The sequence below is a fragment of the Chelonus insularis genome, unplaced genomic scaffold, assembly GCF_013357705.1.
Source record: "Chelonus insularis isolate UGA/USDA-ARS -01 unplaced genomic scaffold, ASM1335770v1 contig_87_pilon, whole genome shotgun sequence".
In the NCBI taxonomy this organism is placed as follows: Eukaryota; Metazoa; Arthropoda; class Insecta; order Hymenoptera; family Braconidae; genus Chelonus; species Chelonus insularis.
The window spans coordinates 185,820-257,908 of record NW_023276775.1 but is presented as its reverse complement, the minus strand read 5'-3'; the positions used below and the strand labels follow the sequence as shown (position 1 = coordinate 257,908).

The window sequence follows — 72,089 nt, the reverse complement described above, 5'->3', positions numbered from 1 at the left end:
AGAAAATCAATTAGTTAATTCAAATTTCAGTTGAACAACAAATAAAGCTGCTACTGAGAGAGCATATAATAGAATATTATAGTTGTAAAACTGATAAATGCCTACCAAGTGTGTCATATAGTACCCAAGGCACTTGTAACTGTTTGATGGTTAAGATTAGTAGAAATAAGGATGTTTTTAGTCCTAGTAGGTTATCGAAAGTATTGAAGGTAGAAAAATTTTTCGTCATTATATTTATTCTATTAATAAGTAACAATTTTTCAATTTGAGAATTATTTTTTCATTTATATGCAATAAGTATAATTTATCTTTGTCTGTCTGTCTATTGTTTTATTAATTCATTGATTTTTAATTTAACAGGTATATGCTTGAAACTAACTTTGAATAATGCAAAAAATATCTCGTACGATATTCTTTTGTTAAATCTTCTAATATAGGTAGTGAATCAAATGAACAGGAGTGTTTGCATTTACTAGCCTTTCGGTAAGTTAAATGTTTCACAAAACTTCTGGGCATTTTTCCTATAAAACTAGGCAGATTGATTTTCTAAACATACATTGACCAAGGCTTATATCAGAAAGCACCATTAAACAACAGGTCGATCATGTATTTTGTCACTCCAAAATAAAAATTGTGCATCAATTGCGGTCCCACGCATATTTTGCATGAATTTACACCAAATTTTTGGACCTTTTATTGCATAAAATGTTTTTTGAGTGGCAATAACTGGGTTAGTTAAATTATCATAAGTTCAAATGTTACGATACATCAAATCTCCTCCAAATGGGTGGATATATCTATATTGATGGACACCTTCTTCACCTGTTGTGTAACTTTCAGAGTAACATCTTGGACAGCCATAGTCTTCGTTAAATTGAATATGATTGAGAAATTTAGTTTTAGCCAAAACATCGCAGCTTCCACAACGAATCAATGCATGACGGTGGAAACACCATTTAAAAAAAAATAAAAAAGTATTTAGTCGCATGAAAAACCGAGTCAATTGAAAATATTTGATATTTTGATTTCTTTTAGAACGATATCTATAAGGTAATTACCATCTCTAATTTGGATGATTACTTTCTTTTTATGTCAGACGTTAATAATACTGACCTTGTAACGTCAGCTTCTCTTTCTTCTTGTTTTAATGTAAAACATGACTCTTGCCTTCGATTATATGGGATTTATTTATATTACGATTTCTCTAAGCACGTCAGTTGTGCTGAAAAACTTGCAATAAGTACAAAGAGTGCGTCCGATACGTTGTCTCTCTCACGCTCGATGTTGGACCCTTTGCGCCTAATTTTTCCCAACTTCTACAGTTTTCGAGTTTTATAAAATGGCAGAAAAAATTTGCTTCCAAATTTGTTATTTTTTGATTTAGTATGAAAAAATTCCAAACTTTCAATGCATTTTTCGCGAAAACTGCAATGGATACAAAAAATGTTATGTACAAAAGTTGTAGATTTTCACATTCTTTATAAACTATTTTTCAAAACTATCTCTCGTCAGAATTAGCATATTTAGAAATATTCCAGCCAAGTTTGACTAAGGTTAAAAAAACGGCCATTTCAGGTCTGACTTGACTGAACTATTTTTTTCACTTGAATTGATACCGAACAAACAGAATATTGAAATACATCTTTGAACCTAAAATAATTTTAAATTCATTCAACATCATAACAATATAATTGTTTCATCGGTTTGACATCAGTTGAGTCACAGCAACGTTATTTGTGAGTCATACTTCCGTCACATATTTTACGTCAGAGTCTGACATCAGGAAGTATGAAATAATGACACACGTGTATTGTACAAATTCATTCGTGATATTCCGACAAGGTGATATAAATTTAAAGCATATTCAACATAATCATGTGTTTTTAGTGCAAATAAACTGCGTAAGAGTTAATCAATTTTTTTTAGAATGTTTAGGATTTAAATGGTAATAATAGCTAATGAGCTACGCCTTAGGATATGGTCAGACGGGAAAAATAACACAACGACATCTTTTTGAAGTTATTTATAAGTTTTATTAGAGAAAAAAAATTTTCAATAATGTTAACAATGAACCATTAACAATATTAGAGTTTAACTGAACGTTCATAAACCTTTTTTTTCATCTTGGATAAAGCTTAAAACAAGTATTTAGTGCGACAACAGAAAGAGCGGTAACAGAGCACGTTATCTGGATTATCGCGTGAGCGCTAATGATAGAGCAACTGTCATTGCTGATTTTCTGTATTAGATTGCGGAAGTGAGTGATGTAATGCAACGTCAACATGAAATAAATCCACAGGGACGTGGAACAACTTAACGAGCTGCGAGCGAATTGTTTACACCAGTAGTAAATCCTTTACAACAATTCGTGGATAAGACACTAATCTAGACAGAAACATTTGATGTAAAAAAAGAACAGCTAATCGAAAAAGATCCTATCGAAGGAGCTATAAGTTTTCAAGCAACATGATAATAATACTGTTGATTATAGTGTAAATGATAGTGTAATAACTGATGATGAATCTTTTACAACTGTTCCTCATCGAAGAACATCGTGAAAAAAGTTACATGCAGTATCATGAATGAAATAACTCGACTCCAAACATCAAGTGAAGGAATTGGATACAACGTTCGGTTTAGGAAAATCACAAAGTAATTGATTAATGGTTGGTAGTTCTGAAGCAAGATTCGATGATAAATTTTTGAAGAAAGTGGTAAAGCTTGGCCGCTACATACACCATAATCATAATCAACCATTGTGCTACGATTATTGGGATGACCCTTATGAGCTCGCTGATCGATTGCATTTACTCGTTCTATCACGTGCTGCTTCTAATTTTAGCTGTAACAATAAAGTATTGTCAATTATTGACAAACAACGTGAAGCTCGAATCATACATTAATTAGATGTTTAATGTAATCATTGATTTTTCTGTTGACTCTTTGAATGAGAGAATGAGTGTAGACATTTTCGGACGTCCGTTAGACAAAGATTCACAAGAAAGTGCAATCCGTAGTTCTCTGTGGTAATAGATTTAACCCTCAAAGGCCGCACTGGGTTACGTTAACCCAGGGTTCTCATATAATAGCAGCGCAGTCAGAAACTGTTGTATCAAGATCTCTGTGGTTGTAATTTTTAAAGAGTAGAGACCTTCTATTTGACTCCCCTCACTACGGTTATATTGCTACGTCATCACAGATTGGAGTATTAGTGACGGAGGTTAGTGCTTGGGTTACTCTCACACTGTGTACATTAGAAGTATTTATATCAAATTTTTGCTTATGAATCGCACAAGATTACTAACATTTTTTACATATTTTTGATGTATAGCATCAATAACATTGTAATATTCGCAGTAGAAAAAAAAAAAATTTGTAAATTCATGTAAACGATTAATGTCGTTATTCTATTCAGAAGTTTTGAATTATCTCTCTCATTTCTTTGCGTTGTATCGTGATTCTATTTATTATCAATATTCATGCAAGTCAGTTTCTCCTTTCAAATGATTATGTCCATTTTTATTTATCAAAATATGACGATTACATTTCTTTACAAATAATTTTATGCAGTATAAAATGCAGACGCGTTTCCGAACGCGTGAGGCTCATACGATTAAAAAATATTATGATGTAAAAGAAATGTATGACGACGACGTTGAGAGTGAAGATAAAGAAGGTCATGTTGAACAACAGCTAGATGACTGGGATTCCTACCTACTCCTAAAGGTCAAGCAGCAAATGGAAAAACACCTAGAATCTTGGAGTACTTTTTTCAGTAAAAAAATTCTAAATCTAATCCTATTGTATAAAAATGCAGAAATTGATAGAGCTCTTGATAATAAAAAAAAAATATACAGATGATAAAATCACATCATAAACATGTAGAGATAGTAGAACTGAAGGCCATGATAGGTTTTTTGTATTTTGCAGGGCTTTAAGAAATCAATAATACAGATATCTATACTACTACTATTCGAGAAATCTGGAGTCTATTTATAGATAATTGTTTAGCTAATAATGATCCGAGTTCTCACTGTACTATTGATGAACTTTATATTGAAAAATAATCCTATTGAACAACAATTATATCTAGAGAATTATGAAAAAGCTGAAGGCATTCAAGTAGAAAGGGGAAAAAAATACATAATCCCGGTTTGCGGTCAGTTGCGAAATAATTTCTGAATTCGTTATGGGGCAAATTTGGGCCGCATGGAAATCCTACCCAAACTAAAATAGTATATAATCGTGTTAAGCTTATGGAATTGCTGACAAATCCTGAAATCGATATCACAGATTTACACTGCGTAAATAATGATATTTTGTATGTGTCATATATACAGAAAGAAGAAGCTCTCGAGGCATACCCTACTACAAATGTTGTCATAGCATCTTACACAACAGCCCAAGCCTGTTTGACGTTATATTCTTATCTAAAAAAATTAGGCGCTCGGGCTTTGTATTGTGATACTGTCTCTGTTATTAATATTTCTAATGGAAATGGGACAGATCTTGAAACAAGCAACTATCTGGGTGATTTCACTGATGAGCTAGAAAGCTATTATACAGGCAGATACATAAAATCTTTTATTTCTGGTGGCCCGAAATTTTATGCTGAGATCGTACAAAAGCCTTATGGTTTGACAGCTGAAGTATGTAAAGTGAAAAGTATAACCCTTAATTATACAAATAGTAATTAAATTAATTATGAAACAATACCCCCGTTGATTACGGGTGAATGTACGATGCCTATAGTAATTTCGTTTGACGCAATTAGACAAATATCTTTCAATCAGGTTGTTCCACGTCGTGAAGCAAAAACAACCTGTATACAGAATAAAATGCGTCACATTAACGACGCGTTTCCAACACTTCCTTTTGGACATCGAACAAGTAATAAAATATAAAACATCTTTCAATACCGTAGCACTGTATTTTTATAATTTTCATAACGTATTCATAAGTAATAATTATGTTGGAGTGATGTAAACATACATTAAAATACATCAATAATATGGAAAATAAATCATAGTGTATCGTATTATATTTAATTACGTTTGCACAAGAAAATCATTTGCTATAAGCACGTGCATATGCAGCGGCCATCATGGCCCGCTGATAAGCAACGATGTCAAACATTGTTGTGTAATACACGTAGCTCGTAGCATCAAATGTATGTCTAACTTTTCTCTATACAATTATTATTTGAGGTGTTGTGCTCTCAGGTGCTTGAAGGCTGCTGTCAGGGCTCGGCAGAGGGTTTCCGCAGATGAAACTGATGCCAATAATAATATGATAATAATAATTATATTAATAATAATAATATTAATTGCGACGATGCTGCCTATGATCACGGTCATGGTTATTGTAGTAATAATAATATTGCGAGAGGTTAATCGCAACCTGTCAGTTGGACTTGCTCTCGGCCCAGCTCGTGCTCAGTCGAGCTCACCCGATCCGCTCGCCCTATCCTAGCTCTTCTTTCAGTGCTCAACCAATCACAAGTCTTCTTCTCAAACCTAATCAATGACAGTTGCTCCATCATTGTACTAGATCTTCCGACGCTTGCTACAACGTGTTTGCAGCCATTAACGCTCAAGTACACGTGCTCGATTATCGCTCGTTCCTATTCTGCAAAACCTAATCGCTTCAAGCTCTTGATAAATTTTATTCAGTCTCAATAAAGTTTAGTTAAGCTCGTACATTGCTAATAAGTCATTGTTAACGTGAAAAATACTCTATTTTTGTAATAAAACTGATAATAAAGCTCAAAAAAAGTGTTTTTTGTGTGTGTGCACCTCTCCTGACCACGTGCTACGGCGTAGCTCAGTTGCTATCGATGTTTTAGCTCTAAAGAATCACATAAAATGAAGAAAATTAATAATTTTCGGTTCTCAAAATACAAATAATAATAACTTTATCTATAACATTATGGCATGCAATCCACGAGACCGCCAAGACGGTGCTAGTTCTGTCCCGACTCCAGGTGGTCAGGCGCCACCGAGGGGTACTCAAAGGAATGCCGTCACCGGAAGAACGGACAAGCTTCGTCATCTACAACTTAATCTACATCTAAACATTGAATCCACGAGAGAAGCATTTGCACTTGTGAAAGAAAAGCAACGGGATGCACTGTTATTACAGGAGCCCAACTCCATGAATGCCGGTTCACAAGGGTACGCAGTTAGACCATTTGGCCAAGCCCTAGTCGCTGCCAAAGCCTTAAACGAGAAAAACCCAAATCGGCTATCGTCGTAGTCAACCCTCTCCTCAAGATGCTCTATATAGACGAACTGTGTACTGCACACTGTACGTGTGCCCTCATTGAAGAGCTTGGGTACTCGTTTTACCCTATTTCACATTACGTTCGGTCCAAGGACCCAATCAAAGTTCACTTTGAACACCTACAAAAGGTCTCGACGTCTCTTAAAGGCAAGCAAATCTGTATGAACGAGAACGCTCGATATCCTCAGTGGTCATCAGACTGCGACAACAGAAGAAGAAAGCTCGCAAATTTCTTTACCGAATTTGGTTTAGAAGTTCTCTATAGAATTGATAAAGGCCCCACATACAGCTCCCCGAATGGTCAGTCGAGAGAGAGTGGGTTCAGGGATCAGACCATGTGGCCATCAGAATCCAGCTTGGTCAAAGTAAAGTGCAGGGTGAAACTTACACAGAGGCAACCCGATGGTTCAATGTCAAAGCAGCCGATTGGGATTTTACCATGGCCTCGCCAAAAGATTGAATTCTATCCCTACTTTTAGAGAGCAAAATAGCACTTTCTTCCCGCTAAAAACGTCATGTGTAACCTCAACTTCCCTCCCCTCTACAAATTCTAAGCTTACCATGGAATGAGGAGCAGCGCTGATGAACTTATTGAAGGAATATTTTTCCATCCGCAGGACTTTTTTAAACCGGTAGGAACCATGCAAACTGAACGTGTTCACGATATGACATACAAAAATAAAATAAATTTCCTTCAACATACCACTGATATTCATATTTATGGCTTTATGTATGAACTTGAGAGTGATTCATTCCGTTCTTAATGAAACGAAAATGAAAATATTCTTTAAACATCCTGGGTCAACACTGCAAAGTATTATCTAGGCAGTCATAAAACGGCTTCCGTCCGAAGCCGTATCAGATGATGATCGATAGTTCCTCAGTTTGCTTAGATTCTCTTTGTTAAATATGAAGACATTATCAGTACAGTCAATGGAATGTTTAAATAGCTATTGGGCGTGGAGAATGAAACCAACGCAAAAATGTGCGTAAGTGTCGGTAGAATGTTAATGCAAAAAGTCAGGGTCCTGAATGGAAGAAAACCCTTGCAGAAAAATTGCGAAAGATTGCGAAAATAACTTTTTCGCTAATATCTCGAGAACGACTAAAAATATAAATAAAGTTTTGCGTGCAAGTGGTAGAGAAATGTATTCTCTTGCCGTTTATTGATAATACACGATCAAAGAGACCGTCGAGTTTTTTTAAAATTATTTTATATTTATAAAATTTTTTTTTTTAAAAGAAACACATCAGAGCACTTGTTTATCACACTCACAATATTTTTAGCAGTTTTCTTATATTTCTAAATTAGCTTTTGATAAATTAATGTTAATTTGAAAATTTCAAATAAATTTTTTTGCATTTAATCGAATTGGATTTCTTTCCCCCTTCCATTCGATTCGGCATAATATTTACGATTAGGTATGTTCTCTTACTTAAGCTTTCGGTAAGTTGATAACCGAGCTAAAGAGCACACTTTCCGCTGGACCATGGAAAACGATATGCAGCGTACGCGGATGATCTAATTGTCGTCATGGATGGCAATCCAAGGAGTGCCATCTATGATGACAATTGAAGTCAAGGACAGGCAGTCGTTAACACAATACTCACTTGGTGCAAGAATGCCAAGCTCGAGCTATTAAAAACGAAGACGAAGGCAATCTTTATGAAGAGAGAAATAAAACTTAGAGGCAAGAGGAATTACTGGGACAAAAACAACCCCAACTGCAGAGAATATAAACCACATCTCAGAAGAAAGAAAGACAGGCATGAATGTAAACCGCCTAAGATTGCTATAGAGGGTAATAGGATAAAGTACCTAAAAGTTGTTAGGTACCTGGGGGTCTGGTTCGGCAGAGACTTTAAAATTTCCATGCATATTTATAAACGGCGGGCGCGAGCGGAAAAGTCACTTCATAGAATAAGACGCCTTCCGCGAATGCGTTGGAGACTTACTTATCACATGTCCCCGGCATGGAGCGATTTGTGCAATGCTAAAGATTGGCTGACGCTTGCGGCCGCACAGAGGAGCGTCTTGGGAGTTGTTTCACATGCTCGCGCATTTACGCCGAGGGACGGCCTCTGCGTGGCGGTGGGCGTCCCGCCTATACGCATAGCTATCAATGATCTTGATGCGCGATATACTCTTCGTACCGACGAAGTAGTAACGTACAACGGCACTAGGATCGCGTCAGGGGAGACGTTGACGCCGGTAATGAACCTTAGATTGCCAACGATAAAAGTATGGTAGGCAGAATAGGATGCATCTAAGATGGGCTGCAAAACATATTACTTCTTCCCGAACATAGCAGTGGAGCACTTCTTGCTGCACTGTCCCGCATATAGAGACAGACGCACGAGTCTCATACGTTCGGAAACGAACGTTGACCTCAGATCGACATGGTCTGAAATAGCGCTAAAGTTTGTCCAAACGAAGGACACATGTAGGGCCCTCGAACAATTCGTCAAGACAAGCGGGGGAGAAAAATTGTTCGAGGAAGTTAGAAGAATCTGCGAGGCGGTAAGAGAGAAAAGGAGGGTAGTGCGAACGGGAGCGGCAATGCCCAGCACACAGAACTATCCGCCCCGCAGAAGTAGGAGGTCATTACCAGCGCCGTAAGAAAACATAGCTCGTGAACTTCATTGATCCACACTTAGGTGTTGTCGGAGCACCTAGGCACAGGTTGCAGGCTTGCAATCTTCGCAGAACACCTGCAACCTGTGGATCAAATGGAAAGGGATTTCTCACTTAACGATCTTCAACAAAACAAGAATAAACTTTTATATATTTCAGGAAACATCTAACACTAATCATTTTCTTTCTTTCAGCTGTTGACAATATAACAGTGCTCCTCTCACAACATAAACAACTGAGGCCGCCGACCAAAGCGGATAAAACTGGTACTACGGGAGACTGAAATCCAAGCCTGCATCCGGAGCTGCAAAGTCGAAAAACGATAAAGGCGTAAGAATATCACGTCCCAAGTAACGCCGTCACTAGAAGTAGAGTCGTCCCCAGAGTTATGCCTTATAAGTCGAGGTACTCAAACAAAATGTCCTTCTCAGGACAGGAAAACAAGGACTTTTCCAGTGAGAGCTTAAAGAATAAAAAAGGGCCCAATGGATCTTACTGTATACATATAAAATGTTATAGCTGCTATTGTTCTATATGAATAGTCAGCAGCTATAAAAATTCTTGGTTTTGAGTCGAAAATTTTTAAACCTTCGTGATAACCAGAAGTCACTTTTCAAATTTTTTACATATCGGAAAAAAGAGCAAAAGACGGTAATTTTGAAACCGAACAATTTCTGTGTTTTTTGTTCAAATATCAGTAATGTGATTATTTTACCAAAAAATTATTCATGGACAGTTGATTGGGATATAAATAAATGTAACGAATTAAGAGTAAGTTTATGAATTGTATCTTTATTAAATAATGTATCAATAATCGTCGAAATCGATTTCCATTGGTTCTGTAGTTTTTGTATGATCTAACTCTTTTTTGATCTGCTCCTCCGTTTCCGACTCTTCTTCTAAATGTTCTTCTTCTCTGAGTTCATCATTATATTCTTCAACATTACAAATTTCTGATGATTGTTCTGCAGGTTGTATTGCCTTTTTTCCGCAAGTATCCTCTTCGGAGTTATTACAAAGTTGAGTATAGCGAATACCACTCTTTTTGCAAGTGCAACGGCTAGTCGAACAGTCTAGACTCTAAATAACTTTTTGTTTATTAATTACTTGTTCAAGTACTATATCTGGTGCGGGCGGTGCTGTTGTTATGACTGGATACATAATTTTTTAGAATATTCTCTTTCATCTTTATTCTTCTGCGTCCATGTTTTCTCTGAGCCATTTATGTACTTGTAAGTGAACCCTTTTTGTATGTTTTAAAAGTGCTGCTCGAGTTGGAGGTAAACTAGCTAATGACGAATCTTTACTACTATGGAAAACTGTTTGATTGAATAAGCGGTATCTTAATTCTGCAATCGTTGTAGGTTTTTCTTTTGTATTATTATTGAGATACAGCTACGCGGCTACCCTAACTCCCTGTGAAACCGCTCCGGCTCACACAAATTTATCCCTTCTTTGTGGTGGGGATGGGAGTGAGGTCTGCCAATGTGGCAGCATTCTACTAACAATTACTAATGAGAAGTTCGTCGTGTTAGCACAGACCAGGTGTGTTTATTCCGATTTGTTGACCAGTACCGACATTATTTTTATAATAGATGACAAATCTGCCATGTTTAATTTGTTCAGAACTTTTTTTTATTTAACTCTTTATTAAATCATAATATTTTGGTCCTACGATAAATTCTCTTAGCTAGCAGTTTTTAGAATTCTTCACTCAATAATGTAATGTTTTTTTGTATCATCATCAACTTGTGTTTTTCTATTCTCACTTCCTTCGACATCTTGAACCTTGATGTTATGAAATTTATTGGACCGAAGAGCTCTGGAGGTTCAAAAAATTAGAACAACCTGTGATACACGAGATTTTCGATATTGAAATATTTATCAAATTGGAACTCATTGAAACTCATTAATTCCAAGCTACGTTAAGATCACAAATATGTCTCAATGTTTTACTATGTCCTCCATCGATGACACGAACGGATTCTTTTAAAATTGTACAACTTGCGTTTATTGTTTTAAAAACATCGTATAAATCAGATTTGGTTTCTTCCCTCATGTATCCATTTTTATCGAATAATGATAACGGAAATAGCGATAATTTAAATTCTAACGCTGTACGTATTAAACGTTGTGATTAGTCGGAAGCTTGGTAATTCTTCGAAATAATAATAAGGGGTTGATTGTCGCTAAATAGCTGTAATTCACTATCATTCTTTTCCGCGAACCAGCAAGTGTCCGAATTAATGAGTTTCAATAAAAAACACCAAATCATGTTTAGTTGACCACAAAGATGACTATTTTTTAAAATTAATCTACATAAACTAGTCAATAAAAAATTTCCAATTTGATAAATATTTCAATATCGAAAATCTCGTGTATCACAGGTTGTTCTAATTTTTTGAACCTCCAGAGCTCTTCGGTCCAATAAATTTCATAACATCAAGGTTCAAGATGTCGAAGGAAGTGAGAATAGAAAAACACAAGTTGATGATGATACAAAAAAACATTACATTATTGAGTGAAGAATTCTAAAAACTGCTAGCTAAGAGAATTTATCGTAGGACCAAAATATTATGATTTAATAAAGAGTTAAATAAAAAAAAGTTCTGAACAAATTAAACATGGCAGATTTGTCATCTATTATAAAAATAATGTCGGTACTGGTCAACAAATCGGAATAAACACACCTGGTCTGTGCTAACACGACGAACTTCTCATTAGTAATTGTTAGTAGAATGCTGCCACATTGGCAGACCTCACTCCCATCCCCACCACAAAGAAGGGATAAATTTGTGTGAGCCGGAGCGGTTTCACAGGGAGTTAGGGTAGCCGCGTAGCTGTATCTCAATAATAATACAAAAGAAAAACCTACAACGATTGCAGAATTAAGATACCGCTTATTCAATCAAACAGTTTTCCATAGTAGTAAAGATTCGTCATTAGCTAGTTTACCTCCAACTCGAGCAGCACTTTTAAAACATACAAAAAGGGTTCACTTACAAGTACATAAATGGCTCAGAGAAAACATGGACGCAGAAGAATAAAGATGAAAGAGAATATTCTAAAAAATTATGTATCCAGTCATAACAACAGCACCGCCCGCACCAGATATAGTACTTGAACAAGTAATTAATAAACAAAAAGTTATTTAGAGTCTAGACTGTTCGACTAGCCGTTGCACTTGCAAAAAGAGTGGTATTCGCTATACTCAACTTTGTAATAACTCCGAAGAGGATACTTGCGGAAAAAAGGCAATACAACCTGCAGAACAATCATCAGAAATTTGTAATGTTGAAGAATATAATGATGAACTCAGAGAAGAAGAACATTTAGAAGAAGAGTCGGAAACGGAGGAGCAGATCAAAAAAGAGTTAGATCATACAAAAACTACAGAACCAATGGAAATCGATTTCGACGATTATTGATACATTATTTAATAAAGATACAATTCATAAACTTACTCTTAATTCGTTACATTTATTTATATCCCAATCAACTGTCCATGAATAATTTTTTGGTAAAATAATCACATTACTGATATTTGAACAAAAAACACAGAAATTGTTCGGTTTCAAAATTACCGTCTTTTGCTCTTTTTTCCGATATGTAAAAAATTTGAAAAGTGACTTCTGGTTATCACGAAGGTTTAAAAATTTTCGACTCAAAACCAAGAATTTTTATAGCTGCTGACTATTCATATAGAACAATAGCAGCTATAACATTTTATATGTATACAGTAAGATCCATTGGGCCCTTTTTTATTCTTTAAGCTCTCACTGGAAAAGTCCTTGTTTTCCTGTCCTGAGAAGGACATTTTGTTTGAGTACCTCGACTTATAAGGCATAACTCTGGGGACGACTCTACTTCTAGTGACGGCGTTACTTGGGACGTGATATTCTTACGCCTTTATCGTTTTTCGACTTTGCAGCTCCGGATGCAGGCTTGGATTTCAGTCTCCCGTAGTACCAGTTTTATCCGCTTTGGTCGGCGGCCTCAGTTGTTTATGTTGTGAGAGGAGCACTGTTATATTGTCAACAGCTGAAAGAAAGAAAATGATTAGTGTTAGATGTTTCCTGAAATATATAAAAGTTTATTCTTGTTTTGTTGAAGATCGTTAAGTGAGAAATCCCTTTCCATTTGATCCACAGGTTGCAGGTGTTCTGCGAAGATTGCAAGCCTGCAACCTGTGCCTAGGTGCTCCGACAACACCTAAGTGTGGATCAATGAAGTTCACGAGCTATATTTTCTTACGGCGCTGGTAATGACCTCCTACTTCTGCGGGGCGGATAGTTCTGTGTGCTGGGCATTGCCGCTCCCGTTCGCACTACCCTCCTTTTCTCTCTTACCGCCTCGCAGATTCTTCTAACTTCCTCGAACAATTTTTCTCCCCCGCTTGTCTTGACGAATTGTTCGAGGGCCCTACATGTGTCCTTCGTTTGGACAAACTTTAGCGCTATTTCAGACCATGTCGATCTGAGGTCAACGTTCGTTTCCGAACGTATGAGACTCGTGCGTCTGTCTCTATATGCGGGACAGTGCAGCAAGAAGTGCTCCACTGCTATGTTCGGGAAGAAGTAATATGTTTTGCAGCCCATCTTAGATGCATCCTATTCTGCCTACCATACTTTTATCGTTGGCAATCTAAGGTTCATTACCGGCGTCAACGTCTCCCCTGACGCGATCCTAGTGCCGTTGTACGTTACTACTTCGTCGGTACGAAGAGTATATCGCGCATCAAGATCATTGATAGCTATGCGTATAGGCGGGACGCCCACCGCCACGCAGAGGCCGTCCCTCGGCGTAAATGCGCGAGCATGTGAAACAACTCCCAAGACGCTCCTCTGTGCGGCCGCAAGCGTCAGCCAATCTTTAGCATTGCACAAATCGCTCCATGCCGGGGACATGTGATAAGTAAGTCTCCAACGCATTCGCGGAAGGCGTCTTATTCTATGAAGTGACTTTTCCGCTCGCGCCCGCCGTTTATAAATATGCATGGAAATTTTAAAGTCTCTGCCGAACCAGACCCCCAGGTACCTAACAACTTTTAGGTACTTTATCCTATTACCCTCTATAGCAATCTTAGGCGGTTTACATTCATGCCTGTCTTTCTTTCTTCTGAGATGTGGTTTATATTCTCTGCAGTTGGGGTTGTTTTTGTCCCAGTAATTCCTCTTGCCTCTAAGTTTTATTTCTCTCTTCATAAAGATTGCCTTCGTCTTCGTTTTTAATAGCTCGAGCTTGGCATTCTTGCACCAAGTGAGTATTGTGTTAACGACTGCCTGTCCTTGACTTCAATTGTCATCATAGATGGCACTCCTTGGATTGCCATCCATGACGACAATTAGATCATCCGCGTACGCTGCATATCGTTTTCCATGGTCCAGCGGAAAGTGTGCTCTTTAGCTCGGTTATCAACTTACCGAAAGCTTAAGTAAGAGAACATACCTAATCGTAAATATTATGCCGAATCGAATGGAAGGGGGAAAGAAATCCAATTCGATTAAATGCAAAAAAATTTATTTGAAATTTTCAAATTAACATTAATTTATCAAAAGCTAATTTAGAAATATAAGAAAACTGCTAAAAATATTGTGAGTGTGATAAACAAGTGCTCTGATGTGTTTCTTTTAAAAAAAAAAATTTTATAAATATAAAATAATTTTAAAAAAACTCGACGGTCTCTTTGATCGTGTATTATCAATAAACGGCAAGAGAATACATTTCTCTACCACTTGCACGCAAAACTTTATTTATATTTTTAGTCGTTCTCGAGATATTAGCGAAAAAGTTATTTTCGCAATCTTTCGCAATTTTTCTGCAAGGGTTTTCTTCCATTCAGGACCCTGACTTTTTGCATTAACATTCTACCGACACTTACGCACATTTTTGCGTTGGTTTCATTCTCCACGCCCAATAGCTATTTAAACATTCCATTGACTGTACTGATAATGTCTTCATATTTAACAAAGAGAATCTAAGCAAACTGAGGAACTATCGATCATCATCTGATACGGCTTCGGACGGAAGCCGTTTTATGACTGCCTAGATAATACTTTGCAGTGTTGACCCAGGATGTTTAAAGAATATTTTCATTTTCGTTTCATTAAGAACGGAATGAATCACTCTCAAGTTCATACATAAAGCCATAAATATGAATATCAGTGGTATGTTGAAGGAAATTTATTTTATTTTTGTATGTCATATCGTGAACACGTTCAGTTTGCATGGTTCCTACCGGTTTAAAAAAGTCCTGCGGATGGAAAAATATTCCTTCAATAAGTTCATCAGCGCTGCTCCTCATTCCATGGTAAGCTTAGAATTTGTAGAGGGGAGGGAAGTTGAGGTTACACATGACGTTTTTAGCGGGAAGAAAGTGCTATTTTGCTCTCTAAAAGTAGGGATAGAATTCAATCTTTTGGCGAGGCCATGGTAAAAAAGTACATTTTAAATTATTTGAACTTAGATTATTGATTATTATCCCTCGGAAATAAATAATTGATTCCTATTTACTGCAGTGTTCTATCGATAATCTTGAAATGTGAGCATGGAAAATAAGTAATTAGCCATTTATTTTAAAAAGATTTTTTGGTAATAAATCTTAATCGTAAAAATTATCGCTACTTTTCCTATTATAAAAACAATTATATTACGTTTTCAAACATAATAATTATAGAATGAAAATTCTCCACATAAAAGAATTCCTTCTGCAGTCAGTAATTACTCAAAAGGTATATCAGACCCAAAACATAACAACTCAGGCATCAATGGACTCGGATATGCATTGGAAAATCGCCAAGAAACTGTTCAATGGCGATGTCATAGAAGTTCCATTGAGAGTTATCTAGGTATTTTCTACAGGCTTACTCTCGAAGAGTATAGACCAGTACGTCCAAATAATTATAAATATTATCATCTACGGATGTTGTAAAGTATTACGAGTATTCTACACCCTACATATCATCCAGTATGCTTAGCTCCCGGTTAATTAGAAGGTGACAATAACTGGAACGATACATTAATAGATGCCACTATAAGTAGCACCCCACCTAACCGGCATGAATTATTTGCTATGATATTGGTATTCTGCAATGTTCCAAATCCATTAGGATTGTAAAACAACTTTAAAAATCACTAAGTTCAAGATTTTGAAAGAAATGTTCAATGGAAATAATCGGATATTGGTATAAATGCTCATATTGAAAATAGAACTAATTTTGCACTTCTTGCGATACATATTGTACTTTCAATAAATGAAAACACCGTTGATTATTATCGTTGGCCGTCTCAACTGATAACTGATGATAAATACATCGGTACATTATGTAGAGAATAGATTGTAACACGACACGAGACGACGTGCATCGTGACTCTTTCTCATGACGAGCTTTCGCGGTTGTGGCATGCAAGACACCAGTGGGCGGAGTCTTAAAAGTGCATGAGTGGGGATGTCGGCACCAACAAGCCCAGCAGCCATATTATGTAAAATAGTAATGTCACAATGATTGATTACAATGGATAAATGAATTCTAAGATTACCTGAAAAAATAATAACGTTTTGAAATTTGATGCAATTATTCTTTTAAGTAACTGCTATTTATATTAATTAAATGAGATTGACGTAGACGAAGTGGCCGGTATAAGTCCTTTCTAAATATCAATATTTTGATGCAAAAAGATAGCATTAGAATATGAAAATATTTTCTACTGCTATTCCGATCAACTCCAAACAATTTATAATACTATTAAACTCATTCAAAGCTTGCCTCCAAAGCTATAAAGAAGGATCCAATACAACCATCAATGTTGTTTGTAGTGTACCAGGCTGTTTTAAGCTTTCAACTTTTGTGAAGTCGGGATTCAAGTTCACCGAACTATTAAAGATTTTATTTTTTTTTTTGTTTGACATGTAACAGGAAGAATCGATATGGAAAGACATTTCGCTATTAAATAGCAATTCAATAATTGCATTCAAAAAACTTACTTTATGTAACAGTTCATTTCCAAACCAACACCAATTGAGTAATTGCGATAGTGCGGCACCAAGATATAACGCAAATTTTATGAAGTTTGTTTTCTCATCGGCTCCCTAAAAAAAGTAGTTGATTAGAATAAGAATGGGAAGTTAAATTTCATTTCAAAATGAAATTGACATTCAATGTCTAAGTTTATTCTAATTATTTTACATAACTATTCAATATATCTTCGGAAAAATTAAGAATGATTCGCAATGAAATTCAATGATAGAGGTTAACTGAAAAAAGTAATGATTTATGAGCATCGCCGTAAATTGTGCTTACTATAGTTGTTTTATTGTATATTACCTAAATATTACTTAAGTTATTTTCCAGGTATTCTGAGATCTCTTGAAAATTGAATAGATCCGAAAATTAGTTAAGAAAATCATCGTTCAGATATTTTATGGCTTTCAGAAAACCCACGTGGTAAAAAAACAATAAAACATTGAGTAATGTTGTGCGTGTCATTTGAACATCGTAGAACATATCTTAAAATCGTAAATGTTATTCATCTTGAACATTATATTGATAATACTTTGAAGTTTGTAAATTTTTGTACAAAGTTTATTTGATCGTTAAATTATTAACAGTTAATATTCAAATTAATTCACAAGTTAAAGTAAAGTGGCTTGATAGTAATCAAAAGTTGGAAGAAATTTCTTTTGATGATCGAAATATTTTACATTCATTCAAAAATCTAGCATTGAATAATCCGTACATTACAATTACAGAAATAATCTTCCTTAAAAATAGTTTATCAGTGAATGCGATAAGAATTACAGCTACGTTTGCTCACATGACTATAACAACAAATAATATTTTGATTAATCGTAATCTATCTAATAGTTTTAAAGTTTTAAATTTTTTGTTATATTTAATGAAAAAAAATTGTGCATCCGTCAGTTTTATGTAAGTAAAGGTCTTCTTCATCAATTTTTATGTTATTTTCAACGTATGAGGTCGTTTTGGAAAATTTTGATTAGAAATATGTGAAAGTTAAAAATCACCTTTATAGGGTGTCAACTTTGGGGGCAATTTTTACCCCCTTGAACGTTTTGCCGCCGAAAAAAATACGTAGTTCATCATTTCCGACGTAGATTATTACATACAAACCACAGCTATTAGACGGTGACCACCTTGCGAGGTTTTCTTGTCAGTCAAGAAAAGGAGATAAACAAACTCTCCCCTTGTCGCTATGAACATTCTAATCGTCAAGCAACGTTAACAACTTATAAAACTGTCGTTAGTCTAATGGTCATTAGATAAAGACATACAGATATTTCACAATATCAATATCGAGGGTTGAAATTTGACAGATTTATAGAGGAATGTCTTGTTCATAATTCGGTCTAACTACAATGATTAAAAATCGCAAATCCAGCTCGTGGGTGATGATGAGAGCATCAATTTCAAAAAAGAAGGCACAGGAGAAATAATTTTTATGCTCCTACTTTTCATAACATTTTTTGATGTTGTTCTGACTTCGAGTCGGCCGGACGAGCAAACAAAAAACTAGTGGACTGTAATAAATAAGAGCAGAATAACGAAACAGGTTGGATGCTAGAAGGTTCCTTAAAAAATGGTTTATCAACACTAAATTGTATGGGTTTTATAGATTTTATTAACCAATAACACTTAACTTAAACAATAGAAATTAATAATCACTAAGTTTATGTGAGTTGACTGTACATTAATTGTTCATACACTTTTGAATTGTCTGATAGTTGTTTTTTCACCAAAAAGAGTCTCAAACAGTGAATAGCAACAGGCACACTATACACCTGAGTTGTTCGAGTGTGTGATGTATGTGTGACTGTCCGTGAGGCACTATGGCGTCGACGCCAGTTCAGCTTCGCGCCCAAAGACACTACAACGGACTTTACTGGACCACTGGCACTGATGAGATTGATTATGATGATTTACTTATGTTCGTGAGAGTTGTCTGAGTCTACTTGACCGTACTTGATACTACCAAAGGTGAGCTGACTGCACAAAACCGCGATTTGACTGCGACAAATTATACAGAGATGACCGCGTAATTTGCCTGGAGCTAACTGACGCCACAAGTGCTCGACCGCGTGCTTGTTGGCGTCGCTAGGGCCGTAGAGTTGCCTTCTGGGCCATGAGGGAAATACTTCCCGATGATTGGTACAGTGAGTTGACTGACGCGCCGGTGGACAAGTCCGGCATTAACAATTTTTGAATATTTCCCGACTCACTGACTTGGGGCCCTCTAAGTCAGAACAGATGTTAATATTAACGATTGGAATTCGACACACTATTAGAGAACAGTCTGATTTATAACTCTATTCGATTAAAATAATTAAAAACTGCAAAACAGCTTACGGGCATTTATGAGAGCATCTATTTTAGAGAATACATTTTCTAACAAATCATCAACTAACTACATGTCGAATAAGGGTCAATAATCCTTAAGGATTATTCCTGAACTAAGACCTAAACTAAACTAAACCTGAACTAAACCTAAACTAAAACTAAACTAAACCTGAACTAAAGACCTGACTTCGGTTTTCCAATCTGGACGTCGGGCTTCCCTTGTCTATGTATAATACCTTGTCGTTAAGATTGTTCCTCTGATTTATTTGTTCGTCTGAAACATTGGGAATATTTATCATCTTATAATTGTTCATTTTGTAGTGTTTCGCACCACAGGCGTTTGCACATTTTCTTACGCTCCATTTATAGTTTTCCTTTGTAAGTCTTTTTTTTTTATTTCTTGGTTTAAAATGTCTGATTTTCCGTGTCTTGCAGTCATTTTAATCGCATCCTTATCTTACCTGATATTTACTTTTGGTCTCTGCTGATGTCAATGTCTTTTTGGATGAACTTTGTGTTTTGACGCTTTTCTTGACCGTTCAAATCATTTGTCTCGTAGCAATTTGGCTCCTCCACTACATTTGCAAAGTACTTATTTGAGTTATTTTCACTGAAAACTTTCTCTTTCTACTATCGAGAGCCAGTCTCGATTTTTTGTTCGTTCGGTGAAGTACTTTTCGTATATTTATCGTTCGAATTTTTATTCTCGACTTTCTAATATCTGATACTTTGTGCATTTATTTGTATTAGTAATTGTGTTTGCATTGTTTCATGCTGTGATTCTAAATATTTTTTTTTGGTAAGCATTTTTTTTAAGTGTAATACATTATCAGTAGAATTTCGTCTGTGTGTGTCAATTTTTATTCTGTTCTTACTGTACGACGTCATATTGCTGGTTCTGCTAACAAAAGATAATTATTTTTCAATAGCGAATACTTGTTCATACTTCGTTAGTAGTAAAGCACGAAAATCTGTACACTTCTAAAGGCCTAAAAATAAAGTGCGTTGCAATACCAATCTATGATCAGAAATTGAGAAATATTTGCGTCACTATCAAAATGTTGAGCCGCAGCACAGCACTTCGCTGTCACTTTAATTTTTATTCGTAAAAACGCTGATAATTCTCATTTTAGTTTAGAATTTCGGATTTTGCACGCGACGGAAGATTTATATTTGATATTTACAGGGCGACATTCTGAAAGTGATAGAGATGGACATTTTTAAATCCTTCAAAAAAATAGTGAAGAGAATATCAACGACGTTATTGAAGTTGGTCCCATCGAAGCCAAAGAAAGTTTTTCAAAAAGGTGTACAAGTTCTCCATTACATGTCAGTGACGATGATATGTCGTCTACAAATTGGAATGAATCACATGTAGAAGACTGTGAAGTTAGAAAAAAAATCCAAAGACCACTAATACGCAATCTTCGCATTGAAATTCAACGCTCGTGCTTATTTCGATAATGAACAAGAAAATGGAGCGAACGATATCACACAGGTAATCAGGAGGATGGCAGAATGTTTGAAAATTTAAGAGAAAACGGTGAAACGGATTACGAGCGAGTGGCGAAAAAACAGCAAAGTTAAATCATCAGGAAGAAGTGGAAGGCCGTCTATTCCTCGTGACAAAAACTTGCAAGGTTTGATAAGAAAAAAAATTAACAATTTTTATGCAAGGCAAGAATTTCCCACTACATTAGCATTGTACGAAGATCTAAAAAACGAAGTACTGGATATTCCAGGATTCGAAGTCTCTACTCTAATAAAATGGATCGAAAAATTGCATTTTTCTTATAGAAAACTGGCCGAAGAACCTGTATGGATGGAAACCATAAAAATCGCAGGGCAACGCGATAATTGTTTGAGAGAAATCCAAAAATACTATGACAAAGGTAACAAAATCTTTTACACGGGTGAGTCATGGTGTGGAGCTAATCGTAGCAGAAAATATGGATGTATCGAACAAATTGACGCAAGTTACTTCGACAGCTATGATTTATATCGCAAAAGAGTACAAGAAGCAAACGGAGAGGGAGGTCGTTTTATCACACCTTCTGGAGCAGGAAAAAAAATCATCGTTTTGCACATTGGAGAAGATGACGATGATTTGTACATCGAGCAATGAAATGCCTTGTAGGAATAAAAGGAACCAACAACTATCACGACGAAATGAACGCTTAACATCACCAGAAATAGGTTGCAGACGTACTACGCGTACTTCAGAAGAAATCGGTAATTGTACAAGATGCCATACCACACGATGCTGGATACAGGATTCCGCAATCCTACGACGCAATGGAGAAAGCTACAGATAATTGAATGGCTGATAAGCCATGAAGGAGAAGTCCCGTCGAACTTAAACATTTTGAAGACCTCAACGGATATAAACTGCTTAACTTAGCGAGACCTCACGACTATTCAAGACATTATGTGTTAAACAAATTTGTCAAAGAAATGAGAAATGACAAAGTCGAAATTCTATGGCTCCCTGTAGCTTATTGTAAGTATAACTCCATTTAATTAGAATGGGCATACGTAAAAAATTTAATCGACGAACGTAACAAGACTTTTAAAGTCAATGACGTTCATCAACTATGCGTCGAAGCAAGAGAATCAATTCCACCAATGCTATAGTCACGGTGCATTGAGCACACAAAGAAAGAGAAAGATAAGTCTCGTAAACTCGGAAGGACAATTTCAGAAAAGACTGAATCGATTGTGGAAGCTAAAAATAATGACAGCGATGAAAACAACACATATGTAGAAAGTAAAAGTGACGATAAAGAATAAAGCAGAAAAGAGCAACAAAATAGTTGTGAAACGAAGTAAAAGTTGCGTAAAAAAACGAACTGAATGATAAAATATCGGAAAAAGAAAAACCGTCACATCTAAAATAGATTAGAGAAGGTACAGCGTAGAAAGCTAACTATGTGTATAGAACCTCAAAAATGACGACTGGTCAAAAGAGTGAACAGAATAATAGAACACTGGAAAAAAAATCAAAAAGCACTCTAGGTGCGACCCGTAAAGTCTACATGACTAACGTTATATTAAAGATGTGTTAAAATTTGCAATTTGCAAAATTGAATCTATTAGAAACAGATCTCACTGAAAAGCTTAAAGAAAACTTACAAACATTATTGTGATGGTAAGACTTGCATTCGAAGAACTTGGAGATGTAATATCGGAAATCCCCGAAGGACTTAATACACTAAAATATGGATCTACGTTACATTTTGAGGGAAATTTAACCGGAGATTATGATTCTTTTAAAAGTTTTTACAAGGAACTTGTGAGTAGTGGTGCGATCAATAATACATCTTCTACAACAATAACAACACCCTCAAAAACATCATCTTGAAGAGCAACACCATCGACTTCAGCAGCATCATTATCACCACCGTCGTCATCGGTGGCGGTACCGTCAACATCATCATCAGCAGCAGCAGTATCTACCGATCTCAAATTGAGTGATCCGGACAGCGCTTTTAAAAATCGCCTAAGTACTCATGTTGTGAGAAATCTTAAACTCAAATATTTGAAGGGTATAGAAGTAGACCCCTCGTCGTGGGTATACCTGTTAACCCTGCCCTTATTATAGCAGGCCAGAGGCTGAAAGCCACCATCACCTATTCAATATGATAGACAACTCATTCATATTTAGTGATTAAGTGTATCTATATTCATAGTTTAAGTATTTTTTGTTAATAAGGATTAAAAACAGATATTATTTGTGTGTCTGAAAGTGTGTTGCTAATTCTTCTAGCATCCAGCCTCCTTAATTTGATATTACAGTCCACTCAGTTTGATTTTTTTTTATGACGGCTTACTCGAAGTCAGAACACTTATTGTTCTCGATATTCTTCTCCATGAGTTCACGAGCATAGTCTTTCCTTTTTCATTAGAATCGTAGATTAAATCAATATCAATCTTGAGAAAAAGCAAAGGTGAAACAAACGATCGAAAAACGATGATAATTTTTATAATCAATTTCGTTATTAGCATTGGCTACTTTTGTTTTGCTAGATTTTTTTTCAATTTATTCCTTAATTTTTATTAAATTCAGTTTAATATTGATTACATGTATTCATACGAAATGTATAACTGTACTAACCATGGATTGACATTATCTAAATTTGTTATTTTTAAGGAAAAGAACAGACAAAAAAATGATCTGTTTTTCTCCGTATTATTGAAAATCACGGAGAGAAAAAAACTGAAATATTCAACCGTATCAGGAATAAAATAGGAGTTCTTTGGGACAAACTCAGTCTTCATGATAAAATCGTAAAACGGATGAAATTTTCCGACTCGGGATATACGTTATGCAAATAATGAAAATCTTGATTTTGTTACGTTCTATTTTTAATTGTTAATAATAAAAATGTTTATAATAGATAAATAGTATCATATCGAAAGCAGCTTTTTCTTTTAGAGCTGTACGAAACCGTACGTTGAACGTTAATAATGACAATGACATAGCTACTAAAAGTTCTAAAATCGATAAACGTTAATTATTTAAATCTAAGAATCAACCATATTTAAAATGAATTATTTTCTTGGTTTTTTCGTTGAAAAAAATTCGTTACTTTTTATGACACAATCAACAGAACAACCAAAAACTTGGTGTGACTCTTCAGATTTTCCCGGCTTCGCTTGGGATTGAAATAGTATTAATAGTTTTTTATTCATTTTTTTCTTTTTGATTAATGTTAAATATAATTTTGTAATATTGAACTTTGCGCCTTGCAACACCAGCTCACGCTTAATCGTCTCTCTTTGCTCTGTTACATTATAGTAACTGTATGTGTTCCTGGTATTTTTACTTAAAATAAAGTTAATATTAAAATAAACAGTATTTGTGACTCATCAATCTATCAATTAATGAAATTATGTTTACGTCAATAATAATAATATTATTTGAATACATTTTTCATCATTTTAATAATTAACAAGACACACATTAACACTTTTAATATTTTTTTATGATAATTTTATGTTTAACATCATTGTCAATTTTAATATCACACAAATTTTCAAATATTAAAGCAGTAGAAGTTTAACGTCAAAAATAAATATAAATTTGACAATTATTATATTTTTCTTTTCTGAAAATAAATTATTTTAATTAATTAATTCCTTCTTTCCAAATGAATTTTTTGTTAATAATAAATCATTACCTTTGAATTAATATTGTTTGATTTTCCTCTCATAGTTATTATTTTTTCCTCAATATTTTTATCATTTTTATCATCACTATTCTCAATCGGTATATTCTGATCGATATTTAAATCTTCATTAATATTTAAGTCATTATTTTCCACTTGAGGTGTAAAATTATTTTCTATGTCATCAATATTAGAATAGAAAGGAAGTAAATCATCACCTTCTCCATCTTTATTAGTATTTTTTTCATTACTAAAACAGCTTCAACTTGTTGAAGGAGTAAATTGATAATTTTAAATTTTCGTAGATTTAGAATAGTTTACCGTCATTATATGTAATTATTCCAATGACATTAACATAAGATCCTTTTATAAACTGTTCTGTTTCTTGAAAATTTATGAATTTCAAGCTCATAAAAACCATCAGCAATGGCTGCAAGTCCATATAAAACATTGTACGTAGTTACTCGGTATGGTTTGATTCTAATGTAACCTTCAATCGGTTAAATAAAAATTCATTTTTTATATATATTACTGTTAATCAACTCTAGTCGATCGCCTCGTCATTGTAAGTAAATGTATATATAATTATAATTCAGTCAATCATCTAGTCATGATATAAACAGTTTTTTTTTAGTCATTATTTTAACTAATTTATATTGAATAGTTTATAAAACAATTTAAATTTTTTGCTTATTTTTTTTTAAATTTTTTATAAATATTTTAAGAATCTCAATTTTATCTTCATTTAAACATTTGTCAATGGAAAAAAATATTTTTTAAATGGATTCAATTTTCTTTTGAATGTATTCATTAATCATGTTCACTTTTCTATTTAATGGCGTAAGAATATCACGTTCCTGTAACCATTTTTCATTCAAATAGTTTGTTTCAATGTTCGGGTATACACAATTAATAAGCTTATTTAACGTTGAACAAATTTTATACAATTCTTGTGTAGGTATTTTCCCCGTATTATTATTTATCGGTTCTTTTTCACTGCCAATATCACGTAAATATTCTGAGAATTTGTCACATTTATCATTATTCGAAGATTGAAGACGCATATTAGTCGTAAGTTTCATTGTTGTTACTTCTTTTCAAAGTTGGGGTGATTTCAAGCAAGCTTTGATTTAATCAACCATTGTTCCTTTTGGAATAACGGGTAATGTTTAACGGAAATCTCCAGCGAATACGACAAACAAACCGCCCATCACTTTCTGGTTATCACGAATATCTTGTAATGTTCTGTTAACTGCTCCAACTCCACGCTTATGCATCATCGATATTTAATCCCAGAAAAGAACTTTAGGTTCTTGCAAAACTTTTGCTTTTCCAGTTCCTATCTTAATATTGCAAATTGGGAATTTAGTATGACTCAAATCTATTGGAATTTGTAATGCAAAATGTGCTGTCTTTCCACCAGTGAATAATGTTGCCGCAATTCCGGAAGATGCAACAGCTAGAGCTATTTTTTTTTCTGATTTGTGCTAATAATAAGTTAATTAATAATGTCTTTCCTGTTCCGCCAGGTGCATCTATAAAAATCATACCATCTTTATTGTTTATAAACCTTTGTAAAACTTCATTATAAATTAATCGTTGATTTAAATTTAATAAAGGTTTATTTTGTATAACATAATCACACATTTTGTTAACATCATACGATAATTCTGTTATCATTTCTCTACATAAAGTCTTGAAGAACTTGTCATACCTAGTTCTGATGAAGATTTTCCAATCATTTTTAAAATTATGTCTTCAATAATAATCAAAGCTTGATCATAGATTTCATTATTAAAATTGCGTATTATTTGTGGGTTATTTGTTTGGAAACTATATAAAATATCTTCTGACATGCTATCTTTGTGTTTCTCCCAAAGTTCTTAAGAATTGGAAGGTTCACAAAATGATATAATAACAGCAAAAAGATCTCGAATTTTAATTGGTGACTCGGATTCTTTTGCTTCTGTCAAAGACTCATCCCATCGGTTATCATTCTCAAGCAGTCCTGATGCCAAGCAAGCTGCATGATATGTAGTATATTCTTAGATACCAACTGTTCTGAGATCTTTAAAGCATGTTGGACCTCTTACTTTATGAAGCAACATTCTTGAATAGTAACATTCGAAGTTTCTCGGATGAACTGTATAAACACGACCGAGTGCATCACTGCATTTAATTCCGTTATGCCCTTCAACATCTTCACCTTGTTTGCTACAATTGAAAGTTTTTTTAGATTTATCCCAAGTGTAAAATTTTGGAACTTCAAAGTAAAGGACTGATTTTGCAAAATCATCTGATTTACATAACTCGAAAAATGATGTTAGTGTTGTATTTTGTGGATTTGTTAAAATGTTTTGCAAATTATTTTGGTTAAAATATACTCTTTGTCCATTTTCGAGATGGACATTCAGATGAACAACTGTTGGATATCGTTCATGTATTGGAAATCCAAAAATACGCCATGCTGCTTCATTGCTTGAAATATATCTACCAGCTTGATACTCTGAAATTTCATCTTTTTTATCATTATCTATCATAGTAAAAACTCCTTGATCAGAACCTTTGTGAACATATTCTAGTATATATTTAATAGCGTGTACAGAATTACAACATTTAACGTTCATATGTGAATCAAACATTCTTAACAGTAACGGACTATATGGAACGATCCATCTGTTATCAATTTCTACTTCAATTGATTTTTTTTATTTTTGTTGTTTGTCCACCATCATCTGGTTTTCTTTTTCGATATAAAGGATAACCATTCGTTTCGGTTTCTGTTTCTTTCATGAATTTTTTGTGGAAACATTTTACTACAAAAATTATCTTTCATACATGGAGATTGTGAGTTAAAAACGCCACATAGGCCATGAACCATATTTTTAATGACAATAAGATGAAGTTTGTTGTCAATTTAAGGATCAGGAATTTTAGCTAAGATAATTTCATCTATTTGATTCGTTTTTAATGTAGTTTTTAGCCAGATTAAAATATGTACATGAGGCAATCCTCTTTTTTGCCATTCAACCGAATATAGCCAATATTTAATTGTGTCAAAAATTTTACCTTTTGTAATATCATTTATCAATTTAATCAACTTCTGTCTGAGAATACGTGCTATTAAATCATGTCTATCTACACTTGATTGATCATACAATAAGTTGTCATTTAAATTTTTACCATTCGGATTAAATGTAAAAGTAATTAACAGTGACGGTTTGCCTCCATAACTTATCTTGAGTATATTCATGCATATTCCGTGGTCCTTCAGTGTAAGTTGATGGAAGGATTACTCATTTTCCATGATTGTTTACGTTTTTATCATTTATGGTAGCATCTTTCAAGTGAATGTAGCCATCAACTCTAAGCTTTTTTTGTTTTAATCTTATATATAGTAAACGTTCGCTTTCAATTTTCGCATACATATCTACTAAATATGGATTTAATAGTTGCTTATAATTCAATATATGATTTTCTTTTGGCTTTACAATTAAACGATAAGCGCGAAAATCCATTGCAGATATCATTTTGTAAGTTTTATTTGATGTTCCCGGTCAAACTTGATTAATGTTTATTGCATACCCATCTTCACCTCTAGGAAACATTATTGGATACTGTAAAACATCATAAGAGATGTGTGTTTCTGAAATATTCATAAGTTTATTGTTTCGTGTTGTTAAAACAATATCACGACTTTCAAATTCATTTCCTGCAATATTAATAGCGACTTCATTGGCAACAGGAGTATTAAATATTCGCTCACGACCGTCAGTTGGCCTTTTATTTGCTTTTATGATTATTTTTAAATCATCATCTTGATGATTCTCAAGTGTCATTTTAGATTTTTTTACGTAATAGTTATTTTTATGATTTATTTTAAATTTAATAATTAATAACTTTAATATTTCTAACTTTTCTATGTATTGTATAATTTAATTCAAAATTTTAATTTTTATTTCACTTAAAATTATGTACTATACTGAATAATTGTAAATTATATTGTGATTTTTTTTAAACTAATAGAATTTTCTATTAATAATTTTTAATTAATTTTTTTTTATTCTAATATTCTAATTTCTGTAGATTTTTTTTGTTTTTTCCTTTTTCGCTTGAATGCGTTCCTTCTTTATCTCTTTGTCACGTTTAATATTGTTTCTTTCCTTGAAAAATTACTTTACGTCTTCTTATTTCCATCCATTTTATCATTTATACTTTTTGTTCTTGTTTAATTCCCATTAAAAAATATGTCAATAACCCTAAAATTATGACATCAAATTGATTATCTTTGTATTACTGTTTACATTCAGATATTGTCAAATTTATGTCAATATGAATTGTACAATTTCATTTACTAACTTACCTTAAATAATATAATTTTATATTTTATTCATTTTCAATCATTGATGGAATATTGATTTATTTTGTTTTCCTATTGATATGTATAGTAAGTTGTGAGTTTTATTCATTTATTCTTATCTATCAATTGTATGTTCGTAATATAAGTAATACAATTTTTTTATTTTCATTTCAATTGAAAATTGATTTGTATACAATTGCAAAATTTTTCTTTTACTTATGATTTATACTTTATTTATTTTTTAATTGTTTTACAAATATACATATATTTTTTCATCAACTTTCATATATATATTAGTGTGCGTGGGCGTACGGTAATTTTTTAATCAATGCATGGGTGGAAAAATAAATATGCACGTTTTTTTAGGATTTTTAAGATATATATTATATGGCAATTTCATAAAAATCGTAATTGCCGTTGAAAAGTTATTAATATATAACATAAGTGCGTGGGCGCAAGATCGAATATGTGGGTGGGGAAAAAAACGCGCACAATCACCTAAATTCACCGAGATGCATGTCATGTCAAAATATAGTAGATCAACAGAACAACCAAAAATTTGGCGTGACTCTTCAGATTTTATAAAATCATAAATTTTCGATTACATCAAAAATATTGAGACCAATTAATAAGTAACAATTATGCCAAGTTTTTGGTCATTATGTAGTCCTGTCAATATGTATTTTAGAATAAAAGTCCGTTGAGGACTAACCGATTTTTTTCATTAAGTTGTTTTTAATGACGGCAAACAACAGTATGAAAAACGTACTAAATTTCTTCCGAAAAGAAAGAATCTAAGAAAGCAATTAATTCAAAATATTGTTGATTTGTAGATTCAAGTACTTAGCGTTTAATAATAATTTAAGAACGTTCAGTAGCTATATAATTGTTATAATTCATGCTTGGTGCACATTTTTGTACAGCCCTGAAGAAGGGAGCTTTCTTTATGAGATTAGCCATTTTTTCTACACATTAACCGAAAATAAATATTTTAAAAAATCTAAATTTATTCAGAAACTACTTCGATTATTCGTAAATGGGCATTGAAGCAATAATAACTTGATACTTTATAATCCGTTATTGGCAGAATTTTATGGGAATCGGAAACTCGGATCACTAACTAAATAAAAAAACGTGTTATTGCTCTAGAAATAAACTCTTATTTTACTCAATTTTTGCGCAATAAAATTGAAATTTGTATATGTTGAGAATTAATTAATTCTCAGTTTGAATTTGCCAGCTGACAGGAACTTCGGCGGCCATCTTGGGACTGGGTCGATAACCAATCGACCAAATAATCAATAATTCTTAATCTAGTCACTCATTTGACTTATTTTCTGTGTCCTTTTTGACTAATGAAGTTCCTGTCGCCATTCTTCCACTGTTCTCGTTCACGTGTAGACGCCATTCTTATTCATTCTTCACAAATCTTACAAGTTTGAGTCAATCATCAGTACTAGTGCTATTGAAAATCATCAGAGCCATTCAAGTTTCATTCTAAAACTATAATCAAGAAATATTCAGTGTAATTCAAGACATTTCATCAAGATTCATTTTGCATTGCATTGATAGGCTAACGCCACGTGCACAATCACATTCTTGCTCAACTTGAGAAGCGTGCTGAGCTCGTGTGGGAGGTCAATAATACCGAACACACCAAGTTGAGTAGTTTTTTGGACATTCAATTCAGATTCAAGAATTAAAATTAGACATTCAGTGATTTTGAGCGACATTCAGTCTTCCTAGTTAACAACTCAAGTTTGTCAGTATACTTAGTGTACCTGTTAGTGCTTAAAATAAAGATACTTTATTTTTTATAAAACCTGACTTCCGTTTGCTCTGTTCCGGCACAATCATCCCTATCCTTAAACGGTTAGGTTAATTCACAAGTTGAGATTTTCTAAACAAAATCGAATTGCTAATTTTTTGGAGATTCCATGACAATTTAAGGTGTATATTTTTCGTACGAAAACCACTTAATGTGATTTTTGTAATTAATATATTGTTGGTATCTACGACGATTCAGTGACAATTAAACGTTCCTATCTTCTAAAATAGAACTCAATGAGATTATAGTAATAATCATTAAAGATATTGTTTTTTGTACTGATTGATTGAATTTTATTTATACTGAATTAATCAAATCTTTCTAAATTTTTAATTGAATTTTTTTTTACTTTTAAATGCTCATTTACATTTAACTAAACTTTTGCGCCTCTATAGAATAATTGTCCTTCATCTTAGTAGTAACTCAATCAGTCACTTCAATATTCTCATAATTTGCCTATAAAAATAGAAGCTTGCTGCATAGACTAATTTACAATAGTATCGTTCAGATTTTACAAGAAACGTTGTCTATTTATTTCAGAGGTTACAATTGAATTTTACAGATTGAATCGTACCGATTTCACTTATAAGCGAACTAAAAATAAACTTTTTTAACTAATAAAAAGAGAGGATCTCTTCCACCTCACCATCATAAAAAATTACATGAGGTTGAAAACAAATTTCACCAAAAATCAGTAATTCTTTATCGGAATTGAAACATCCCTCGAATAATTCTTATCTTTCGATTCCAGAAAAATTGAATGTGTTGTTAATGATTCTTCGGTTTAGGAATTTATAGTACAAGGTTCACCTACCGAGTTCTCGTGTGTTTATATTACAAATATTGATTGGTATAATAATATATTGTCTTGTTTCCCAGCATGAACAATAGACTGAAAGCATATTAATTATGTGTTGTTTAAGATGATATAGCAAAAAAAAAGCAAAATACCTAAACCCAGACAAACAAATAACAAGGTTTTCAAAAACTTAATGTATTCATAGTTATTGTCACTCTATAGCACCATTTTATCTCGCAAGGCTTCCCCACACGGGAATCCAATGTATCCATCCACACCTTTAAAGAACAAAAATACATAACACTACATAATGATTGTAAAGATTTTTTAGTTATATTTTAAGTAGAAAATTATTAAGATATTTCTTTCAAATTCTTTTTACATATCGAGGATAGATAAAAAGATCGACTTTGGACGAATGTCCTCCGAGAAGAATGTAAGAGAAAAAATTTAAAGAATCGACGAAAAACTTTTTTTTTTCTTATTATAACAAAAAGAAGCCGGCAATGAGAACTTTTGTGAGTCGTCATGGCTGTTTAGATCAGTCTTTAATTTTTTCCATGTATAAATTGGATTAATGAAGAAAAGAAATTTTTTTGTTAGAATTTTTAGTTTTTTTTTTTATTTTAAAAATATATGTAAATGTATATAAGATATATTCTGTAAGTATCTTAAATATCTCTTTTTTCTTACTATGATATGGACGGGATATATTCCGGATATATAAAAATCGATCAAAAGTATAACATCTCAAATATACTCCGGATACATTTTTTTTGTATCTGGTTATACCTTGGATACATTTTGTCTATATTTCCCTGGTACATTATGGATACATTGGATTTCCGTGTGGGCCTCTATTTCAATAGCAAGCAAAGTGCCTTCCGTGACTTAGATGGCAGAGCTACCTGGTTAGGGACAAACTGTTACCAGCGAGAAGAATCATAGATAGGTAACCGACAAACTTGATTCACCTACATGCCCAAAAAATAATTACACTGTACAAGTCGTAGTCACTAAAACTGAGTGAATGTCACTGTCCTACGTTTATTCTTGTAAGTGTGCAAAAATAGATGTAGAATTATTTTTTGTATAATCTACACAAATAGCATAAAGGTTCTCAACTGATCTTTTACAAGGCTATTTCGTCATTAACAGATAATTTTCTGATTAAATTTATGGTCAAGAGTCATGAATGAATACATAGGAGCATACATTGCGGATACAATGTTAAATGTCAAAGTCATAATTACATCCCGCAATACATCTATGGATAAAAGTGACCCCAAAAATGTTGCAGATAGTGATTTTGGGCATGTAAATAATTCCATGCATTTTATGTTTAACTAAGCTGACGTTTATTATTCCCAAATATGTGAATTGCCACCTAATAATCTATATGCTTAGAGAGCTTATATTAAAACACTTCGAAATATCGCCCGTGATGCAAAAAATTCTTATTGAAGTACTGTTGGGTGGTTTCAAGACACCTAGTAAAATAGATAGTTTTACAGGCGATAATAAAGGCTTGAGCAGATGGCAGCATTATTCATCATAGGTTGAAACTGTTGATTTTCTCAGATATTTACATTGTAATGTATTCAAACAAGACGCTTTTTGATTCAATACAAACAGTATTGAAACATGTTTACGTCTAACACAATCTTGTGATTCTTTTCATTTAATGATGACCTCGGACATTAAGGGTAAAGTTGACATGATTGAAGCATCGTTAATCGTGCAACATATCAAAATATCGCCTAGCACGTTGCTGTGTCATGCCCAAGTTTTGGCAAAAATCATAGCTTAATATTCGTTAACACGCATAGAAGTAAAAGCTATACATGATGGTGTTCATGGTAAAACTATAGATAACGTTATTCGCGGACAATTGCCACGTCGTATTATAATTGCATTTGTTGATAATAAAGCTTTCAACCGTAACAAAAAATTGAATCGATTCAATTTTCATCATTACAAAATAAATAATTGATCGTTGTATGTTGATGGTCGTTGAATTTCATCAGAACCTCTACAATCAGATCCCACCAAAAACTATCTATACGACGATGAATATCATACGTTACTCTCGGAGACAGGAATACATTTTCTAAACAAAAAAAACGGCATTAGTCTTTGTTCTGACTATGAGTCGGCTGAGTGAGAAGTCGGGACTTTGTGGACTGTATTTTTTAGGATGTTTGGATGCTAGAACAGTCGGGACTTTTGAACGGTGAAAATGAGTTGGCTGACACTATTTAACAGTAACAGTTCACGATTTATTAAACACTAAAATCACAGTAACAGAAAAATAGCAATAAAAGAGTCTTTGAATTGTCTGTACAGTCTTGAGTTCACGGAAATTTCACACAGAGTTCACTGATGAGTTGACTGATGAGTAGAGAATCACAGGAAAGTTGAAAGTTTTCCTGTACTGATCTCTGCATCAGGAGTAGCCTGATTTTTTTGAGTAGTCTGAGTTTCATTGTGTTGGCGTCAGCCACACAGACACAAGCGAGTTGTTCGTGTATGGATCTTGTGTGTGTGTCTGTCCATGAGGCCGTGAGGCGTCGAAGCCGACATCATTCGCGCCTTTTGTAAGAAGGTGTAATAAAGTGCGTTGTGGTGTATCAGGAACATAAAGCATGCTAGTATTACTGGGTAATATTATGTGGAACTCGTCTTTTTGTAAAGCCATTTTTATTTTTGCTGTGGCAACTTTCGATAGTTCTTCAGCATAGAAAATACCATTGATATTTTGATGATTAAGATCTTGATGTATGTGAACGCGTGGTTGACGAAACGTTGATATGCAAAGAATTTTGAAAATTTTTTCTCTTCAACCGCTTGTATATCCTTTCGTGAAAGCTGCTTTTGTTACACTGACACGAAAGAGATCACCAACACTATATAGGCTTTTTTGATGATTTTTTATAGCCATTATTGTACTTATATTTATGCTTCATGTTCAGAAAAGCTGTTAACTCATTGTTGAAATCAATTTCAACAGGCGTAAGTTTTGTGGCACTATGTTTAGTATTATTGTAAGCGGCGACAATTTTTTGTAGAACGTCGATGTATTGTTTTGTATGTGTGTATGTAAAATAATGCCACATTCGTTCTTTTAAAGTACGATAAAATCGTTTCACAACAGCTGCTTTGACATCCGGATTTCTTACAGTTCTGAAAATAATTTCTTTTTTATTCGAAATTTTTTAAAAATCAGAGCTCAGAAATTCTCTGTTACGATCTGTCTGTAATATGCGCGCTAATCTGTTATGACTACGTCTAAAAATACTCATTTTAGCGTGAGCAACAGTAAAACTTGTTTTGTAAAGTAATGGCTCAACCCATACGAATTTACTTATAACATCAATAACAATTAATAAATATTTGATGTTGTCATTATAAGTAGCAATATTAGTAGTAGATCAACTAAATCTGCTTTCCATACATCGTCAACATGTGAAACATTATACGTGCGCCTTAAAAAACGCCGCCTCGTTGGACGGTGTAATGTGTAAGCATCTTGATTTTCTAGTCATTTTTCCACATGATCCCTGTGTATGTTTTTCGTATAATTTAGCAATTTGAGATTTACTACGAGCACTCAAAAAATCAACAGCATCAGGCGGCTCTGACTCGCTTTGTGATTTCATTGATGAAGATCCTTCAGTTATTATATCCGGTATGATGAGTCGTCGTCATTGTGATACACCTGTTGGTGTGGACGTTTCTACATTTTCAGGATCCAATAACTCTTTATTCTCTATGTACTTCTGTGGCACGTAGCCGTTATGAATAACATGTACAAACTGGTCTCTTCCTATAGCATATTCATTTTTTTCTAGCTTTCATGGCGTCATTCAGAAGATCTATAATATTAGATCCTGGTATAACTCGCCCATCAATACTAACAAGCCCTGCGTTGTCCCACGAGATAATATTATCGGGCATATTTTTTAAGCGTCTATAGAGAAGTTTTTCTTTTGACTAGAATTTCTTCGAAACACTATCAATAACAGATTGAGCAATATTATGATCAAGCGATTTATATATTGATTCCCATGTTTCGTCGCCATATGTCGACGATTTTTCATTGTCATTTTGAGTCAAATGCTGCCTTATTGCAGGCCGGCTTACATTGTTGATTAAGCGCAAATACCATTCCAGTACTTGTAAACAGGCATTTCACTTCTCACGTACATTTGGATAAACTGTAGACCATAATATTCCGTTCATTTCTTGATCAAGGCGCGTTAATACTGAATCATAATTTTTATCTGACCGGCTCGTTAATAATTTCATATCGGGCGATTGAAAATTCTTTACAGTCTCTGTAGACATTGAAACCATTTTTCTAGCATGTTCCATTTTCAGCCGTTGATCAACTTTAATATCAAGTTGCTCAAAATAGGTGCCAAAAGAATCGGTAAAAAACCACACCCCAATTGTAAAATAATCTCCTTTTTCCCCTTAGCACTTTGCTGTAAGAGAGTAACGTGTCGTTTTAATTTACGTTTTTAGTCTGCTGTCAATGACACGTTGCCGTGTAAAATGTTAAGAGCACATGTATCGCACCAGCTGAGGATCAGCTTTCTTTAATAGAGCCGCTCGTTGCTCTTTGCTTAGATGAAATAAAGCACCAAGTATTGCTGCTTGTTTCTTGCGTAATGCATTTAACGCGATCACTGATTAATAACTGGTAAATTGTGATTACATGTGCTCTTATTTATAGGTTTGCGTTGTATATAAACGTAATACTTCGGGTCCTCTGGAAAAATACACGTGCGGAATCGACAATTTTCAGGTGTTGATTGTTTCGAGTCGAGCAATAAGTAACCACGTAGCTGAGTGGTTGCATCATAATATATTTCTTGGGAAAAGCGTACATTTTCTGGGAAGGCTTGCCGGGCTACATGCTGGATCTGTAAACTATCACGAGGGTTTTTAAAAATTACAATGTAGTTAGCATTCAAAGAAATGTCACGCTGCCCTTTTCCTTAATGGAATAAGTTTTGTGTTATAAATATAACACTCAAATTACGACGATGACTACCCTTTATGAAGAGATCAATAATTATACTGTTTGATCATTCGCGCATGAGATCGTCAATAACAATCAATTTTGGTGTGCGATCAGTCGTATAATCGTTGCTAGTTGATAATCCTTTTTTAAATTCAAGAGAAAGAAACTTTAGGTAATTATTAAAATCTTCTTGCCATTTTGCATAATGAAATATTATTTTTGAGAAACGTGTATTACTCATGTGATATACAGTACGAAGAAATCTTTTTTCGTAAACAGTTTCACCGTAACCTGTAGGACCACAAATAATTGAAGTCCAAGGATGTTGCCAGCGTGGATCCATAATTCTAAATGTCCTCTAATAAAAAGTAACTATTATTTTTATGTTATACAAGTTTTAAGAGATATACAACATTACATGGCCGTCAGCATCTTTTTGTTAACGGTCAACATAGGCCTTATCACCATGGTTATATGATCTCTTAGGACGGGCTCGGAACAGCCTGAATTTTTCCTTGATGATAAATTAATATACAGAAAGAACATTAGTAGAGAATACGCTTTTATAGAGGTCGAAGCAATAAAGCTGCTATTCAAAAATGTTTCAGTTAATGATAAAAAGTTTTTTCAAATTTATAAAATACATCGTGCAGTGTATGTAGCTAATGCTCGATATTTACTGTAATGAACAAACTGGGCTAAAGCATCAGCAAAAATTTATTCTTTTTTTGACTGAATCAACTGTAAAAAATTTACGGCAGTGTGAGGCATTGATTTACAATTTACAGCTCAACGCCACGCCTACAACTAAAAGGAAGTTGGGGCATACATATCCGCGCGTAGATAGTTCGTCAAAGCATTTAAGCATTACTACGCCGGGTGCGCCACTATACGCATGCCCTAATAATAAATATTGAAAAATTTTTGTAATTTGAGGAGGAAATACATTATAATCATTAAATAAAAATACAAATTTTTTATTTAAATAATAATTACAATTAACACCTATTTTAGATTCTTCATCCCCAACCCGCGATCTCGTCGCCCCACCCACCGCTGCGCGGCTACCCCCACCGCCTGTGAAACCGCTTCGGCTGACACAAATTCATCCCTACTTTGTGGTAGGGATGGGAGTAGGGTCCGCTAAACCGGCAACATTCTTCTTAGACTATTGATGAATTTTTGAGAGGCAATGAGAATTTTTGCACCATACTGACCTTCCTACTGCGTAACTTACTTGACATTTTCGTATTTTCGAATGTGTTTCATTGTTTTTTCGTGAACTCCATTATTCATTAATTTATAGATATTTCTCTCAAAATCATTTTTAGATTTTTTTCATAAATCTGTATTTAGATCTACATACTTCTACATCATGGTGATGGATTAAATCCAAGAATTTTCGTAACAATCATTCCTATATCGAGAAATTGTTTCAAATTTCTGGAGTAAATCACATGTTTAAGTTTAGGTAATAACGTTGCCATAGGTTTACTGCTATTGTTGTTTGAAAGTTTACGGTGTGCAGGACATAACGGCAAATCTTCATGATGCTCGTGTAAGATTTTCAGATACTTCAAACCAACCTCGAAAATGTTACCAATTGAAAAATCATTAAAGATATTTTCAATTATTTCATGTATATTGAAAATACTGATGTTATCTTCCACCCATTCAAATGATCCAGTAGGTAGATACTCACTTATTGCTGCGTCATACAAATCATTTACATTGAAATGCATGAGATATGATACATTTTCATTGGGGTTATCATCATCACACATATACGAGCAATTTTCTTTCGCATATCTGTTTGAACACTGTGCCACTCCTCCTCTAATACCTTTTTCTATAAAATTGAGCATTTCTACATTGTCCAAGAGTTTGTGTCAAATTTCTGTATATTTTAACATGGCATCAAAAACTAATCCAGGTGCAGTGTAGTAATGTAACGAATCAAGCTCATAAGTGGAGATAATACTTTGTCTAAAATTTTTAGAAATGTCTGCTAACAGAAGACTCTGTTTCCAAATATAAATCTAAATATTTACCGACGATGTTTAGTTGATATTGATCCTAAATTTAAATAATTAATTTTTCGTTATCCAGAAATAGTGTAAATTTCTCAATACAATTGCTCATGAATCGAGAAGAATAAACAAATTCAAAAACTATTCTGCTTTTTGGTTTTGTGTAAAAAATTTTCTGATCAACTATTTTCCAAATGATGAAGCCAATGAATAAATAAAAATATATTCTTATATATATAAAAAAAATATATTTTATATATATAAAAGCATTCAAAAAAAAAAAAATACATCCTTTAACCAGATTTTGAAATGTTTTCAAAAAAATTAGTATATAGACTTCTAGAATATATTGTTACAATACGAGAACGAAAAGCATGACCCTTCGAGACAAGTGGCGACACCTGTATCGTTAAGAAGGAAACTCCAGAGTACTTATCACTCCATCTATGGGAGCGAACACTCCTAGCCTGTTTCAGGACAAGCAGAGGACCCAGAAATCGACCGTCGGTACAGAAGACTCCTGGATAACCATCCAAGGTCACGGGAAGAATATGACCACCAGATTCAGTCAGGAAGGCGCTGCAAGAGCGAAGTGAAGGGGAAACTCCTACATGGAAGGGGGTCCCGCTGAGACGACGCATCGAGCACGCCGACCAGTTAATCAGAGAGTATCAAACAGGCTGTCTTAGAGTATCACTCGCTCAAGAAGCTTCAGTCGACGAGTACAGTCTAGTACTGGGCTGCCGTCGTTGCCGTGAACGAACAAAACGCTGCGCTTTAAGTAACATCTCGTCAAGTAAAGTCAGTCCGGGAGTCGGAAAACGGGGTCGATCTCGTGAACGTCCACGACAAATCGCTGTCCAGGAATCAAGGAAGCTGCTGAGGAGACTCTGGAACCTTCAGGGAGGCGCCGAGTAGCCAAAGAGTTGATCAGGACTTCCAACAGCGAGGGACACCAGACCTGCAGTCCCGACCAGGGTGAAGCAACAGCATCTCCAAGAGAAGAGGACACTCACTGGTGAGCTCACACCTAATACCTCCTCGTAATTCAAGGGCATTAGGGCGAGTCCGTGAGAAGACGCGGAAACAAAATTGTAACACCTGTCCGATTCTTAATTAATGTAACTTGCTATTGTGAAAGTAATTGCACTGGAGAAACAACAATTGTTAACTTCGCCGTCCCGTACCCGGGTCATTAACTCACTTTGTCTTAAGTATTACTTACTGTAAACTAGCTTATAAGGTACAATATAGCTTGCTTCAGGACGCGGGGGGATAACCCTACGAATTATTGTCTGGAAACTATTCTTTTGTAATAAAAGTTATTCTAATTCAATATTTGCCTGGAGAAATTATCCCGGTCAATCTCTTGCGTACCCTTGTTTGCATGCTTTACAAGAGTGAAGACATTCCAGGGGAGGTGACACTGTAACTACAAGGGCATCTGTCCCGAATAGTTGACTTGTATCTCGTTCTCGTTGTCGTTCAGCACGTCGGTGCCCAAGAAGAACTCACCAAGGTCGTTGACTAAACTCTTTTCGTATCATTTACATTGTCGTAGCAGATTAGCGAAGATCGACATAGACATAATTCCCGAGAAGGTAAGTGAGAAATACGCAAAATCTTCTTGAAGCATCGACAGATAGTAAAACTATTCAAGGTCATACCAGAGCGAGCCGACTAGCACACTACTACAAGAATCTGGTACTCTATATTTCCTTTATCAACTTTCTTTTCTGAGCTAATTGCGTTGGATGCCCTTATTTCCAAAAGTCTGAACCACTGAGCCTATTCGAAGCATTCCTACAGTCACTAAGTTTCCCATAGATCCACGCGGAGAAGCATTCCCGCGCCTTTCCATGGCCCGAAACTCAAACATAACCTCACACACACATTTTGCAAAAGTCCAATCGCCAATTATGTCTCAATATCATATACTATGAGGTGTACATTATCTGGGCTCAAAAGGAGGAGTTTTCCTTCGACTAATACCGTTTGTTATGTAGTTCAACTGTAAGTTGTCGAAGAAACTGATTGAAATGTACACTCTATTATTTTGCTTCTATTGAAGCTGAGGTCTTATTCAAATGTGCTTCTAATTGAAAGCCGCCACTTTGATCAGAATCATATATTTTGTCTAAACCATGTACTCTATTCAAGTTAGACCGGGAACGGCAATTTTTCAACTTTGGTCGAACTTGACTGAAACATTCCTAGACATGCCAAACATAATCAAAAATATTTTTAAGAGAGTTGCGAACCCAGCGTCATGCTGAAAATGGGAAGTTTGCTTCGAAAGCCCTTTTTAAACGTTTTAGCGTGCGATATTAAAGACACAGAGGAATGTTTCAATCAAAAGTTGTAGAGAATACGAATATCCACAACTTTTATATAAAACGATTTTTTTAGTTTGAACTTGGTTAGGATTCTGCTATCTATAGCCTGAAATTTTTCTCCTTATCGAAGAATTAGATAAATCCAGGTCTCTCCTTTGAACTCATTTCCGCCAATTAGACTTCTTTAATTAATTTCTAGCCGTTGACATTCCTTCTTAAAGACCTAAAAGCTTTTATAGTCAGGCAAATCCCCAGGATATTCTTCAGAAATAGAATAACTTAACAGTCAATCATTCACAGTAATGACCGTTGTCCTACCAGTCCGTCTAACTCAACCATCATCAGTAGGCTCAAGTTGGTCCGAAAAGCGCGAACGATGATGGCTTACACGCCTAACGGCCTCATGGACAGACACACACAAAGATTTACATACGGAGAACTCGCTTGTGTCTCTGTGATTGACGCCAACACACATAACTCAGGTTACTCTTTGTCTAGGGACTAGTCCTGGAAACCTTACAACTTTCCCGTGAATTTCTATTCATCAGACAATTCATCCGTAAACTCAGTTTCAAAAATATCAGTAAACTCTTCATGTGAAATATCAGTGAATTCTATTTCAATGATCTCAATGAATTCAAGACTGTACACAGACAATTCAAAGTTATTAGTAAACTTATTTCATACAGTTATCCGACAGACTCCTTTATCATTATTTTACATATCACTGTCACTTTAGTGATTAATAAATGGTTGATTGTCATTGTTAAATAGAGTCAGCCCATTCATTTACACCTGTTCAACAGTTTCGACTGTTCCAGCATCTAACTATCCTAAAAAATACAGTCCTCATTAATTTTTGTTTACTGTTTACCTGCAATCCATTTTTATTTTTCTCACCAGTTCATCAAAGTCAGAACCCTTGGTAATATTTGTAATTAGAAGTCACCCATTAAATTTGTTTTAATGAATCGGAAGAATTAAGTCTAGATAGAACTGTCAATAACTACTTACTAGCACAACTTGAAATCCTGCTAAACAAATCATTGAGAAGCTTGCAAAAAGTTGAAGTAACATGCTCGAACTGAATATATCGTTGAGTTCATACACCAGGCCAATCAATTTTTGATGATTCACAATACATATTTTCCAATTTTCCACAAAATTTTGATTCAAAGCTCCAGCCTTATACTTGCGAAGTTCGATGAAGTAATCTGTCTCCCTTTTATTGCGAGCATGGTTAGACATTCCCCTCATGTTGTTTGTCGCAGAATGTTGAAAGTCAGCATTTAAAATAGTAAGTTGAACGTTGATCCACATTACTATAGTTACAACTAGTTCATCCATAAATACTATTGCAGAGAGACCGTAAATGATACTAAAAGCTTGTACAACATAAGCTAGTTCATATTTAGGTGAAGCATTTGTATCAAATGGAAATATAGCACGTACTGGTAGTGATCCTTCATTTTTCGGGAGAAAAAATAACAAAGCTATCGTCAGAAAACATCCCAAGGCAATGAATATTTTATCGAAGAATTTTTCGTAGTTCAGACCATTATGCAATATTTTTTTCACTTCTGGATCTGGAACATAAAATATCATGAAAACAAAAAATTGTAGGAGAATAAAAAGTCATATATGAGGATAATGTCAGGTGATATTTGAGTACGTGTGGCATCAGACATAATTATTTATCTATTGCCCTCGTGTTCGAAAGAAATTTTTAAAGTTTGTTTAGCACACTTTTAGAGAAGCAAGGATAGAGAGGTGGAAAACGTCGGTACGAGAAGCAACCTGTGGACGCTTTGCAGACAGAGAGAGAGAGTAACCGGCAAATAAAGAGTCGACAGTTCAAGAGCTCTTAGCGCTGTATAAAGCGAAAGTGACCAGCCAGTAACAGTAATTCTCAAGAATCAGTTGATTGCAGCTTTGCTGTGTAAACTACCACAAATGAACCATCTTGGGGTGTTGTTCCTGGGTATCTGTGAAGATCTGGGTGAGGAGCACTTTTGAGGAGCAAGAAAGGAATAGGATTATCTCGTACCCAAGCACCAGTTCCAGTACGGTTGGGGGTTAACCGCATAAAACCCAAAGAAGGAGCAACGACGGACTGTGTCTTCGAAGCTGAGGTCGCCGTGAAGTACCCGGATCTGAGAATTCCAAAGAAACTACCGTTCCCCAGGATCGAGCAGACGCCAAACGTAAGTCGGCATCATGTATTGTTCTCCTGAGCGTTGTGCGGGAGGTCTCGGTTATTTGGCTAGTTTAGTCAAATAAATTGTTAATAAACCAGTAATTACAGTTGCTAAATTAGGATGACGACAAAGCTAGAAAGTCAAGCTATAAAGCATAACAGAGAGAACTCTATAGTAAATGGATTGTAAACCAAAAAAGAGCGGGAAAACCAGTTATCAGTAATATCATTATCAATTTGTATTATGTAGAGTCTTATGAATATATGATATATTGTCAGTCATATGTACATGATCAGAAGTGTTTTATATGAATAAACAGTAGAATTCATTTTAATTAAAAACAGTAAGACTCAATTTAGTAACTCTAAGGAAACAGTCCAGATAAGTAAGTCTTTCAGTGAATCAGTTGGTCCAGAGGAACTCGTACTCGTTGAAAGTCTCACTGACTAAGCTCGAGTAAAGATAAAAGGTATAAATTGAGGAAATTGCAGTTCTCGAAAAGGAAAATTTAAATATCTTAAACCCTAATTTGCAGAAAAACTATGAGATGACCCCATCGAGCTTGATGACTAAGCTTGAAGGACCAAATAAATAGGCCAGTTTCGCCATAAAGGTCTCAGTCTCTTCTGAATTTTTTGACGGGTTTGGTGCGAACTCTGCCGATACTCTGCCATAATTTTTGAAACTGAAATAACTCTAAAAGATCTTTAACAGAAATTATTCTGGAAGTATTGAATATTTTCTTTTTGTGAAAAGAAACTTTTATTTTAAATTTATAACTAAAAATATCAGTGCTCTGCAGTGGTCTGGGTGCGACCCGAAAGGTCCACACGACCAACTTCCCAGTGGAAAAAATGAAAAAATACCTCGAATAAAACCCGTTTCAATTTTTTATAACAAATGGAAGTGTTATAAACGGAATGAGTGTGTTTTTATTCATTTGATATGGTTAGTTACTTCATTTCAGTAAAAGAAAAAATTATGCGTTAAAAGTACTCATATATATAGCATGGATGCCTATTTTTATTGTTTATAGCAATTCAAAACTTATTATTTAACTATTACCATGATCAATTATCATTTGTTAGTAACTATGTTCAATTTTTATGGACACAATTCCATATTATTAACAATTATTATTAACTATCATAGCGTCTTTAATGTTGTATTCTCAATGATGACACGAGTTTGAAATTCTTTCAGTGCTGATTTTTTTTTTTAATTTTTTTCTTCGATGAAATATTGTCATCATATTTTATACAAGTATTCTAATCATTTAATATTCATGTTATTTGAAATATTTTGAAATTTTGTCTAAAAAATGGTATAATTTATAAATTGCAAAATTCAGGTCGTTTTCTATTTCTGCTAGTTTTTTGGTTCTGCCAAAAAAATAGCTGAAATGATTTTGCTGAAAATCGAATTAATTCTAAGTTACATAATTACGCGTCGAATGCAATTGGTCCCGCATCGATATCTTTTTTTTTTCTCGAGATAATCGAGGCGAAAAATAATTCTGAACGCGCACACGCACGATCGTATTCGACTCTGAGGACCTTAAAACGTGGAGATATGTCGAAATTCGGGATTCGCAAAATCGAACCCATTACTATAACTTCCCACTGGGAAGTTAAAAATTATTCAAGAATGAAACTATTCTATTTCGGAATTTGATCTTGAAATAAAATTATTTTTCATTCACTCAATTCACTAAATAATTTCTAATTGGAGGAAAATATAGTCAATATGGTAATATTCTGGCGCACGGAAGGGCTTAGCAAATTCTCGAAATCGAGGCTGAGGTTAGCAGGCAGAATGAAGAGGCGGCTGCTATCGTCGAACAAAGACAGCTGGAAATTATCCAACCAGCGCACAGACCCGAGTATCTTCGAGCAACGCTTCGACCTGCCGTACAAAGCAAGCTACTCATAGCTTCGACTTTCCGCTACCTATGCTACGACCCTTATAAAACAATATTTTGTCTAGTCGGCTAGAGTAAGATAAGTACCCTTATTATTTCTGTAACGTTCTATCGTAAATAAACTCTACGAAGTCTCCGCACCCGTATGGAGTAAAAACGACGGTGTCGTGATTCAAGAAAGAGACCGTTCTGTTACGTAAACGTAACATTGTTTAATTCATTTTTGCATAGAATCTTTTATCGATCGAAAAATCTTACTTTAGATTCGTCCACTCTTCCTATATAATTCTAAATGTTATATTGAAAGCTGAAATCCATAAATTTATTCTTTTAAATGATTTTCCAAATTCCAAATAAAATGTAAGTATCAAGCGATAACAACAACTGTTTGTACCGATGATATCATTACTGATGAGGGATTATCTGACTCTGTACTTATGAAAAATTTTTGAGCAGTCTTGTTAAATTTTTTCCGTTAAATGTACGGTTACTTCACGTTATTTCTTACTCTTATATTTCAAAAATCTATATGAATCTTTCAGGGTAATCCAACTACTATTAGCCACATCCCAAACTATAAATATTTTCAAAATACCTATAAATAATGAAAAAATATAATCAAAAAATAATTCCAAGAATATATTGTTGTTAGCAATGAATGCATATAATGACATTGAAGTGATATAAGACGAATCTCTAGGATTTGAGAAACCATTCAAAGATTGGGATTCGGAAATTGTAGAGGACAATGAACACGCATCTGCTCTTTATAAACCAAAGTTATCTACTGACATATGTACGACTGATGACGAAGACATAATCTACGAATACAAATCAGAAACTGTCAAATATTTCCGAAGTGAAAAAATAAAAACTTTAGGGTTAAAGTTTGTTTAGCACACTTTTAGGGAAGTTTAATTGGTAATCATATAGTAAGTTTGAATGTTGCGAGCTTCTCGAAAAAGCCACCAGGCTGTGATTCACTTCACTAACGCCATCTGAACTAAGTTGCAGCTGCGCACGCACTTATCCTGCCCCCAGCAAGGACGGAGAGGTAGAAAAAGTCGGTACGAGAAGCAACCTGTGGACGCTGTTCTTTTCAGTGAGATTCTGCTCTTTCAATGAAAATAACCAATGACCACTTGAGCATGTTCAAGTTCGTTGAAACATAAAATGATCGTTGTTTCACTATTATGATAGGTCTATTGACGGCGGCAACAACGTGTTTGCAGCTATTAACGCACTTGTGACTCGCTCGTACACGTGCTCCGTTACCGCTCCTTCTTTTCTTCTATCACAAACTGTTCGAAGCTTTTTTGTCAGCTCTAGATTATTGAACCCATAACAACTAAGCTTTACTATTGTTACGAATTCATCATTAACATAAAAAATAGTATATTTTCCTTAATAAAAGGTGTTTGTTAGTAAATGTTTCTTCCTGACCACATCCTGCGGCGTAGCTCATCTGCTATCGTTAGAATAACTCTCTTAGAGAAAATAATTAAATTGAAACAACTAGCAATTTATTTGCATTAAAACCGGAACATAATTTGGATCATTAAAACACATTTTCGATCATTTCGATATAAACTGAAACATTAAAACACACATTTGACGATTCGAACATCAATAAGCCCGGTATAACATATTTAATCATTAAAATATAAGTAAGAATGTTTGATTATATACACGTCCTAACTGACTTTGCATAATGTCAAAATTCTCATCTCCAAATAATTAGTTGGAATAGCAAAAGGTTAAAAATAAAATAGAATGCAATGTTATTTATCAAAATTAAGTAATTTTTTTTTTGTTTTCACAAATAATGTCCGAAAATGCTTTTCGAATTATCTTTGAATAATTCATAAAATCATTTTGTAAATAAGAATTTATAATAAGTCTTTCTTGCAATCAATTTCCACTTAATTTAAAGAAGTAGTCAATAAGAAATAAAATTCATGAGACTTGGCCCAATTTTTTGTAATCATTTGCAGAGAGTATGTATCATTAGAGATCGTTACAAAAATTGGTCCAAGTCTTTTCAGCCCATAACCTGTTAAGGGTAATTAAACAGGTGGCAGTAGATAATTTAGAGACAGATTTAGATACACATGAGTGAATATATCATAAGATTATATAAAATAGAAACAATAAAGAAAATAGTACATGATGTACGTGACGATTGCATACAATATAACATGAAATAGAAAAAAGTAATTCTCAATGAGATGTACTACGTAAAACAGAAAAAGTAGTTATAGTTCGTACATTGACTAGTGTACTGCGACATATATAGTGGGAAAATTCAAATCTAACACTTTATAACTTTGTCAACATTAGTATTTAAGACCGAATTCGTTTATCGTTTCAGGCAACTAAAAGTATTAAATAATTATAATAGCTCATCTATACTACTTTATTGATGGTTTTTATCACGTCAAAGTGAATACTTAAAATTTTCTTTTCAATCGCATTATTCTCTTAGAGTAACGAAGGATAAAAATTTTTTTATTTAAACAAACAAGATCGAACGTTTAGAAATGGAAAAATATTCCCAATCAATGATTGAAGGTTAGTATAATTTAAAATTTCGAATGGTCAGTTATAAATAATTCATGTGAATAGACTCGCTCTTTATTGAAAATATATAAATTTTGAGACTACTATTTATGATATACACAGTTGGAGTTTTTGTACTGGAATTCTTTTCTTCATTCATCGGACAAAGTAAAACAAAGCAAGGTACTCGATCATTTTTGTTCGGATAGTATTCGTAACTGTAAGTCTAATTTTTAATATTTTGTTAGCACAGGAATAAAATTCCATTGAATTCAGATTTCATTAAAAACTTAGATGTCGTAATAATTCTTGAATTTTTTTAGCTTCGTTACCATTCAGTTTCTTGACATTTCCAGCTCTTTTTAGATTTTGATTAGTACTTTCTAAAAGCACTTCTCAATGAACAGGAGGAAGGAGCGAAGAATTTTCGAAGCTCAAAATTTGACTGACGAACTCTTAGTGTTTACGATTTTCAAATTGGATAGAGTCGCGTTATTCGTGAGTTTAGATTTTTTCTGCTTGTTTTGAAAGTTCTTACCCACCGCAAGATTTTCGCCTTCTGAATAATTTGTTTTATTTATTTTTGAGTAAAAAAAATTGGCAACAGGCGATATTGGGAGCTAGATTGAAGTATTACTTAAGTAATTTTACAAGTTTTAATCTTTAGTAGATGGAGTAAAGTATTGATCAAATATTACATAAACTTCAGATGCTGTTGTATTACAAATTTTTAATAATATTAATTCCGCAATTCTATCAAATGTTTGAGGAACTGAAGGACCTAAATGATAAAAGATACAAAATCCATCGATCAAGTCAACATCAACTTGAGTTAGTGGTGAATGTGTAATCAATGAATGTAATATTTTTGTTAACGCCGACTTATACGTTTTGTGCATTTCACCAGTACACTGAATTAGAGCAGGTGGAGCTGGTGATTATGGGAATGATAAGCAAAACGCCATGTCAATTTTTTTATCTAATGCAATTGCTAATAAACGGCCAAAGATGTCTCGCTCTATTGCAATTAAAACTTGTTCGCTGCCGTCTTCACTCTTTTGAGTTCTCTTTAAGCATTCTGATGAAAAATTTTTTATATTATTTTTTTTAATTGAAGCTTCGAATCGATCAGGATTTTTATTATAAGCATCAATGAAAGCTTGCTTCTGTTGATCACCTAGACTGTTGATATCAAGAAAAGCAGCAGTTCCGTTAGATACAGCACGCCCGGTGACGATATTGAATAAATTATTTTTATCGATTTCATTATTAAATGGGTTTATATTTCTGTCTATTGTATCAATTACAGTTTCTAAATATTTTCGATCTTTATTAATTCTATGTGCATTAAATTCTTTTATTGTGTCATTTTCGTCTGTCATTCTTAACTCCTGTAAAACTGCAGATATAATTTTTGTTCTAATGCTGTATCTTAACGCCCATCGTTGCCTTGCAGTGATGGAATTAGTGAAATGACTGATACCTGTCAAACAATTAGCGGCATCTGCATTAATAGTTTGTTCGAGGATTGAATTTACTGGTGCTCGAGAAAAAGTATTATGTGTTCTTTTTACACCGAATGCTCCATTTTTAAATTCTTGTAATAACGATGAATTATTACTCTTTAAATATAATAAATTACTAACATAATGAATTGTCCACCTTGCATAATTTGGTTGGTTCATAGCAAAAAATCAATTCGTTAATTCATACAAGCTAATTACTTATAATTCAAAATCGCTATCTCGAATAATCATTGATAATCATATCTAACGATGGAGGTAAATTTATAGGCTGACCACTTTCTATAGGATTATTAGGAATGTTTTTCAAATTATTTAATAAAATATCATAATCTACTTCATATTCAGAAAAGAATTTTCCGATATGTGAAGTTTGCAGGGCTACTGACAACAGTAGATGCAGTTTTTTGCAGCGATTGAAATGCTTGCCATCAATGAAGCCATTCATAGAACCTTGTGCCGACGCTTCAGATTGAACTAGCATATCAACTATTCCTGACGAATCAATATATTTTCCAAGTGCTTTGGAATATGCCATATGTATATGGAACGCTCCAAGTTTAATAAATAACGAGACAAATTTGGGCTTCTCAGTTGATTGAATTTGCATGGCCATTCTAGCAATAGCTAAATCGTAAGGAACAATATTTTGTTGATTACATGTTTCTGCAGTTTTTAGCGCTTGTATCATAGTTTCGTGGACAATTGAATATAAAGTTGGAGATGAATATGTTTGGGGTAAATAATGTACTATTTGTTTTTTGCTATTATCTACTATTAATTTGTTATTAAACCCAATCCACATTGGAGTGGAAGATATTGGGGATACAGAAAGCGCCTACAGAGTATTTTTTTTATATGTTGATGCTGCTTCATGGATACGACAATCTTGAAGAATTTTTAACATATCTACATATGGCATTAAATTTGTTTTCGCTACAGGTTTAGTATAATAAGATTGTATGTCACGAGAAATTTCTCCCAGTTTTCTCCTTTTTCTTGGTATTTTACCGCTAGAAACTCTTGAATTATTCTCTGAGGGGGAATTCGATTCTTCACGAGGTTCACTGCTTTCTGCGACTCCTGACTCAGACCGCGAAGTTACTTTATTATCATTATCGATATTGTCATCATTATCATCGTGAGTAAATTGGTAAATAATCCCTCTTGTGTCGTGCAAAGTATCATTGCCGGACGAGGTCTTAACGAAGCGATCATAATTGTCATACGCAATATTAGTGCTTAAATTGCCAACGAGACTAAAGCCAGACGGAATCAAATTACTTTCATGAAGAGAAAAATAGGTGACTTCTGTCTCCAATTCTTCAGCCATGGTGTAATTAATGGTATGACCATATCTATTTAACATTGTTAGTACCTTTCTACTACTTGTTAAAGATTTTAGTGCTAAACCTAATTCCCCCTTAACAATATCATTGACATTTATTTCGCTTTTTTTTTTTATTTTTTGTTTTTAAATGATTTTACAAAATTACGAATTTCATATACTACATTTTCAAACCAACATTTTTCTGCATTTACGTTTGACTGATTTGTAGATAAGGCTTTCAATGTCTATGCCTTTTTTAAAAATTAATTTTTTTAAATTATGCGATGGAGAATTAACAATGGCAATTTCATCTCCATAAACACAAAATTCTTTTTCCTGTAACTTATTTGATGCATATAGTTTAATTTCATCAATAGTTCTATCGCTATTTAATTATCAAAATAACATCCTATACCGAGAATGTAAATTAGTGAGAAAATAAATCTTTTCTTCTTCTAAAATTTCGCTGTCAATGAATTCGCGAAAAACCTCAAAGGTCCTTTGATGCGCTTTTCTTATTGTATGCCAATCGGTATTAGGTTTCTGTTTTTCACATTTCGTATTTTATTAATTATTCCTTCTGAGGAGCATAATGATGTCCCAATCTTTTGTTTTCCCACTGGTTTGCAAATTTTCCCACAAAACATGCATGCTTTTTTGGATGAGAGTGATGGAGGCACATTACTTTCTGTACTTTTTTCCTCATCCTGTACAAAGTAAGTGAATTTTGATTAGAAAACACTGATAGAAATTTTTTAAGATTTAAGTGATTAATTTTTTTTTCATTATTATGAGGATTTCCAAATATTTATAATTAAAAATATTTAATTAATATACAAACTAAAAGATCATCTGTAGCTAAATTTTCATCATGACTCTGTTCTTCCTGATAGTCATTTGCATGAGAAGTACTTGGCATGTCCTAAAAGATGAATAATATGTTAATATAAAACATATTGTTATCAACATATTTGATTTCAAGGGAAAGTGACATTGTTTATTCCTCAAAAAATGAAATGGCACGGAATCTTTTAAAGTATAGATTATGCAAGTTTTTTTGTGAGGAGAACCATTGCATCAATACACGAATATACTCACTAAATTAGGGTCTTCATCATTAGAGTCTCTGGTCTTTTGTGTAAGACTCAGTGACTCTCTTTCTTCATCATGACTCTGCTCTTCAAGGACAACATCGGTAGTGTCATGAGAAATCTACGAAAGAAAATGGATAAAAAAAAAAAAAACGTATTTTGTAACTTCTATCCCTATTTAAAGGTAAAAGTATTAATTTTTTTGAAAAACTGTCTTCAGCAAACTTTTTGACTCTATTTCAGAAGGATAGAAGAATTTTTTTTAAATTGTTTCCAGCAATTTTTAAAAACATTCGATGAAAAAGACTGTTATGTATTTTTGCTCTTTAAAGGTGTCAATATGTGAACGATATGCTCAACCTTAGAGACTTTAAGTTCCTCTTTTTAGTCTTAGCCTTTCGACCAATAGACAGGGATGAGGGGATCTTCGATAGAAAAAGTGAAAATATGTGATTTATATAAAAACAATGACAAAATTTATCGAACGAGAATTATTAAAAAATTATAACAATAATTCAAACGTTACCAACAGATGATTTTTTTTACTCTGGTCGAGATGAATTACAATTAATTGATCCTTAGTCGATGCTCCAGTCAGCGCAATTATTCACTTTAACTCACGAAATAATTCAAATATCAATTTGAAAATAATTTGACGATCAAATAAACTTCATACAAAAATTTACAAACTTTGAAATATTATCAATACAATACTCAAGACAAAGCAAGACTTACGATTTCAAAAGATGTTTCACGATGATCTAATCTCGATCTTACTTTTCCGACAACTGACTGATGCATCAAATATCACGTATTTATTTAGTCGAATGTGACATGATTAAAAGTCCCTCACTTTAGGCGTACAAGTCCCTTCGCATGGTCTTTCCTTTTTTTGAAAGCTAACGCTCTCCTTACGAGACGTACTCTTTTTTTATAATTTTATTGCTTTTCGCCACGTGGGTTTTCCGAAAGCAATAAAATATCTAAAAAATGATTTTCTCAACTATTCTTCATTATTTATTTTTAGCTTTTCTTGAAATATATTTTAAATAATTATGTGAAATAATTAAAATACATTCGGACATTACACTTAACTATTCTTCGAAATCCTTTCTATTCTAACGAAATCTTAGGGAAACTGAAAATAAACAACTCAAGCTATATTATCTTAAAAATTCATAAATTTTTAATAAATGGTTTTTTGAACATTTCTTGTTTGTTATATAAACATTATGATGCAGAAAATATATATATATATATTTTTTAAAAGTTAACACACCAAGTAATTGTTGAAGCTTAGTGATTCTTGTTGTAAATTTTTCTTACCCTCAAAAATATGTCATTACATTTTATTTATTCAGTTTCTCCATTTTTGAACATTTTGTTATTAGCTAATAACATTATAATTATAAAAAATGAATTGACTGGATTTTATTCTACCAAAATATATCTTTTGTTTTGTACAATTCTACAGAAAAGGCGGAGCTTAATTGAACGTGTACATGCTGTGTTCAAGTCCCGCTTTGTATCCGTTTTTTTTCATAATTTCTAGCTTAGTATGTATGAGTATGTGTATTAATAACAATCATTGCAATAATAATAGTAAAAATCCTCATCTTTGTCTGACAGCGTCAATCGGAAGGACTTTACTAGAAAATTTTCTTGTAGAGGATGATGAGAAGAGTATTGGTGAAAATTTTTATTACCCGGAAACGATAATTACTATTGTTTATCGACTGTCAAAGTTTGGCAAATTGCGTTGTTTCACCTTTCACCGCTTACGTAGCGAGAACGGTGACGGATATAAAAAAAAGTTAATATTTTTTTCGTAGAGAATCGAATTCTCTACCAAAAAAAGTCCGCGAGAGCACCTGTCTATCGTGGACTGGTAAAGATGTACAGCGCTGCAAAGGCGCACTGAGAATCGAGCATTGTAGACGCTTCGGCAAAATATGCTGTTGAGCGCCTTTTGAATTAACATTTGTAAAAAAAATATTTCCAAAGTCACAAAAAATCTAGAAAAATTCTGGAATGTTCAGAATCGTTTTCTAAATATTTTCCAATCAAAATTTTGAAAGAAATGAGTGTTTCGATTTTTTATAGTATCTGAAGCGTTTTTTTTTTCAATTTCTTTCCGTAAATTTTGCACCCTTATGTTTTTTAAGTTTATATGCACATTTTATAGCCAATTTAGGAGCAGACAGGATTTTTTCGATGTCTATAGCTTCTTAAGCGAATGACCACCCTCCTCGCTAACACCTCCACCATCAGTTTCGGCGAAGGAATGCTCAGTAGGCAGCCCATAGCTAGGGTTGGGATCGTCCCCCGTGCCCCAGAAATGGGATCGTCCTTATAGCTTCCGTTATAACCAGCAGTGCCGCTCTTTAGATCTTGTTTAATTGCCTCCTGTAGTCGTTCCTACTAACGGAGGTGCACCATACTATAGAGGCGTAGGTTAGTTGGGGAATGGCAACAGCTGGGTACAGCCATTTTATTGTTTTCGGCTTCGGTTCTCCTCCGTGCCCTAGAAGTTGGCGTAACCCGTCCACTGGTCTGAGGTTTGCCTTCTCCACAGTGCGCTTTTTCAAGCCTCTGCGATGGTTCCCCTAGAGGTGGGGGGTTGGTGGGCCCTACTGGCGTTTCCTTTTCCGCCGAGGTAGAGGCTGCATGTGTTTCCACACGCCTCCAAGCTTTGGCCTTTCGCTCCAAAACATAAAGGCAAAAAGTCAAATTCTGGAAACTGTCTGATGTGGGCTCAGCCTTAAATATTTATCTAGAGTATCTGGTAGATACTCGGCGCCAAGTCCACATTCACTTTTTCTTTTTTTTTCTCCTTCACTAGCGCGCTCTTACTCGCATGGTTGCCGAGCTCTACCACTACTCTATACAGGAAAAATGTTGTGTGACGTCACCAACAAATCTTCAAATGTAAATATCTTGATAATTACGCCATATTATAAGTTTATATTTTACAGTTAATTAACATTAATAATAAGCTTTCGATTGAGTCCAAAAAAAGAATTTTTCACTAAGAAACAAAAAAGTTATAGTTAGGCCACGCCCCTAGCAGCGATATTTCTGCTATTCGAAAATGTGAAAATGCATCTCACTCTTTCCGCTGGGATTTCTCTATACTGCATTCTCTCTCGCGTCCGGATTTTGACACTTGTTATCTCATTCTGGCTCACGTTAAATTCCGTATAATATGCTCTCTCTTGCGTCCGCGTTTCGAAGTTCGTTATTAATTATTAATTAAAAATTATGAGAAATAATTCAATAACATAATAAATGGTGATGAATAATTGGAAAACATAATAAATTAATGTAAATAAAATTAGTTTTGAGTTATTTATAAATAAATATACGAATTCTTTATAAACAAATGCTTATATCTCGAGAACGGTGAGAGATAGAGCAAAAATAATGAAATTTTGAGGTGCATCTATAGGGGGGTCGTACTTTTGACCCTTAACCCCATGATACATTTATAATCAATAAATTATTATTAATAAACAATTAAATAAACAAATTAATGCTTTGAACGATTTATCGCAATTTAATTGTTTCTTTCATAATTTCCATTACATTTTTACCACAATCTATGATAAACAATAGGAAGGACATCGCTTTTGTCTGTTCAAATTATAAATATACGAATTCTTTATAAACAAATGCTTATATCTCGAGAACGGTGAGAGATAGAGCAAAAATAATTAAATTCAGGAGTTAGTATCTGTAGAGGGGTAGTACTTCTTGTCTCTTATACACTACGCGCCATAAGATTTTTTTCTATCTTGTATAGGAGGGTATAGGGGATCGCATGTATAACCTCATAGCGTATTTGGTTTCTGCTCGAAGGCGCTCAGAGCAGAACCGAATACGCTATCAAAGAATTCTTAAAAAATTCAATTATTGGATCATTTATTTGCATTTTAAACTGTTTCAAATTTAAGTCGTAACGGTTAATTCCTGGTAAAGCAGATGTCATAAAATAAAATAAATAAGATTCTTAATTTAACAAATAATCAAAAAATTTCAATTATTGACAAGATAAGTTAAATTAGGTACTTATTATTTCACTCAATAATTTTTGATTAGCAAGCAAAAGATTTACAGATAAATTCACTCTCAATTGTTTGTTTTAAGGATTATTGCTTTAGTGAAAGTACATTCATGCAATTAAACTACTAGGAAATTGTGGAATAAAGTAGAACACCAAGAAAAAACGTAAATCAAAGAATTATCCATTATATTCACAAATTTTAATAATTTTGATTGCATTAATAAATTAAAAAATTGATGAACAAAAAGTGCTATAGGCGTTTTTAAACTTATTTTAATGAAGTAGCACATTTTTTTGAGCGTTCTACTTTACCCTCCCTTCCTCTAATTATCCCAGTAATTATTTACAGTCAGTAATATTAAATTTGAAATTAATTAACCAGGAATGTGTCCTAGTCGAAAATTGACAAAATTTGTATAAATTCAAAAGCAGATGTATGTACTTCTATTGTTTACTAGTTTTTTAATTTATCTTATTCACTAGTATCCTCTATAGACCGTAGGAACACACTTGTTCTAAAAAATATCATATAACCTATGATAGTATTTCCTTTTTCGATTTTATAACTACTTATTTGAGATATATTTTTGTAGATATTCGGAGATTATTTAGAGAATTTTTTTTTCTTATTTGGAATATTTGTAGATTGATATTTCGAGAAGGAACGTTAAAATGTTCGATGGTCAAGAGTAACCATGGATTTAAATTTCCTCATAAAAGTTGCTCTTCCCATGAGTAAATTTGATGCTTCTGTTTTGTGATTCAAGATTGCAATTCTGACCGGATTATGATGCTTTTTATTACTAAGATGTATTAACTTGTTTATCGAATAGCATCGTCATGGTTTCTAAATCATCAAGTTCAATAATTGCAAAGTGTAAAAGCAGTACCGCAATATGAGTTGTAAATATTGTAACGAGGCGAGTGAGTCGATTGTCACTCAGCCCTTCAGCGGGTCGATACGTTATCGACCTGTCGATTAATAGTTGACCTAATTTACCAATTAGGTCAAGTTAGTTTATTTTTGACGGCGCTATAATCACCACGTGGCCAGTTGGCTAAATTATTTCCGGAAGAACGCCATTGTGGTAATAGACTCAAACGAGAACACACGTGTTTGTTGCTGTTGTCTCTTCGGAAAAGAAATTCCACAATCACCTTTCTTCCGACGTTGCGGAGTGTGGACCATTTACGAATTATTCACGGGAAGTTTCTCGACGTTGCGAGAGCATAAGCTGAGTGCTAAACCCGCTACGAACCGGTAAAACCCTCGACGTTGCGAGGTGAACGGTACATTATTGTTGGTTGGAGTGTCAAGTGGTAGATCCAGAAAGTTCGCTATTGTTCCTGCACATTTTTGGATGTCTCGACGAGTGTACACCCCGGTGGACCAGGGGGCTGGGTTATCTGGAAGAAGAGGAGCTTCAGTAAGCCTGAACATCTTCATACTTTCTTCTGTCTCTTTCCTTCTGCTATTTTCCCTAGTGTGTGTGAGTGCAAGAGAGAGAGTGAGTATAGCCTGGTACCAGTGCATGCGTTGCGGACCTTCCGTCCTTTTTCCTCTTGGAGGAATTTACTTTGTTTTGGAAATCAAAGGCGTCGAGAACGTTCTCGCGAATAATAGTCTAATCTCCATTAATTGTAGAGCTATTATTATTATTATTGTTATTGTCGGCATTAAGATTGATTTTGAATATCAAAGTTTCTTCGAGATTAACATAAATTGTTATCGAATAATTATTTTCGAGCTGATTAACCTGTTATTTTCCGAGATCTCATGAATCAATGCGTTTCTTTATTCGATTAATAAAATCTCACTGGTTTTACGTTTAATAAAATTAAAGTTTTGGAATAATTATCAAACTGCTTGCAAATAAAATTAATTATTGAATAAAACTTTTGTGGAAAGTTTATTTGTGTTCGCGCGAGACCTTTTTTTCGCGGTTTTCAGGTGTATCAGAGCTAGCCAGCTTTTCCAGGTTTCTCGTTTTGAGGCCAAAAAACGAGTGGCGTCCACAGGTAGGATTAATCATTGGTAAATTTTTGTTGGGTAAATTGGCACCTACACGGTCAGGGATTGAGGCAACTTGCCCTGATCGCGGTAGCGTTGCAATATCAACTTTACATTTTTTAAATATCAAGCTATAAGCTTTTACTTTGACCATGTTTCCACCGAGGAAAGTTGATTCGAGTTGAGGTAAGCGAAATTGAGGTAATATGATGTGGAATTCATTAGAACATCGTTGCAACAACATTATTCTATGAAACTTAATCCATCAAATCACGTAATAAATTAAAGCATGGTTACACCTTTGCTTGAAAAAGAAGCTCATGTTAATGCTACAGATGGTAGCGATCAAACACTTTTTTGCGAAGAAAAGTACATTTTGTACATAATAGTACACTATTTTCCAATGGCCTCCTCCTCCCCGTATAGCCATCCCTTACCCGACTATTTATTTCTTCTGTTTCAATAATCATCAAAATTATAAGATTACCTGAACATATATATTTTTCTATTGCATAATTTCAATTGGCAATGAATCAGTGAACTTTTATTGAAATATTTAAGTAGAACGAATATGTAACTTCAATTCTGTGGGTAATTTTACATATCCATCAATGAAATTGTTTTAATTTACAAATTAATTTTACTCTTTATTTTGTGAGATACTTCATACCTTTATCGAAATTTTAGAATTTTTATTGTATAAAAATAAAACATAAGCCCATTTACTATTGACTGGCCATCTTTCATACTCATGATTTAAATCATCAACTTTAACCCACTTCGAAGATGTACTTTCTTTTATCATACTGTGGAAATGACTTTGCGATATATAGTTACCTTAATAGAATACAGCGCTTTTCACCATGTATATTTTATCACAAATATTTATTTTTTCCATTGACGTACCTTGAAGAATGCCTCTAGTATAATTTTTATCGATTTTTTTACCATCAGGAAATATGTTTAAAAAAATAACAACGAATGGTCCAGTAGAAGATATAGTAATTTCACGTTGACATTCAGTTTCTTGATTACATTTCGGACAAGTACCTTTTTCTTTTAGCCAATGGGAATAAGAGTTTCTAAGTAAGCTGTTAATATTCATTGTACTTAAAGGAATAGGAAACGATAATCGAATAGTTTCCTCTGAGTATGTATTGATATAACTACAATTATTACGTCGCTCCACATATTGCAAATGATTAGTGAATAGTGGTTTAATTTTATAATATTTCTCACATAACAAATCAAACAATAATAGAGGATCCTTCTCTTCATCAGTATTCAAAGCATTTCCAATATCTTCGAGTAGGGTCGAAGTGCTCAAATTGTTGTGATTATTTGTATACTTAAATAATAATTGTTTCGAAAGGCACTTGGAGTGGCTAGTTAGATCGCTAAAAAAATTTGATGTAAGAATACAATTAAAAACTGATTTTATAGTAGCATTAGCAAAACTACTTCTTCCGTTATAGTTTTCTAATCAATTTATCGTAATTTCTCGATTGTAAGATTTACGTTCTAAAAGATTATGATTATTATCAGAAATATCTGATTCATTTACAGCCCATTGTAAATCGATTACTTTCATTCGGCGTCTTTCGTTTAATGTAATTTCTGGTAATTCAGATTTATATTTTGCTCATAAACGATTATATTCATTTATAGCTAAAGGGCTGGCTTTGATTTGTGAAGGATCGAAATTTATTAAATGAAGACCTTCTAATGTACTTAATCGTGAAAGTGCTACATAAGTTTGTCCAGACGTAAATACATGATTACCGACATCTATAACTGCATTTGTTAAACTTAATCCCTGACTTTTATGGATAGTTATACCATAACTTAAACATATTGGAAATTGTTTTCGAATAACATAAGCATTGTTCATTACTTAGAATTTAGCACTCATTCGTTCAATGGTATATTCCTTATTGTCGGCTAGTTGGATAGTAATAGATTCAATTTGTTCATTTTGAGTTGATTCTGAGATTGATTTAATTTCTCCAATAGCACCATTTACAAGCCCTAAAGTAACGTCAATATTACGTCTTATCATTATCTTTGTACCTATCTTCACTTTAATTATTTTAGCAAGTCCAGCAGTCCTTGTATCATCGTCTTCTAATTTTCTTAACATTTTTTCTACTTTTTTCTTCAATTGATTTGGACTATCTATGATGTCATAAGCTACAAGCATAATTTCTTTAGTTGAAATTTGTCCTAGCATTGTAGAATTAAGAATATCACATTGACGGCATGTAGGTAACAAACAGACAGTATTCTTAGGTAATTTGTTAATATAGTCGGATAGTTCTTTTATTCTATCATTAATATTCGAGTTCACATGCGTAATAACCTTTTTCCGTTGCTCTAATAATTCAATATCATATGATCTGTTCTTTGTCTCATATTTATTACTAGTTCATTGTAACTAAATAAATTTTTCCAAAGATTGAAATTACCTAGAGAACCTAACAATTTTTTTATTTTTTGAGGCGATAAATCTACAAAAGCTGGATGGAAGTTGGAACAAATCTCTAAACACAAGAATGTGTACTTTACCAAACCAACCGTCGACTTGATCTACAGTATTAAAAATTTCTATCAAACGCAAGTGAATATGAGGTTAAACGGTATTAGATACCATCGATATTGTATCCATAATGATTAAAATAACATCATTAAACTCGGAGCGTAATGCCTTCAATGCATTATCAGATAACTGATAGTACTGGCAGGCATGGCCATGTTTAACTGGTAATTGAAATGCTTTATACATTGTAATACCATCGACATTAAATGCTGCAATCCCTGTAGGAGCAGTAACAACAACATTTTTACTCATTTCTTTTTTTATCCAACATTTTATTACATCAATTAAAAAACTTTTGCCTGTACCACCAGCACCACTTACATATAAACGTAGAATTTCATTTTCTGATTCAATAGAATGTTTAACTTTCTCAAACACTCGTAATTGATCTTCATTTAAGGCTGAAATCATATTCAATAAATTAGTGTCTGTTACGTTTTGTTTATTATATTTTAAATTGAGTGAAATTTCATCTGTTGAATCTAACTGATTTGTAATTTTTCATTTTTATGAATAATGTTTTTACTTGGTTGCTGAATAGATTTTTCATCACTTTGCAAATGTTTTTCTATGGTTTCTTTGATAGTATCTATTCCTTTACGTAATTCATTACATTTTTCATGATATTTTTCGGCGTCTTCGAGTTCATGAATATTTGCAGCGAATGCTTCAGTATAAGTATCAAAGTTATCTTTTAATTCATCGATATCTCTCCATGGTTTATACAGTGAAAGTAATGCATAATAGTATTTTTCAGGTTCAGTCTCCACATTGAATTGAAAATGATTAATCAAATAGCCTCTTGATCGTTTCTTTAAAAATAATGAATTGCTAATTTCGTAAATTTCAACATTTTTCTCTTTGACAGGTTTTACTTTCACGACATCGTACCAAGTAGCAAAACTGAATAATGATAAATCATCTAGTTCTTCAGGTCGATTCGGATAATAATCATCAATTAGAGAAGCACAAAATATATCTTCTGAATCCGGATCTAATTTTTTAATAGTATTATATTTTTTTACAATTCTATTTCTTATTATTGATACATTCAACCATTTGATGGTAGTGTTTGAATCATTACCATACAAAGGAAGGCCTAAAAGCGTATTAGCAGCTTTAAGACTACCAATTTCCCGGTGATTTAAAGTACGAAAAGCAATATTCCATAATTTTTGATTTGAAGTTTTTGTAGAATTAATATCATCTAATATTTCAAGTGAATTGGCGGATTCTGATTTGCATGAGTTTTTAGTATAATATTGAGTTAATATAGTTGAAGATTCTCCAATAAATTGTATATCCATGTTTCCTTCCCATGCACATAAAACGATAGGATTATAATCATTGATATATATTTTATTTGGTTTACGCATAAGATCATAGAGACGACTTTTTGATTTCAAATTTTTTCTACCTGCAATAGACTCAGCAGTATTACGCAAAACAAAATTTTCAGTCATAGGTCGAGAAAATCCAAACCTACATACTGATTTTACATTACCATATTTTTGTTTTTTATTTCGTAAACAGTAACTATTATGATAATGTTTTTGGTACGAATTCACTTTTCTGTAAAGTTCAGGTGCAATATTTTTTTCTGGTATGCTACAAGTTATATACTTCAATATAAAATTAATTACTTCTTGATTTGTATTTTTTCCCAAGATAGGAGCATCTTTCACCCAAAATATGCAATGAAAATGTTGTATTCCTCTACCTTGATATTCACGTCGCCAGAAAAAATGTTCTATCTCACCAATTGGGTGATCTTGTGATAAAAGAAATTGAAGCATTGCTTGGAATTTATTCTCAATGAATCGAGATACAGAAACAGGATCTGATGCTATAACTTCATTTTTTGATATTTTATCGAAATTCGGACTATTAATATCACGAACATATTGAATAAGATCATCCCAATTATATTCCGCTGGCGATAAAGTAACAAACCAAGTTGCTGGTCCATAATAGAATGTCATACATCGTAAATCATTTCTTGGACGACTCCAGAATTGTGAAGTATTTCGTAAACGCTCAAAAATCGTCGTTAATTTCCCTTCTAAATGACCGTTCTCTAAATTTTGCAAATATTCGTTGACAGTGTAACGTTTCTTTGGATTTACTGTATGAAGTAAATGATATATACCACTATTGATCTGACGTATGTAAGTTTCACTGAGTAAATAAAAAATATATTGTACATTAAGACGAAATCGTGCATCAACAGACATTAAACGTAGTTTCGCATATTCAGTGTAGTAAGACGAAAGACTCGATCGTTTTCATGCTCTTCATTTTTTCCTAAAGGATGAAGATCGGGAAAACATAACAAATCTAATGTTATAAGTCGATTATCCAGTGGATCTTCACGAATTTTTTCCATCTGATGTAAAGTTTTGATTTAATCTTTTATTATACATAGGATAGATTGTATACTCTTCTTGAACTTCCTTGAGTCAAAAATAGTGACTTTACAATCTCTTCATCGTCTTGTACTTCATCATGTTCCAAAGATTTTGAATGATTAGATGGTAATATCAGTGTTCCATTATCTGCATTTATTTGGGAATTTGACTTTTCTACCTGATATTCCACAGAAGTTAAATGATCGAGTAAATGTTCAGAATACATTGGTAGTTTTATCTCTGAATATAGAGAATTATGATATTTGAGCCAATTTAAAGCTTCAAAAATTTTGTTCATAGTCACTAAACTTTGCCATATCTTTTTATCATTAGCGGGAGGATATTTTTTATCATTTAAGTTTAATTTCTCTCTTCATGAAGATTGCATATGTTCTCGTTTTCAATAACTCGAGCTTGACATTCTTGCACCAAGTGAGTATTGTGTCAACGACTGCCTTTCGACTTCAAGGGTTTCTCAGGAATTGCCATCTATAGCGTATAGCGCTTTCCATGTTCAGATTGATCATATATTTTGAACAGATCATTGAACATAATGTTCCAACATAGTGGGTCAAGCACAGATTCCTTGGGGCATCTACGCGTGCCCACTTTTGTGACTGAGCCGGTTCCCCATGATAGGCTTACTGTACGATCTGTGAAGTAATTTTGCATTACTTTGTAATTTTGTATGTTAAGGGCCGTTTCGTGACTTTAGTACTTTAAGGACTAAAGGCCACCATACATCATCATCTACCGTTGATCGCCCTTTCATAAATCCATATTGGTGATCTGAGTTGTTTTCTTGTTTAAGGACGCTTGTTAAAAGACGAATCTTTTCAAGTCCTCCGAATATTTTGTTTAGTACTAATAGAAGACTTATAGGTCGACATGAATTGAGGTCTGCTGCATCTTTGTCGGGACTTTTTAGGAGCATACGAATCGTTCCCTTCTTCCACGCCCGAGAAGAGACGCCTTGAGACAATCATTTGTTAAAGAGTGTAGGAAATTTTTCTGGGAGGTACGCCATTGCACGTTTAACAACCTTCACTTTCAGCAAGTCTAGCTGTAGAGCTTTTCCGTTCTCAAGCGCTCGAATAACTATTTCGAGATATTCGTTATTGATTAGTTCTGCATCATTTGTACTGTGTGGGTCGAGAGCGTTTATCTTTTTATCCTGCTCTGTTCGTCTGTATCCATTTCTGGATGGTCGTCGACCACGTGTACTGCCAGCAATCGCTCGGCTGTTACTTGAAAGTTTAGGGTTCTATTACCCTCTTTAGTGTGAAGTGCATTCATAACTTTTTCGGCTCGCATCTTGTCGGCCGCAATCTTGTATATTACAACCCATTTTTCCTCGTTTCTGTGGGTAGTGACGAAGTTTTTCCAGCTCTTTGTTTCTGCCTTTTTTATCGCTTGGAAGTACCTTCTTACCTGCTGGCGCTATCGAAGTCTCGCTGCCGTGATTCGGTTAGTATCAGCACCAAGCTTTTTGATGTGCTAGTATCTATGGCAGTCCAAAGATATTAGGTTTTCAGCGAGACAATTCGTTGTTCCACCAAGGATTCGCTTTCCCTGGTGCTTTTCAATGCGGCATGAATTTTATGCAGAGATATGTTAACCTATTTGCGAGAGTGTCAGCGAATCCATCAATGTTCATCGGAGAATCCAGCAACGGTCCAGCGGAAAGTGTGCTTTCTAGCTCGGGCATCAACTGATCGAAGGCTTTCCAATCAGCTGCTTTTTCATTGAACCGTCGGGTTGCCTAAGTTCCACCCTGCACGGGGCCCCCGGGGTTGCATAGATGTTTCTGTCCTCAAGATATTTCGCGTAACAACGGGAGCAGATTGAAGATTATTGATCATAATCCGTCGTTCCCCCTTTCGTACTGCCCTATATGGTAGTCTGAATGTAGGCACGTCGAACACGCCGAGTGCGAGACGCATTAGCGACCGCCGACCAAAAGGGATAAAGCTGGTACTACGGGAGGCCAAATTCTAAGCCCTGTGCCTGGAGCTGCAAAGTCATAATATGACATGTAGGCCTAGGTACAACTGGCCAATTAAGGTCGGACCCGTAGTGGTATGTTGTAAAGCCTTGAGCTTGTTATGTGTATCTCTGTTCTTGTTCTAGGAGCAGGTATACGCGTCCCGGGAAATGCCATCGCTAAGAGAATAGATTTGTAATTTCCCAGAGTTAAGTCCAACGAGGCGAGGTACTCAATTTTCGTCCTTTGGACGGGAGAAGCATGGTGTTCAACCCTGCACTTCACCTTGACCAAGCTGGATTCTGATGGCCATGTGATCTGACTCCTGAACCCACTCTCTTCCGACTGACCATTTGCTAATGGACTGTAACAGTTCGTGAGTCTCTACGGTCACGTCTATGTACGATTCTTCTCTTGGGAAGCTGTATGTGGGACCTCCTTCGCTGTTTTTAAGAACTTCCAGACCAAATTCAGTAAAGAAATTTGCAAGCTTTTCCCCTCTGGTTCCACAGAGGATATCGGGCGTTCGCATCCATACAGATAAGAACTTGCTTCCCTTTAAGAGTCGTCAAGACTTTTTGTAGGTGTCCGGTGGGAACTTCGATATAGAGCATCTTAAGAAGAGGGTTGACTACGACAATAGCTGATTGGGGTTTTCCCGTTTATGGGCTTTTGCGGCGACGAGGGCTTAACCAAATTCTTCAACTGCGTAGCCTTGTGAATTGGCATTTTTGGAGTGGGGCTCCTGTAATAACAGTACATCCAAGTGCTTTTCTTTCACAAGTGCAAACGCTTCTATCGTGGATTTAATGTTGAGATGAAAATTTAATGGGAGAAGACGAAGCTTGTCTGTCCTTCTTATAGCGAGGTGGCAGAAACCGTCATTAGAATGAAGAAAAGAATAGAAGTTGTTGGTGGAAAACACACGCAAATTTTTTTGTTAGAACCTTACCAAATCTAAAGTAGTGTCTCATATAACGTGTAGTATCTATGTTAATATGCTAGTGTAGCCTTCTCCAGCCCTATTAGCCACTCCAGTTCTCTCAAACAGTTATATACTAGTTTTATAATATTTCACTAGTTCGACATTCAAAATAACAAAAATCATTACGCTATTCATTCAAAAAAAGAAATGAAGTAACATTTCTAGACAATCCTCAGTAAATTCAAGTAAATAAATTTATTTTGCATTGCATGATAGGCTAATGCCACGTGCATAATCACAATCTTGCTTGACTTGAGAAACGTGTTGAGCGCGTTTGGGAGGTCAATAATACTGAACACACCGAGTTGAGCCATTTTGTAGACAATCAATTATCAATCAGTGATACTTAATTAACATTCTGTCATAATTTAGTAAATTTTTCATAGCATTAATTCAGTTTGAGTGCATATGACTTGTACAATGTAACTATTGTTCATTAATAGTGGTACTGAATAATGATTGATATGTTTGTGTACACCTGATTTTTCAATATCTCTGTTCCGGCACAATCATCCCTATACTTACCGGCTTGGCTTACTCAAAGTTGACATTTTGTCAACAAACTGTTAATCAATTAATCTACTGCTTCTTCCTACTGCCTATTATCATGAACTTACGTTTACTACTAAAGCCTCAACTAGTAATACTTTTGTGGCTACAGTTTAGTAAAAAATTTTAATACAATTATATTTTAATCTGACAAGGAAACCTTGCGAGATGGTCACCGTCGATTTAGCTGAGGTTTCTATATAATAATCTACGTTAAAAATAATAAACGTACTTAATTTTTTTTCGTTCCGGCGGAAAAACGTTCCGAAGGGGTAAAAATTACCCCTAATGTTGATACCCGATAAAGGGGATTTTCAATTTTCACATATTTCTAATCGAAATTCTCCAAAACGACCTTATTCGTTAAAGACAACATGAAAAATGATGAAAAAGATTTAATCCTTCGGGTTTATTACAAAAATCGTCACCGATTAATTGTAAAAGTACTCATACACTTAGTTTTTAATCATTGTTTTTGTATGATTAAAATAGTACCTACAAAGGTGTATGTAGAGTTTTTAAAATTTTTTCGTAATGCATTTTTAAGTAAATACAATTGAAGACACATTCTATCATAGCATTTGCAAAACTATGAAAACCCCGATAATTTTGTAGACCGCAAATTGTAGTATTATTACAGTTGATACTTCGTTTGTTACTTTTATTATTACAATGATCTCAATGAAATGCATCTTAAGTCCATTAAAGATCTTCGACTTTCGTTAGACGTTTATCATTCATTTTAATTTTCGGTAGATTAGGTCGATATACTTTTCTCGAACAATTGTATATTTCAATTTGCTGACACTTGAGAAGGATCAAAGTTTATTAAATGAACACCGTCTGACGATGTTAGACGAGATTATGCGACGTAGGTTCGTCCGGTACAAAATACGAGATTACTTATATTAATGATGGCATTTTTTGAGCTTTATTCATAGAGTACTTTTTCAGATCAATAAATTTAATAGTAATCGGATTTATATTTTTTTTACCCTGCCTCAGGCAATTCATTGATGTATCTACATATTTCATTCAATCGATCAAGATATTTAGATTCGTATTTAATAACCACTTTTCACTATTTTAAGGTTTTAAAATCTCTATCTTTTTTATCTTCAAATTTAAAAACTTCTACTAGTCGTAAATGTAAGTAGAATGCTGCCACATTAGCGAACCCCACTCCCATCCCTACCACAAAGCAGAGATAAATTTGTGTCAGCCGGAGTGGTTTTACAGGGAGTGAGGGTTGCCGCGTAGCGCTGCGTGGGGCGGCGAAATCGTGGGTAGAGGGTAAAGAATTTATAATATTGTAAAATATTTGTATGTCGCCATCTAATGACTATTAGACGAACGACAGTTTGTTAGTAAACGACGATTGCTTGACGATTAGATTGTTTATAGCAACAAGGGGAAAGTTTGTTTATCCCCAAGTTTTGACTGAGATTTGAGTTGACCGCACGGATTCATTCTTTCTAATCAATTTTTGTCAATCTTTAATGAACATTTTTCTTTATTTATTAATTTTCCGAAGTTGTTATTTGGTTTTATTTTACATTAGTGTCAGAAAGTAGATCGTTTGACGTGCCGTGAATATTTCTGTTAGTGAATTTTGAAGAATATTTGAAAAAATCATGCCAAAGAGTCCAAGTCGTAGGCAAACTCGAGCCGGAAGAAGGACTCAATTTGCCGTTTGTATCGAAGAGGGTACCAATGGAGAATTTCTAGCATTGGAGATAAGGAACCTAATTACTATTATTAATAATAATAACAATGATAATAATAATTTATAAATTCATAATTCCGATATTAGTTTTAATAATTTGGTTGAATCGGTCTCAACGTCGTAGGTTAATAATAGTTTGTTAGCCTTCGCGATTATTACAAATTAGATCAATTTAATTCAATTTTTCTTCAAAGTGAAGAAAATCGCTTAAAGTTTTAGTTATTTTTGGAAGGCCTTCATGCATCTGAAATCTACTTAAAGATATTGTGTTTCGAATTTCAGAAAATCTTGAATGGTCGTTTTTAAGTGATTGAATGATTAGACTCGCTCCGTATGATGATAATAAATCATTGTTGACTCTTTCTGGATTCTTAATTTCCGTTAAATTCAGGGTTTTTGTAACTTCCAGTCTGAAAACGTTGGCTCTCATTGATCATTTGATTGTTGATTTAAATTCACAATGTCTGTCCTAGAGCGTTCCGTGGAGTTACTGTAGGATATACACGGTTGGAGTCATTGTACCGGAATCCTTTTCTTCATTTATTGGCCAAAGTGAAGCAAAGTGAGGTACTAGATGTCCATAGTATCCTAATATTTTTGTTCGGATAGTGTGCGTAACTGTGAGCCCAATTTTTAATAATTTCGTTTGCACAGTGAGCAGAAGCTATTGAACTTAATTTTGAAAATTCCTTGCGCAAGGTGTAATTGAATTGATGGGGATACTACGGTTTCCGTGGCACCGCCATTTGAGGATGTTTTCAGATAGATCGACCCAAAATAAGTCGAAAATAAAGAATAAAATTTTTCGATATCTCGCTTCGTTTTTGAGATATCGAAGGTCAAAGTTTTTATATACGGATGGACGAAAAAGGAGACTGCGCTAGAAAAACAGTCGATAAAAGAGATTCCTTTGTGAAGTACATTTCAAACTAAAAGCGCGAATCATTACAAATAATACTAAAAATTGACATTGCATACTTCAATAGAATCATAAGTAAAAATCAAAGATGAACCGTAATAAAAATCAGAAAAAACACGTAATATCCATTTAATCATGTAGCATACCCTAATCCACGCTTTTCAGACGGAACCAACTATCAACTAGCACAAAATTGTGTAGAATTGTCTCAAGTAGATAGTAGCATACCCTAATCCGTGCTTTTCAGGCAGAACCAACTGTCACCTAGAACAAAATTGTGTAGAATTGTCTCAATTAGATAGTAGCATACCCCAATCCGTGCTTTTCAAGCAGAACCAACTATCAACTAGAACAAAATTGTGTAGAATTGTCTCACTAGTCGACAGAGCTAACTGATATTTATACTAACATTACAAATAATGAACATTTACACATTTTCGTTTATATTTCTAGATAATTTTGGCTATAAAAAGCTTAATTTTACAGGCTTTTTACACTCGAAGTGCACCACGGGAAGGTATTGTCTAATCGCACTTCATACACAACAGAAGGGGACCCCTCGGCTCGTCACTTCCGAAGAATTTTATGACTCCAAACCCCTCCTGTTGTGTTGAGACTAATTAGTCTCAAAAGACATCCTCACCATCGTATTCTGGATCAGAGTCTCTTTCTATCGCTCTCTCAATATCGTCCTCTTCATCATCCGAACCATCTTCTAATCTCATTTTTTTTGCCGGTGGTAAGAATTTCTCTCCTTGAGATGATGTGAAACATGGTGGATCAATTTCTTTAATTGTTATTCCTTTCTTCAAGTTTCCTTTTACTACTCTCGGATATACTTTTTTAATATCAAGAAGGAATTGCATGATTTGGGAACCCAGATCTCCCTTATAGTCCAGTCATATTAAATTTTAAATCAGGAAATCTAGAAATGGATAAAATTTTAATAGAATATTTGTAGGGGATGTAGAATCAGTTTCACCTAAAAAAAAGTGAGCTCCGACACCGGGCAAGGGTTGAAATCACCCTTTAAACGCTTTTTTATGCATTTTTTCACGTTTGTTCTCATTTTTTTCGAGAACTATAATAAATATGAAAAAATGTTTCAAACAAATGTTGTAGCGGCTACGTTTTTACAAAAAAAACGTAACAGGTAAAAAGTTATCGACCTCTAAAGGTTGGAAAAATTCAAACCGGTGAAAATATTGAACACCCTTGGCGTACGATACTGCTGTGAGAGAGACAGAGCGATACGTTCGCGCTTGTCACTCTCATTGCATATTTTCGGGCCTAAACGCATGCATGTTAAACTCTGCCCTTTGAGGAAACAAAAAGAGAAAATACATGAAGTCAATGAGTTAGAAAAAGAGAGCCTTATTGACTGATTTTAGGCTTCTCCGGAAATATCTGACGCACAAGGTCAGTGTTTTCATTTTCAATACATTCTCAAGTTTTAAATGTATTGACTTTTATTTCAATTAAGTTGGAATTAAAATATTCCAAGCCAAATAATAATAAATGAATAAATAAATTAATTAATATTATAAAATTAATAGAATATGATATATTTATTGTGATTATAATTACAAACGGTTATTTCAATGGTTAATAAAAGAACTATTTGAGCGTAAAATTTATTTAATTTAAAAATTAAGTATAAAATCATTTTTAATAATAAATGAAATTTTATTTGAAATAAAAATTTTTTTTCTTTCATCTTCTTACTTTACATTAATTTTTTTTTTTTTTTATATTATTTATTTTATTTTCATTATAATTACGTAGTGCTATTTAAATGGTAAATAACACAAATAAAAAAAAACAATATTAACATAAAAATTTTTGTGTTATTGAATAATTAAAAAATAAAATAATATTTAATTGAATTTTATTTTTTAAAAAAAAATTTTTTTACATTGATTTGAATTAATGTGAAAAATATATATATATATACATTCGAATCACTTTTAAATATTATTCAATATACTCTACAAATTTATATCAGTACATTCATTTTGTTTTAATAAATAAGAAAAAATACTTTGTCATTCCTAAGTGACATCGTTATTAATGAGTCATCAATGAAACATCTACAATTTCTAAAAATCGAGAATTCTTTTTTTTTCTTCTTCAATTAAGTTCTTTTATTAACCATTGAAATAACCGTTTGTAATTATAATCACAATAAATATATCATATTCTATTAATTTTATAATATTAATTAATTTATTTATTCATTTATTATTATTTGGCTTGGAATATTTTAATTCCAACTTAATTGAAATAAAAGTCAATACATTTAAAACTTGAGAATGTATTGAAAATGAAAACACTGACCTTGTGCGTCAGATATTTCCGGAGAAGCCTAAAATCAGTCAATAAGGCTCTCTTTTTCTAACTCATTGACTTCATGTATTTTCTCTTTTTGTTTCCTCAAAGGGCAGAGTTTAACATGCATGCGTTTAGGCCCGAAAATATGCAATGAGAGTGACAAGCGCGAACGTATCGCTCTGTCTCTCTCACAGCAGTATCGTACGCCAAGGGTGTTCAATATTTTCACCGGTTTGAATTTTTCCAACCTTTAGAGGTCGATAACTTTTTACCTGTTACGGGTAAGGTTGCGAAGATGCGGACTTTTTTTTGTAAAAACGTAGCCGCTACAACATTTGTTTGAAACATTTTTTCATATTTATTATAGTTCTCGAAAAAAATGAGAACAAACGTGAAAAAATGCATAAAAAAGCGTTTAAAGGGTGATTTCAACCCTTGCCCGGTGTCGGAGCTCACTTTTTTTTAGGTGAAACTGATTCTACATCCCCTACAAATATTCTATTAAAATTTTATCCATTTCTAGATTTCCTGATTTAAAATTTAATATGACTGGACTATTATACTTATCCAAATATGTCTTTCTATAAAAATAGAGAGCCATATATTGGTGTAGAAGTTTTGGGGTTCTACGACATTTAATCGATTTTTTTAACAATTTATTTTGGTTCTCCAAATCATTGATGGTATTTGCCGGATTTGATTTATCAACATATTCACCGATACTATGATTTGTTCGCAAATGAACAGTACTATGAACGAACATTCGTTCAACTCCTTCATACTGTTTTGCGCTGTCTGTACATATTCGGGATGTTGATGAATCTACATACTTTTGTCTGTACGGCCACAATTCCTTCTTGCTTTTTCCATTTACTTAAAAAAATAACCCAACTTTGTCTTCCTTGCAATATAAACCAAGAACGGTTGTAGTCATTTGCTCGGTAACACGGCCCCGATTGTATTTTCTTTCAGTCAAAAATGTTTCATCAATTTGGACCGTTTTACCTTCGCCACCAAGTACCAAATCACTGTGTGATGCGATTACTTCAGCTATTTCTCGGCAATAACTGAAG

The 72,089-nt window shown here is 33.8% G+C and overlaps 1 protein-coding gene across 1 annotated transcript; it reads right to left on the bottom strand.

Moving 5' to 3' along the window:
• Positions 1-16,691: 16,691 nt before the first annotated feature.
• LOC118071570 (odorant receptor 13a-like) lies at positions 16,692-42,587 on the bottom strand. Its single transcript, XM_035090754.1, has 2 exons — positions 41,837-42,587; positions 16,692-17,006 (listed from the first exon to the last, which is right to left on the bottom strand). Exons 1-2 carry the CDS (start codon positions 42,425-42,427, stop codon positions 16,692-16,694), a joined length of 906 nt encoding a protein of 301 aa, XP_034946645.1. The 5' UTR covers positions 42,428-42,587.
• Positions 42,588-72,089: the final 29,502 nt, after the last annotated feature.

Excerpts from the sequence above, each read along its gene's own strand:
- LOC118071570 (XM_035090754.1), bottom strand. The coding sequence starts at position 42,427 with ATGATATTTTATGTTCCAGATCCAGAAGTGAAAAAAATATTGCATAAT. Across the intron at positions 17,007-41,836 it reads CAGGATTTCAAGTTGTGCTA|GGAGCCGATGAGAAAACAAA; the intron begins GTAAGTAGTTAT and ends TACTTTTTTTAG.